Here is a 72,089-nt window from a genome sequence, read left to right as displayed (position 1 = left end):
TCCGTTGTTGTTTATTGATTGTTAAACATGGCTTCATTTGCAAAGGTGGTTGTGTGTGTCCTCATTGCCTTTGTCTGTAATGGTAAGTTTTCCCCTTGTTTCTGTTAGTTGCGTTTTATCTTGAAATTCTGTCTGAAATAGTCACTCGTTTTGTCTTCCTTTGAACAGCATTCTGTTTTACGAAGAGAGATGTGAACTTTAAGGCCTCTGCAGTTGACCGCCAAAGTGATGATGTGGTTGTCACCACAACACCCAATCCCCACAACCAGACCACATCTGCCCATACTGAAGCTGGTGGTGAGGTTTTCTTTTGCGAAATGTATGGGTTCTGTTGAGTCTTGATTGTGTTGGTTAAATGTTGACTCTTGTATGTTTATCCTAAGGTGGTGCAAGTGAAGATGCTGTGGCTACTACCCCAGCACCTAATCCACACAACCAGACAACTTCTGCACAAACTGAAGTTACTGGTAGGGTGTTTCTTAGTTTTTGTGTGGTTTTCTGCAAGTTTGGTGTTTGTATAAAATGTGTAAGTGTGTCCCTTGGCTTCTCTCTGGCCCCCTCACTCATGTGGAATCCCCAAGATGGAGCCAGTGAAGATGCTGAGGACCGCCAAAGTGATGATATGGTTGTCACCACAACACCCAATCCCCACAACCAGACCACATCTGCCCATACTGAAGCTGGTGGTGAGGTTTTCTTTTGCGAAATGTATGGGTTCTGTTGAGTCTTGATTGTGTTGGTTAAATGTTGACTCTTGTATGTTTATCCTAAGGTGGTGCAAGTGAAGATGCTGTGGCTACTACCCCAGCACCTAATCCACACAACCAGACAACTTCTGCACAAACTGAAGTTACTGGTAGGGTGTTTCTTAGTTTTTGTGTGGTTTTCTGCAAGTTTGGTGTTTGTATAAAATGTGTAAGTGTGTCCCTTGGCTTCTCTCTGGCCCCCTCACTCATGTGGAATCCCCAAGATGGAGCCAGTGAAGATGCTGAGGACCGCCAAAGTGATGATGTGGTTGTCACCACAACACCCAATCCCCACAACCAGACCACATCTGCCCCTACTGAAGCTGGTGGTGAGGTTTCCTTTTAACGATATTTATGGGTTCTGTTGAGTCTTGTGTTGGTTAAATGTTCACTTTTGTATGGTTATCCTAAGATGGAGCAAGTGAAGATGCTGTGGCTACCACCCCAACACCAAATCCCCCAACTACATCTGACCACACTGCAGCTACCGGTAAGGACATCAGTGCATGTCTGTTTTGATGGAACACTTTGAATGTTTGCGCCCCCCTTTTGACCGTGTCGCTTTCTATTTGTGTGTAATCGCAAGATGATGCAAGTGAGGGTGCTGTGGCTGCCCAAACTGGAACTACTGGTAAGGGAGTTATGATTATACAAGGAACCACTTGGATGGTTCAAACTGTTTGCTCTTAAAAATGTATTAACAAGGATTCTGATGCAGTGCAAGGGTCTAGGAACTTTGAATGTTGTGGTTTGGCATGGTCACTCGTTAATGTTTAAAAATGCAGCCTGGCAGGTCTCTAACAAATCTATACCTGTAGTCACAAATTATTGTTTGGTTGAAGTTGAACAGCTCTGCCTGGAGCAGTGGCATACCGTAGGATTTCACCCAATAAATGTGCAATTAAAAATGTTTTTGTTTCTTCTCCCTGTAGTATCCCATACGACTGAAGTCTGATTCGACTGCTCCTCTGGACACAATGACCTGAGTCACTGTCTGGACTTTTTGCCTCTACATGTTGACTGCAATAAAGGACAGATTTGTTGTTTTTAATCAAATGTTGTCTTGCCTTTTTCAAATTGAGGCCTTGTCCTGTTTTGGTGGTGGAGATGACTATGAAGCCTCTTTCCTAACGTATTTCCTGTAGTGGTTTTACTATATGCTTCATGCAACAAGGCCTTCAACGACTCTACAAATTGTGTCTGAATTTGTAGAATGGTTGAACTGGTAGTGATGCACTATAATGGTGAACTGCTTGTGGCATTTCAAAAATCTCTACTGTACTGTTTGACATGTACATCTCAAGTGAATTTGCGTGGTAATTGGTAAACCGATGTCCGTCCCTACTAAGGGAGTACTGGCCTTAGTAGGCTAACCCCCTGAAAGGCATTCAAACAATAACAGCCTAGTTGCGGCTGAGGGAACCTTGCCATTGTGTTAACTGGTGTCTCTTGGCAATACAGTTTACAATGTTGTGCTGTGAAAGCTTTTCATGCGTTTCATGGGGTATTTAGTCCCAGAGCAGCAGGGACCAAGTGCATAGCCAGGATGGGTAGTGGGACTCTCTCGTTCACAGGACCATATACAATCAAAATAGAAATATCAAAACTTGTCAATCAATGTAACGGCTATATAAATGACATACAGTGTATGTACTTAACTTTTTAACACAGAGCTGAATATACCATTACTGACTTGTGGTATCCTTTTGTGGAAGCCTACCTTTACTATATCACATAACTAGTTTGCTCTGCATTATATATTAGCAAATCTGCTGTAAGTAAGGACAAATGAAAGACATGAAGTGTAACATATTTAACAAAAAACACCTGCTTTCTTCTCACGTAAGAACAGATCTGGCCCTGATCTAGCATGAAGCCGTCCCAGATATTGTTCCGGTATGGGGCTGCCGCATCAGCACACAGCCATTTAGTGATCTTGTTAGCAATAGATGCTCACATGTGGCGTACCAAACACACAGTACTTCTCTTCATGAACAGTCAAGCTGGCCAAGCCATGTTTGATAGTCTTGGCTCATGAATGGATGGAGGAATGAGTGAATCAATGAATAAATGAATGTACTTATATGAACACACCTTTACACCTAACTAGGTACCTGTTTAGATTACCCAAAAGGGCTTCACATGTGGTAGGGGGACTCATAATGGCGTGGGCTGCCGCCACAGACTCACGACACATTGGCAGTGTGGTGGAGGGATGCCCACAGTGTTAGTGATGATAGGCTTGGAGGCTCACACTACAACCCGCGTCTTCGGGAATGGACCACATGCAAAGAGAAGATGTGATTGAATTTCAATGCAGCACTCAGGCTTCTACCTACCTGGAGTTTAAGTGGCAAGGCCCTCGTAGGATGTACCTTTGAGGAATGGACCTGAGTTAGCCTCGAGTGAGAGTGCTGAAAAACATCACATGAAAGGGCTTTGTCTTCCTTGATCTTTGCCTGTGAAGAAACAGTGGAGAAAACAGTGGGATGGAGAGGAACAGTGTGATGGAGGAGTGAGGAGGGACAGTGTGATGGAGGACAGTGTGATGGAGGGACAGTGTGATGGAGGAGGAACAGTGTGATGGAGGAGGAACAGTGTGATGAGGGGGAACAGTGTGATGGAGGAGGAACAGTGGAACAGTGGGATGGAGGGGAACAGTGTGATGGAGGGGACCAGGAAGATTTGGCTCGTTTGGTCTATATTATATACTACACACACACACACACACACACAGACACACACACACACTCACAAAGGTGGCACAGTCAGTCCTCACAGGCAGGCACAAGGAGCAGCATCCATCTGGTCACTCAGCGAGACATTGAAAACGTACAGCTCACTGGAGCAAGTGACCTGCTGTCCGATTAAGTATCTCTGTCTTTTCCTCTGTGTATGTGTGTTTTGGCGAGTTTTTGTTTAGGCTGTTTCTGTGGTTTCGTTGTGTGTGAATGTTTTTTGTACCTGAAACTGAAAAAAATTCTATTACATGCTGATAGATTTGTGTAAATGACTCTAATGCATCATATGATCAATGTTCCACTAAAGACAATATTCCAGTCCTTCTCGTGCTCATCCACCATGTCTTTTCTCCAAGTTGCCATCTTTCACACACTCATGTTCTCTTTCTAGTCTCTTTTCACACCTTCCCTTGGTCATCCTCTAATCTTTCACCATTTCTCAAAGTGTGTGTGCGTGTGTGTGAAGGACAGTGAGAGAGAAAGAGAGAGATCATGTCTGCTTTTTCCAGCCTTGTAGGGATCTGTTGCTACCTCACCACGCTGTGTCTATGGTATAAGTTACATGCACTTAAAAAATTTTGTTGGATTTTCTTTGTTGTAATGTGGACATCATTGCACATTAATGTGTGAATCAACACAGATTTCTCTTGTAAGCCTTTTAGACACAACTTCAACTAATTTTAATGGAATTGTTCACAGTTAGATGAAAGGTGCCATAGATGTCTTTATTTCAACTACAATACTAGCGTTATGTTATGCAGGATTGATATGCAGGTATATAACCACCATAATCTTACTCAGCAATATTAACAATACATTACTATCACAGAAATTGCATCAAAATCTCACAATGTCATTGCTTTTAGACATTGCGCTGCCTAAATAACTCGGGCAGCTTTCTGAGCGTCACCTGACATGTTCATGGGGGCAACAATTCAGTTATTTTTCAAATCTGAAAATCTGGTCACTGAGTAAATAGTCTCTTTCACAAATGAAATCCGTAACAATGTCAGACTAAAAAGAATCCGTAATCGATAAAGAAATGCCATTCAAATTTAGGAAAGTCACAGCAAAGTTCCGCGTGTCTTCATTCCTACATGAAAAAGCATTTTACGGAATAGTAAAAGCGAACCTCCGCAAGATGAGAGACAGGCAACACATGGCAACACATGCCAGCAAAGATGTTTAGTATAGTGACTAAAATAGACCAATAAATCATGGCATAGTCAGAGTAGGCTTAGTGAATGCTTTTAGCATTAAAGTTCAAATCACAGTCTCTTCGTTTCAGATAACCTACAATAAATAATGACTTATCCAATACACATTTCAGGCAACAACGATAAGAAACCTCTTAAGCGGTCATTTCCGACAGATGCCAAACAGTCTTTCACTGAAAATGAAGCCGAATTGATGGTGATAAACAGCTGCTTTAAAAGATAATAAGCTAAACCATTCCCTCATTAGGCTATGCTTCGCTGTTGAGCAGAGACAACAGGCTGCCTCGCTAAACGACGCACACCTGTAACTCACGTGACCCTGATTATTATTGAAACGAGAACGAGGGCGTCGTGCCTTTATAAGACTACGTTAATGGCGTTAATGTTTCCGTGGAGTTATCCCTTTCAGTTGTTGTTTATTGATTGTTAAACATGGCTTCATTTGCAAAGGTGGTTGTGTGTTTCCTCATTGCTTGTGTCTGTAATTGTAAGTTTTCCCGTCGTTTCTGTTAGTTGCTTTTTATCTTGAAATTCTGTCTGAAATAGTCACTCGTTTTGTCTTCATTTGAACAGCATTCTGTTTTGCGAAGAGAGATGTGAACTTTAAGGCATATGCAGTTGACCGCCAAAGTGATGTGGTTGTCACCACAACACCCAATCCCCACAGCCAGACCACATCTGCCCATACTGAAGCTGGTGGTGAGGTTTTCTTTTGCGAAATGTATGGGTTCTGTTGAGTCTTGATTGTGTTGGTTAAATGTTGACTCTTGTATGTTTATCCTAAGGTGGTGCAAGTGAAGATGCTACCACCCTAGCACCAAATCCCCATAAACAAACTACATCAGGCCACACTGCAGCTACTGGTAAGGACATCAGTGCATGTCTGTTTTGATATAACACTTTGTATGTTTGCGCCCCCCTTTTGACAGTGTCCCCCTCTATTTGTGTGTAATTGCAAGATGATCCCAGTGAAGATGCTTTGGCTACCACCCCAACACCACATCCCCCAACTACATCTGACCACACTGCAGCTACCGGTAAGGACATCAGTGCATGTCTGTTTTGATACAACACTTTGAATGTTTGCGCCCCTACTGACGGTGTCCCCCTCTATTTGTGTGTGATCGCAAGATGATCCAAGTGAAGATGCTGTGGCTACCACCCCAACACCAAATCCCCCAACTACATCTGACCACCCTGCAGCTACCGGTAAGGTCATCAGTGCATGTCTGTTTTGATGGAACACTTTGAATGTTTGCACCCCCTTTTGACAGTGTCCCCCTCTATTTGTGTGTAATCGCAAGATGATCCAAGTGAAGATGCTTTGGCTACCACCCCAACACCACATCCCCCAACTACATCTGACCACACTGCAGCTACCGGTAAGGACATCAGTGCATGTCTGTTTTGATATAACACTTTGAATGTTTGCGCCCCCCTTTTGACAGAGTCCCCCTCTATTTGTGTGTAATCGCAAGATGATCCAAGTGAAGATGCTTTGGCTACCACCCCAACATCACATCCCCCAACTACATCTGACCACACTGCAGCTACCGGTAAGGACATCAGTGCATGTCTGTTTTGATATAACACTTTGAATGTTTGCGCCCCTACTGACGGTGTCCCCCTCTATTTGTGTAATCGCAAGATGATCCAAGTGAAGATGGTTTGGCTACCACCCCAACATCACATCCCCCAACTACATCTGACCACACTGCAGCTACCGGTAAGGACATCAGTGCATGTCTGTTTTGATATAACACTTTGAATGTTCGCGCCCCCCTTTTGACAGTGTTGCTTTCTATTTGTTTGTAATCGCAAGATGATGCAAGTGAGGGTGCTGTGGCTGTCCAAACTGGAACTACTGGTAGTTATGATGAGTTATGATTATACAAGGAACCACTTGGATGGTTCAAACTGTTTGCTCTTAAAAATGTATTAACAAGGAATCTGATGCAGTGCAAGGGTCTAGGAACTTTGAGTGTTGTGGTTTGGCATGGTTACTCGTTAATGTTTAAAAATGCAGCCTGGCACGTCTCTAACAAATCTATACCTGTAGTCACAAATGTTTGTCTGCCTGGAGCAGTGACATACCGTAGGATTTCAGCCAATAAATGTGCAATTAAAAAGGTTTTTGTTTCTTCTCCCTGTAGTATCCCATACGACTGAAGTCTGATTCGACTGCTCCTCTGGTCACAATGACCTGAGTCACTGTCTGGACTTTTTGCCTCTACATGTTGACTGCAATAAAGGACAGATAATTATTATTATTATTATTATTATTATTATTATTATTATTTTTTTTTTTTTTTAAATCAAATGTTGTCTTGCCTTTTTCAAATTGAGGCCTTATCCTGTTTTGGTGGTGGAGATGACTGAAGCCTCTTTCCTAACGTTTTTCCTGTAGTGGTTTTACTATATGCTTCATGCAACAAGGCCTTTAACGACTCTACAATTTAAAAGCATCTAGTTGTGTCTGAATTTGTAAAATGGTTGAACTGGGAATGATGCACTATAATGGTGAACTGCTTGTGGCATTTCAATAATCTCTACTGTTTGACATGTACATCTCAAGTGAATTTGCGTGGTAATTGGTAAACCGATGTCCGTCTCTACTAAGGGAGTACTAGCCTTAGTCTGCTAACCCATAGATATATATAAAGGCTAGATGTCTCGTCCGCGTTGCCAGCCAACGGAGTCGAACGTCCGCACATGGCGGCCATCTTGCCCCAGGCAGCTCGCTCACCCATAACATTGTGTTGGTAGTGGTATGTACTTTTTAAATAACCATAACTTGTTCAATTTTCAACCGATTTTTAAACGGGTTGGTTTGTTATAAACGTCAGAGATGTAGTTATGACACTGCATACTTATGAATTATTATGTTATTTTCTTAAAAATATCCCAAAAGCATCCCGAATTATAACCACGTTAATAACGTTTGTAAGAAACCAAACCATTTGTAAATCCGTTGAAAATTGAGCAAGTTATGGTTATTTAAAAAGTACATACCACTACCAACACACTGGTATGGGTGAGCGAGCTGCCTGGGGCAAGATGGCCGCCATGTGCGGACGTTCGACTCCGTTGGACGAGACATCTAGCCTTTATATATATCTATGGGCTAACCCCCTGAAAGGCATTCAAACACTAACAGCCTAGTTGCGGCTGAGGGAACCTTGCCATTATGTTAACTGGTGTCTCTTGGCAATACAGTTTACAATGTTGTGCTGTGAAAGCTTTTCATGCATTTCACGGGGTCTTAGTTCAAGAGCAGCAGGGACCAAGTGCATATCCAGGATGGGTAGTGGGAATCTCTCGTTCACAGGACCATATACAATCAAAATAGAAATATCAAAACTTGAAGTCTTGTGTTAATGTTTGATACAAACCTATCCAAGTATTTTTTTTTTTGGAGTAATTCTGATTGTTTTACTTCGCATCAATGTAACGGCTATATAAATGTATGTACTTCACTTTTTAACACCGAGCTGAATATACCATTACAGACTTGTGGTATCCGTTTGTGGAAGCCTACCTTTACTATATCACATAACTAGTTTGCTCTGCATTATATTTTAGAAAATCTGCTGTAAGTAAAGAAAAATGCAAGACATGAAGTGTAACCTATTTAACAAAAAACACCTTTCATGTCACTTGAGAGAATTTGTTGGCCATTCGTTTGGTATGAATTGGTGATTATTGTTATTGATATAGTCTACCATTAGCGCCCTCTTGTGTTGAGTGGGCTGTATCACATGACATGGTTTCAGTGGTGCTGCAGGTAACACTGTTTGCTGCATAGCCTAAAAACTAAGTTTAATTTCTCAAAATCAGCTCACCAATAAAAGGGTGGGTTCAAAGTGATCACAACCACTTGTAGATGATGTTAAATGGCTTCACATAGACATTAAACAATTTTGAGAGAAATACTGATACCTAGACATAACATGCTCTCACTTTTAGACATGAGGTTATGTATGAACCAAACTTTCAATAAAAAAGCAATGTAAGAAAATGGACACATTATGAGCTTTCTTTCATCATATATTCTAACTTTTAAATTTCCATCATAAACTATAGAAGGATTAAATTACAGTAAAGCTGGCTATCCATGATTACTGAACTTTTCCCATGGTTACCTCACCACGGCAACATCTTGCTTAGATGACCGTGGACAGTTTGTTGTCTTTCAGATGAGGCGGGAGGGTGCGGGACAGTGAGCAGGGACCGCTTTCCGATCTGAAAGCACCCTAACGGCCCAACTTTGCTGTATCAATGTCGTCAATGTGGTTAATTATACACTTTTCCCACTCACATGGAAAGCTGTTTATTTGTTGCTATTTTTGCCGTATTGGTGTTCTGTGGGAATGGAAGCAATTCGGCCTCTCTCCCTCTGCCTGGTTGGCTGATTCTCTGTGGGCATTAATAAAAGGCTCAGCTTTGCACTTTGAAGCCTCTCCTTTGTCGCTGCCCCCCCCCCCAAGTGTTTAATACTGCCACCGCAAGATGCCTGTTCATTATGAAAAGCTCCTGTGTCGTTTTTCAAACAAATGCAAACCTTTCACTGACTAAGACTCCTTAACCCTTTTTTCAATGCAATGTCATTCTAGATGTACGGGTGGGTATGTGTATTTTGTGTATGTGAGTATGTTTTTTTTGTGCAATTGGGTATGCGCATGTTTTTGTATCTGCTTGTGTGTGTGTCTGTGTGTGCACATGTATACAGGTGTCTGCACACATGTATCTGCATCTGCCTGTTTGTGTATTTGTGTCTGCAGGCGTGTGTGTGAGTGCCAGATCGCATTCACATGCTAATGCTGGTGTTTCTAATTAAAGGCTATTTGGCAGCCAGAGGATCTAGCATGTGGCAGATGGGCTCTGCCTGATCCAGGTATCATGTTCAGGTGACAGGCCTGGTTACCGCTGTGGGCTTGCTGGGCTGACCTGACTTGGCTCTACCCGTTCTGAGACAGGTGCCAAACCACTGGGGGAGAACCTCTCAGAAGTCTTGACCAGGCCTTGCTGTGCTGACTGTTTCTCAGTATTGTGTGTGTGTGTGTGTGTGTGTGTGTGTGTGTGTGTGTGTGTGTGTGTGTGTGTGTGTGTGTGTGTGTGTGTGTGTGTGTGTGTGTGTGTGTGTGTGTGTGTGTGTGTGTGTGTGAGACACTAAGCTGTAGGACCATTGTGGTTGACCATTCTTTCACTTTAGGCACACAAGTGAGCACATGCATTATGCCACAGTACCACAGGAGGAGGCTCATGGATTATGATGTTTGATTGCTGTTCTGTTGATCTGGACTCGTAGGTTAAGGTGTAGAGAGCAGACCTGTCCCATCTCTGTTGGACTTTCTCCAACAGTACCGTTTGGCCTTAGTGGAGTTGAGGTTGTTTTGAGGGACAAAGTGACATGTTTTTGTCCTCTAACATATTTCTGTTTGTTTGGTTTGTGTTTAGGTGGTGAAGTTGTTTGTCTTCTCTTGTCTTGTCTCCCTGGGAAAGCTCTGAGGGGGGTTTGGCACTTGCTTTTGACACATCATGGCAGGGAGGGGGCTGTGAATGAAATAAATGGGGTTTGGCAAGTCCAAAATAAAAGCAGCAACAAGATTTTTTTCTTAAAAGGAAGAGAAAAAAATGACACTAGAAATGGGAAACTAGTGTGTGTCTGTCTGTGTGTGTGTGTGTGTGTGTGTGAGTGTGAGTTACACCCCACAAACACAAAAGTACAGTCTGAAAACTCATTAGCCCCGTATGAAATACTATCTACACTGACGCGCTGACGCTTGAGGTGACTATCTTTGCCCATTACGTGGGAATCTGTTAAACTTCAAGTTCTGCTCATTGTTATGCAAGCTTCCGTGTGACGTCCGGCACGGTCTGAGTTAAATGAATAGTAAGGGTTCTCGGGGACGGTGCTCATTACAACTGCTATTGTGCGATGGCGCCGTCACTTTTGTTGTGATAGATTTACTGTGCGTCAGCCTGCCATTTAATTCTTTTTGACCTACATTTGGATCAACCTCTCGACGAACGTTTTAGCAGTTAGCTGGGAAAAAAACATCATTTATGAGGTTAATATGTCGTACACGAAACATAAAAAAACTCAAAGTAGTCATTTTCCAGACATGACATTTTAGGTTTAACAATATGATTCATCTTCTTCATTATGAATGACACATTATGATAGCATCGGAAAGAAGATATGTTTTTACCACAGTATCATGAAGAAGACTCCACACCTTCAAGCTGTTGAATGATAAGGTGATCAAACGAGTACTCTGTTGTCATAGCACTGAGAGTGCTGGGTGACATTCACATTCACAGTCTTCCACAATAATGAGTTCATCTGATCTGCAAACAAGTACCACACACAGTCAATCAGAACTGGGTTGATTTTATGTAATTTATCTAAAAGAAATATTACGTGAAATATATTATTATGTTTTTTGATTGACCTCTCACTTGAACATGCTTTACTTTATTCTTCACCATTCAGTCTAGCCAAGGCTTAACCAGAAAGGGTAAACACAGTGGTGTTTCTCTCAACAGTGACCATGAGAGTATCACAGTACAGAGTACAGGCAACAGGCACTTGAATTGCTGAACACATTGTATAGACAAGGGGCCTCATTTATAAAACGTACTTACGCACAGATTTGATCATAGAGTGTCTAAGTACAGATTTATAAAAACCGTCTTAGACGTAGAAAAGGACGTATCTCTACGTCTGGTTCTAGTTCGTGTAAGTACATTTCCTTGTGGCAATACTGGAGTACTGCAGGAATTCGGAACTCTCCCAGCGCCGACACGCAGTTTCATCATCGTCACCACCACCGTCACCATTAGGGCTAATGGTGAAAGGCCAAATGAATGTTTTCGCTCAATAAAATCAATTAAACAATTTGAATAATTCATACATGAATGAAATTCACGTCTAATAGGTATTCATTTTAATTCCACACGTGTAAAACATTTCGCTCAATTTATAGCCTATAAAAAGCCTGATAGTGACTTAGTTTTCAGTAGGAGATATGCTATATGACCCCGAAAAGGTTTGCCAGATCATCCTAGCCTGTTGTGTGCTACACAACATCTGTCTAGGCCATGGCATAGAGCTGGGAGAAGACGAAATGCGCATGGACCAAGATGACCACCCTCCCATCCCAGCTGGCTGGAACACGCACATCACTGCGCTGAGAAGATGGGAGCTGATTCACCAACTATACCAACAGTATAACAATAAATGCACACATGTTCACATTTTCTTCAGAATGTTTTATTTAGACACGTTTGTTCAAAGAACCCTCAATAGCGGACAGAGTTCGGCAACAACCTCACTAACAGACTCATTCAAGTCCCTTTGTGAAAGAGAAGAGGAAGCTGGTGACGGCCGACGAGGCCCACATGCTGGTGCAGCAGGTGCTGCTGCCGCAGGTGCGGCCACTGGACCACTGGCCATCTAGAGTCCTGGTGTGCAGTCAGCAACCTAGAGCTTAACGTCAACAAGACAGTGGAGGTGATTGTGGACTTCCGAAAAAAGGTTCCGACACATCTTCCACTTGTCATCAACAACTCATCTGTCACTGTAGTAGAGCATTTCAAGTTCCTAGGCACAACCATCACCAACACACTAAAATGGGACAATAACATCACTCAATTAGTGAAGAAAGGTCAGCAGCGCCTGTTCTTCCTCCGGCAGCTGAGAGGACTACAGGTCAGCCCCCCCATCATGGTGCAGTTTTACAGGGCTATCATTGAGAGTGTGCTTACATCCTCTCACTCGGTCTGGTATGACTCTGCCTCTGCCCGCTCTAAGGCCAGGCTCCAAAGAGTCGTACGGGCAGCAGAGCGCATCATCGGCTGCCCCCTTCCCTCCATCAAGGACCTTCACAGCTCCAGATCCCTCAGGAAAGTAATGAAGATCACGGCAGACCCCTCACATCCTGCTAACAGTCTCTTTAACCGTCTCCCCTCTGGACAGCGATACAGGGCCATCATGACCAAAACATCACGTCACCTCAACAGTTTTTTCCCCCAAGCTATAGCCCTCCTAAATAGCTCTCACACACGAACTTTATCGCACTTTATTTAACTTTATTTAACATTATTATTGTTGCACTACCTCCATTCTTATTTATTATTTTGCTCATACTGTCTGGTACTATCTGTCCTTGTATTGTTGTTCTGTGTTGTCTTGTTGTTCTATTTGTGATACTATAGCCTGCATGGAGAAAACCCCCAAAAATTCCTAGTATCTGTATACATGGCGAAATAAAGTTGAATTGAATTGAATTGAATTGGTGCTTCGGAGACGTGTCTTCTACAATGCCACATACACGTTTTGGCCCGCATCTGCTCTTCCATCAGCAGAACGTCAATTTCAGCCTAACTATAATTCTTCTTTTTACATGTTTCTTTCTTGCTTGCCATTGTCACAGAGTTTGTGCATTGAGGATGCGCTCAGTTTGTGCATTGAGAATATGCTAATTAGATTAAGTAGGGGCGTCTTGAGGGCGGAGATTCAGTTGCGCACCATTCCACGATAATTTGTGATTTATAAACGCAGGAATGGCGTACACGTGTTTTTCTGGGCGTACGTTCGTTTTCTGTGAATAACACTTACGACCATTTCAGAAAACGTCTGAGATCAAATGTAGGATGGTTTCTACGCAACATTTTATAAATGAGGCCCATGGTTACAGAGATATTTCTCAAATGTTGTGGTGCTTTTCAGTAACGTGGCAAGAACGGATCACAAAAGCGAGAGACGTAAAGAATACAATACAATGATTTTGTGATGCCAGTGTTTGAATGAAAAATGGTCCTGACCCTAACTAATCCGTAGAGGAGAGATAAGAGAAGGGAAGAAATAATGTCCTTAGAGAGTAGGACATTCCTGTACAACAACAAATATGGGTCACAGACCCCTAAACACATTTCTAAACATCTCTGATAGGATTATGATTATCAAAGCAACAGAGTGAGACTGAGGAAAAGCCATAGTGTTGGAGACTGGAAAAAAATAAAAACAATGGATGTTGCCGCTTCACACCCTGTGGTCTCCAATAGCTTCTGTTGCTGTGGCAACTAGATTGTTTAACTGATGCCATGAGGCAGGTGAGAGCAAACAGGGGTCTGGGCATAATAGTGGTGAAAACAACACTACAGACCCAACATGGTGGCCCACTCCACCCACTCCCTCACTCAGGGAAATAAAAAGCACATGGACAAACTGAGGACTGAAATATAATATACAAATGTGTTGTGTAATGTGTCAAATACTGTATGTCATCATCATGTTAAAAATGTGCTGCTTTAAAGACTAAAGACTTAAAGACTAAATCAGACACATCCTTTCACTGGCAACAACACGGCACATCAACCCTTGAGCTGTGGCATATTGCATGGGGTCCCTTGTGTACCTGTGCATTAGAATGGCACAATCTCTCCACACAACATAAACGTGCTCACTCTCGCCTTTATGCAAGCAATTACATCCCATCGCGTTCCTTCCTGTCACCCTGAGAAAGCTTATTTATGCTAATGAAGATTGCACCCATCTATTTAAAGGGCTCTGGTGAAATTGCCTGCCATGATGCAATCCAGACAGTGACAGCCAAGACACAGTAAGGAACACGTGACAAAGGAATGAGAGGCTGTGTCATATGTGTGTGTCTGTGTGTGTCTCTCTCTCTCTGTGTGTGTGTGTGTGTGTGTGTGTCTGTGTGTCTCTCTCTCTGTCTCTGTGTGTGTGTGTGTGTGTGTGTGTGTGTGTGTCTGTGTGTCTCTCTCTCTGTGTGTGTCTGTGTGTGTCTCTCTCTCTCTCTGTGTGTGTGTGTGTGTGTGTGTGTGTATGTCTGTGTATGTCTGTGTGTGTGTATGTGTATGTGTATGTGTATGTGTATGTGTGTGTGTGTGTGTGTGTGTGTGTGTGTGTGTGTGTGTGTGTGTGTGTGTGTGTGTGTGTGTGTGGCACACAAACATGAGTGTGTCCAAAGTGGTGCCTTTCGAGGGATGAACACTGAACCTTGAGCATGCAGGAACTAACTACATCAAAGGTGCATAATTGCATTTTTTATTTTCACCAGAGATGGCAAAAGCATGTTGACATCAAAAGCAGCGGCCTGGTCATGGTGTATTTATGATCAGTTAATTATTGAGATGTGCCACATGCATTTCAAAAAGGATGAGGGACAACATTAGCTTGATGTACAACATCTGTGTGTCCCTTTTGAGTTACCGTAGTGATGAAGTGTGTAACTGACAGCTCCATATAATTGGCAAAGAATAAATAAATAATATATTATATATATATATATATGTATATACTGTATATATAAATGTATTTATTTATTGCCAATTATATGGAGCTGTCTGTTACACAGTTCATCTGTTCATCTTATATACAGTATATACAGTATATATATATATATACATTTATATAAGGGTCTAGTGATTTTACATCTCGATTTCTGTTTGTGAACTCCTAGCTTCTGAAAGAACCATGTTCTAGGAGCTGACCTCATTTACATTTTAACGCATAGGTTGTCACAATGGCAAGTTATACTTCAAAGCGTTTACCTATAAACTACCAATACATAAATATGCATACAAAACCAGATCATTCCAGATCATTCCAGAATGCTCCTTCTAAGACTAGGGCTGAGCTGCTGTGTCTCTATAGCGTCTCGCTTGTACAGCTGACGAAGAATTACTTCTGCCTCCTCTTTCCTCTGCATATCTTTGACCAGTGTGTAAAAGCCGCAACAATACCCTCTTTGTGATGTGATGGATTTGACCAGTATATAAAGCAGCACATAGTCTCTTTGTGATGTGGAAGGATTGGGCACATATGGGTCCATGAATAACACAAAGCACATGTTGTGCCAGTGGTTCAGCCTTCACACATCTCAAAAAAAAGAGCAAGGAGGCACAGAAGGGAAGAAAAAAGAGTTATGAAAGATTTAGCCCACAGGTCATCACATCTTTTGAAAAAAACAACTGCTGCAAGAATGTTACAGGATCAAAGCATCCAACTGAAGGATGTAGGTTTACATAGACCCATTTAGGCTTTTATAAGGTGCAGAATAATGTGTGTGTGTGTGAGGGAGAGAGAGAGAGAGAGAGAAATTGTAAAGTAAGAAAATAAATGAAAAAGACAAAGAGGGGTGGGCACCAGGGGAACATGAGCAGTCTGTGTTTCACAGGTGCAGAGCCAGAGTGGGCTCTCTTTTGCTAGCGGTCAATAAGTGTGTGTTTCAGGGCGCTTTTTAAGCCGCCTCCATTCTTGTCCATTCTTAAGTCCTTCAGAAATAAAAATGCCCATATGCTGTTGACCCTCATAGAGGGCCACCCATGTCTCCTCCTAACCAAGACAAGCGACAGCATGAGCCATCGAAGACAGATCATTTTACCAGCAGGTGTCTTGACATTTTCCTTTCATAGACAATGTGCAACATGAATACTGATTAAGGGGCCCTGAATCTGACCTGTTGGCATGTGATTTAAGTGTAACATTCTATGTATCTTTAAATGTGCTTTATAAATAAACTTTACTTACTTACTTAGTTAAAGGGAATTCTTGAATACCTTGAAAATAGTTTAAAGTCATTTAAAGCCAAAAAGGGGGAAAAGTGCACTGGGTAACATGTCTGAATGTAACAGCTGCTTTTCAAAGACAAACTAGATGAAAAAATGGAGTCATAAAAGACCAATTATTTATTTGGTTTAAAGCCTCCCTCGAATAGTTTGCCACACGTCTTCTACCACAGACCTCAGTGAAGGATACGGTGGTCGTCTCGGAGAAACACCAGGAAGGACAGACAGACCACTTTGTGCTCAAGAGGCCTCTGCCTCAGGAAGGATCGCGGCATGCCCACGGGGGTCTGTGGGCGAGTAAAAGGAAAATGGTGTCCTCAGTGGGAACTACTGCAGGGGGATCCGCTGTGTGGCTTTGTGTGCGTGTGTTGGTTGGTTGTCACGACGGAATCCATTTTCATCCCCTTTTCGAGAGAAAAAAAGTGGAAAAAGAAAAGAAGAGGTTAAAAAAACCTGCTCATTCCCCCATTCTCTCATCACAACCCCACAGTCTATGAAGTCCATTCTGATAGATTTTACCTCCAGGGAAGCGATCTGTGATATCATCTGTGATGCCAATTGTTCCACTGGGTTGATCGCATTTAAAGAATCCTTGATCAGCTGGTAGCCTCTGTGGGATGATGTGACCCAACACAAAGGGTGCTGATGAATGCACTGGAGCGATAGATATGACCGCCCAGAACAGATGGAAATAGGATAGCAGGAGAAATATATATATATATTTGAAAAGAGGATAGGAGAGGGGAACAAGCCTTGAATACAGTCATACACATTAATACACACAGAGATATACAAACACCTGCGCATACACACACACACACACGCACACACACATTAACTTGCATACATAGACTCAGACATACAACACACACACACACACACACACACACACACACACACACACACACACACACACACACACACACACAAAGATAAACACGCGCACACGCATGCACACAAGACTACACTCCAAATGGCCATCTTGTTGCTGGGGAAACCAGACTCAAGTAGTCCGCAGCAATGTGTTCTTTAAAAGGCAACATTCATGGACAGACGTAAAAAGAAGACAAAAGACAATGAAGATACGCTCGATATGCATCAGCATAAAACGTCCCTTCACTGAGATCTCTCATATGCCGCCGCTTTCATTAAAGGCTGACAGAGCTGTGTGTATCCAGACCAACCCAGCGTCAGTAAATGAAAACCCTACAGAAGTACTATTTCGAGTTAAATACAATAAGGTTTGCCCTGTTTCTGGTGTCCTTCTTACATTTATATTTGTTCCTTTAGCCAAGGCTTTTTGATAGAGATTCTGTGTATTTCAAGAGTGTGTCCCTGGGTATAAAACCCCTGACCTTGGTGTTCATGTGCTACCAGGTGAGCTGTAGGATTTACTGTATCTCACGCTCTACAGATTTAGTGCTTGAAAGTACCCTTGGTACTGAGGCATGTACGGTACTAGTATAGCTAGTCTTACCAACTAGTACCAACTAGTATACCCAAGTATAGCTTAATAGCTCTTGTGTGCCTGAATGCGCTCTACAAAACACGACCAGCGAGTGGCCTTCAACAAGAGAGACACAGAGAGTATAAGACATGATGATCAAGAGAACATGCAGTGCCGGTCCATGCAGCAGTGGTCCACACAGCATCGGTCCAAGCAGTGGGATGCCAAAGAGGGGATCTGCGTGAGGGCTTCGTGTCTAAAGCTGGGGAGATAGAGTGAGAGGAACAGGGTGATTGGTTGTGTGCTTTCTGTGTCTCTCATGCCACATTTAGTGTGGTGTTGGTTGTTAGTGGTAGGCACAGTTTCTGACTCCATTTTCAGTTTTCAAGATTTCAGAACCATTCATTCATTCATTCATTCAGTCATTAATTTATTCAGTCAGTCATTCATTCATTTATTCATCCATCCATGCATTCATTCATTCATTCATTCATTCATTCATTCATTCATTCGTTTGTTTGTTCTTCTGTTGGTTCATCCCTTTATTCATTTATGTATGTATTTACTTACTGAGGGAAAAATGTTGTATAGTGACAGGTCTGTGCCTATAATTACCTTTTTTCAAGTGCACAGTGTTTGCGCTAGAATAGAGTGGTATAATTTAGAGATAATATTTGAAGTGTTAAAGGAGGGATGTTATCAGTCAACACCATGTACCGCTGCTGTTTGTACACCGCCTCCACAGACCTGAGCAAACCTTTGAACATGGAAGTGCTCATTTCAGATGCCTATCTCCATAAAAGTAAACTCTTAAAGTGAGCTGATTCGCATGCTGTGCAAAAAAAACAACAACTCAGGAGGTCTGGTCCAATATTAAATTACTGAACATAAATCATGAAAGCTGGTTTTAAGTCTCACAGGGTATATATGTGTAAGGGCCGAAAGGCCTATACTAAGATTTATCACTAGGGAATAGTGAAGTAGCCGACTACGCCAGCCCAGAAGGGCAGTTATTAAATATGCATTAAGTTCACACAGGTTCGTTAAAGCTTGTGGCTGGTTAAAACACACACACAATGGTCTAATAAATTGCAATTTAATGTTACAAACAGTAAAAACAGATACAAAAATACCAATAAGGGACAGTGGGCAGTCCACTAGTAGCAACATCAAAGATGTAGCCACTCAATTGCAACCAGGCCGCTCGTGGATTCCGGTGCTCCCTTCACAAAACGCTTTTCCCCTGTGGATAAGTTCCCGTCTGCATTAAGTACTGCGTTCAATCACGTCTGAGGTTCACGGATTGGTGGAGCTAAAACGGAGGGAGAGGACAGCAATCAGTGGACAGCAGACCGAGAGAGAAAGAAAACAAGGCAATGGGGCAGTCCTACTACACGTCACTTCAAACACCTGTGAACTACGGTAACACTACAGCTCATTGGTTACATTTGTACACACAATCACAGCACTCTTATATTATGCCACTACAACTGTTTACATCCACAACACTCGTGATTACTGCACACTCTTAAGTTTACTAAGGCTACCCATTACATATGTATCACAACCATAAAGCTTCACTGAAGTGGATAGTGGTTAAATGATGCGCACAAATTGGAATTCATATTTTGTGTGTCTTAAAACATGTCAAACAGCCCACTTGTCAAAATGTGAATTCAAAGAAAAAATCTGTCAGGCTGTATCCTCGAGCAGTGTGGGTTTAGACCCACCAGGATGAAAACACACCATCACACGCAGAGAGAGTGAGTTATGATTAAAAAACAAAAGACAGTGGTAGCTTATTTGCGTGGACGTCATATCTGAGTCATAGCCAACTTATGTTTTGTGCAAATAGTGCAACTAATTGGTCTGTTGCCAGGTTTTTGAACTAAATAGGGTCTTTGAGAATTGACAAACGAATTTCTCAAATTCATTTTGAGACAATTTAGCTTCAAATGTGATGTAGGACAAATCAGTGCAACGCTGTTTGCCAAACATTGATTAGGATGATGCAAATTACACTAGCAGAGACAAATAAGAGACTGCTCAGTGTCAGTAAAACACATAAATAAATTGTGAAATGAAAATTAATATTGTAAAATTACAATAATATTAAACTTGAGAAAATGTAGTTATTTTGAGAAAAGAAAGATAATTTCTCACTATTTATGTTTGTGTTTGTGTGTATAGCGTCACATTTTCTTGTAGGAAAAATGACTGCTACAAGGACACTGACACACAGCTGTTCACACTGAAGCCTACACGATCTAAAAGCATCTCTGCAAGCTCCACAGTAGGTAGACCTTCATATGCACTGGTCTGGAGCTGTAGGGTCACCACAGCTGGTTAGTGAATATTCAAGTCCCATTTCCCCATTGGTTTAAGCATGGCTTTATAATCACATTTTCCCATTGGTTTAAGCATGGCTTTATAATCACATTTTCCCATTGGTTTAAACATGGCTTGATCCTCCCAGTGTAACAGGAGTGTTTGCTCTCCCTTCTTCTCTGCGTCGTGTTGTGTGATGATGCCACAAATAGCCTGGGAATGAGTTTATTGCTCTCTCTCACAAAAACAAAACGCTGTGCCTGCCAGAGAGAGGGAGGGGTAACACCCCCAGTCTGTCTGCGTGGGAACAGACCCACGCAGCACCCACACCACACCCCCTGCTCCTGATAGAAGCATGGGAAATAAAATAATAAAACGAACAGAAAAGATACAACCCTGGTGAGGAAACATATCATACCCCACTGTTCTGCATCTGACAGCGCTCCTCTCACTAACTCCCAGTGCTTGTGCTGGATTCACCTCCTTGTGTGCTTACGGCTTTCACTTCCAGAAGCCTCGGGTGACTGCTTTGACAATGTCGTCTGCCTCTGTTGCATTTTCAGTTTGTCTCACTGCCAGTTTACCTAGTTTCACCTCCGTGCTTGTCTTACCAACCTGCCTGCCTGCCTGCCCGATTGCCTGCCTGTCTCACCTACCTGCCTGCCTGCCCGCCCGCCCGCCCGCCCACCTACCTGCCTGTCTGCCTCTCTATCTCATCACCATCCCCCTAGGGCACAACTGTATCAGTGCAGACTAAACACATTACTGGGTTGAGGCGGAGGAGTGCCCATATTTATTGCTTTGTCCTGAGACAAAACACCATTGAGCATCGAATCCGTGGCTTGTTACTTACAAATCACGTTTCCTGACCATGACGATACTGGTATTTGTCGCTGGATAATTGTGGATAATCACGGCACAGATAGAGGTAGCTGTCGAGATATTCTAATTAGGAGGAAGATGCACGTGAGAAAACTTCTGGCTCCCATCTGGTCCATATCTGTCACAGATCAGCTGAGCCAGGCCTGTCCAGAGTCAGCTGTTGTCAGGGTTCTGTGGTTCTCATTCTACAGGCTTCCGGAACATTTCATGGCTGCAGATTAAAGGGTATTAGTCACAGTGGCAGCCCGCAGCCACTGAAGCACAGGGAGCCGTGTTCAAGGGGGTTGACGGACAAAATCCTAGCAGCATTAGATGCTACTGTGGGGTGATTTTATAACTAAAAAAGTGGGAAGAGATGGTGAAGTTTAAGTATCTTTAAAGGAGTTACAGTCCCCTTCAGAATTGATAATGATGCTTCCAAAATTCACCCTTCATGAGATGAGCACTGTAAGTGTGATGGGAAATGACTGATCTCCGCCCCCCCCCCCCCCCTCGTCTCCCTCTCTCACTCTGTCCCCCCTCTCTCTCTCTCTCTCTCTCTCTCACACACAGACCCATGCTTCTTCATCCACTGGTAAAGATGATTGTTTTCTGACTTTCACTCTCTCACTCAAAGTGCCTCTTCATCCCTCTTACATCGCTTCGATCTCTCTATCTTTCACAGACACCCCCACATGCATGCGCAACCTTTGATGAGCTTTTGACTGAATCAAAGTCCTGGAACCTTCAGTTTCTGTCAATCCGAGACAGTGGGAGAGGGGTGATACTGGTCATTTCTCTGCTGGATCCTTGTCATTAGAAAAAGCTCCACTTCTTCACCCTGCTGTGAGGAGGATATCACAGCACTTCAAAGTTGGACACATAGAGTGTAAAGACACCGCCACTCTCACACACCTATACACACACACCTACCTGTACACACACACACACACACACACACACATATACACACAAACACACACACCTCCCCGATGTAGAAATGCACACATACACACACACACACACACAACACACACACACACACACACACACACACACACACACACACACACACACACACACGAACATACACACACAGTGTGGCTCAGAATCAATGTGCAGGGTCTAGGGGTTTTGCCCACTGTGTCCCGCATCAAAAAGACACGGTCATGAAAAATAAATGAGATCAGCGGGGATTTTAGCTTCCTGCTCATCCGGTAGTACTTGGAGGGAACATAGACATGAGTCGTCAGAGCGAGGTGTTCAAAGTTCACATGGCGTAGATGATTCCCACTGATTTCAAAGTCCCCTTGAGCTCCTTAGTATGCGGTTTGAGATACACACACTACATACCAACTTCTACTACTTCAACCAGCACATATCACTTTTTGAAGACACACTGAAGACATTAAATGCAACAGCAGCCAATATTGACAGGGCGCACAGGGATTTATAACCTGATGTAAATAATAAACTATATAGCCTTCCACATCACACTTTTTGAAGACTTTTTAGAGACTTCTTAAAATAGATTAAATGCAAAAGCAGCAAATATTGGCGGAGTAAACAGAGACTTTTTCTCTGATGCAATCAAATTGTGAATGAATGATGCATGGCTTGCATGTGAAATTAATCACTCACAGCATATATGAAAGGAGCTGAACAGAAGGAGGTTTTTTTTCATTTCATTTTCATTTCATTTTCATTGTGCATCATAAATATTCTGTCACCACGGAGCTTCACCCTGTAATGAGCTACAATTTATTCACTGAGTACATTTCTTTGGTGGCCTGGGAAGCAAGCTATAGGACGGAAGGGTAGGCACCACATGCTAAACCCAGTCCAGCAGACTTCAGGTACTGTCTGGGTGAGGAGACAGAGGGGTTAAAGACAAAGCAAAAGAGAGAGAGAGAGACAGAGGGGTTAAAAACAAAGCAAAAGAGAGAGAGAGACAGACAGAGGGTTAAAAACAAAGCAAAAGAGAGAGACAGACAGAGGGTTAAAAACAAAGCAAAAGAGAGAGACAGACAGAGGGTTAAAAACAAAGCAAAAGAGAGAGACAGACAGAGGGGTTAAAAACAAAGCAAAAGAGAGAGACAGACAGAGGGGTTAAAGACAAAGCAAAAGAGAGAGAGAGAGAGACAGACAGAGGGGTTAAAGACAAAGCAAAGAGAGAGAGAGAGACAGACAGAGGGGTTAAAAACAAATCAAAAGAGAGAGAGAGACAGACAGAGGGTTAAAGACAAAGCAAAAGAGAGAGAGAGAGACAGACAGAGGGGTTAAAGACAAAGCAAGAGAGAAGAGAGAGAGAGAGACAGACAGAGGGTTAAAGACAAAGCAAAAGAGAGAGAGAGAGACAGACAGAGGGTTAAAAACAAATCAAAAGAGAGAGAGAGAGACAGACAGAGGGGTAAAAACAAATCAAAAGAGAGAGAGAGACAGACAGAGGGTTAAAGACAAAGCAAAAGAGAGAGAGAGAGAGAGAGAGAGAGAGAGAGAGAGAGAGACAGACAGAGGGTTAAAGACAAAGCAAAAGAGAGAGAGAGAGAGAGAGAGAGACAGACAGAGGGGTAAAAACAAATCAAAAGAGAGAGAGAGACAGACAGAGGGTTAAAGACAAAGCAAAAGAGTGATGGGGAGAGGCAGTGTATTCCGCATCCAGAGGAAAAGGAGAGGGAGACAGAGAAGAAGAGGGGAAAGATCAAACCTTCTGGGTGAGGTGCTCTCAGAGGGAGATAGAGAGAGAGGGAGGGAAATACAGACAAAGAGAGTAAGGGAGAGAGAAAGAGAGAGAGAGAGAATGGGAGGAAAGAGAGAGGGAGAGCATTGGTGATGCACTGCATCCCACAGAGTGGGGAGTAATCTATCATTCCTCGGAGGGGGGCAATGCTCAGATGCAGAGTCATCAAAGATCACAATTAATTAAGAAGAGAAAATACTGGCTAAGGCACAGAAGGAGGGAGAGAGAGAGAAAGAGAAGGAGACAGGGAAAGAAAAGGAGAGAGAAAGAGAGAGATAAACCACAATGTTCAATGTATAGTTTGTGTGCCAATATGGCAATGTTGTATTGTATGCAGTCATGCCAATAAATCCATTTGAACTTGAATGTGTGAGAGGGAGACAGAGAGGAAGAGAGAGAGAGAGAGAGAGAGAGAGGAAGAGATAGATAAAGAGAGAGAGATCGAAGGTAACAGAGAGGAAGATAGAGATCTAGAGAACAAGACAGAGAGGAATGAAGGGAGAGAGAGAAGGAGACAGAGAGGAAGAGAGAGAAAGAAAGAGGGAGGAGAGGGTCTTTGAGTGAGAGAGATAAAGTAGGAGAGCTGTATCCATGGGTGGTTGAGCAAAAGTGAGAGAGACGCAGTGCACACCAGCAGTGCTTCTGAGAGAGAAAGAGAGAGAGAGAGAGAGAGAGCAGTAAGTCACACAAATACAGAGAGAGAGAGTGAGAGAGGGTAAAGGAGGGAGAGGGAAACAGAGGGAGAGTGCGCGCAACACAGCAGAGGAGTCCGCGTACAGTGAGGATGGGAGGATCGCAAGGAGAGAAAAGAGAGAGAGAAAACATAGAGGGATGCTATCGCTCCACTCCTCCTCCTCAAACCTTTTCCTTCTCATCACTTCTTTAATATGGCTGGACCTGTCCTTCAGATGTCCATGGCATGAACTACTGACATTACATACGGTAAGGGTCTTTTAAATTCTTTTTTCCATTTTTGCCAGCGTGGCTGTAGTTTTTTTTGCTCCTATCTCAGTCATGTTTGTCATCTTGTCATATTTTCAGTCCGTTAAAAATGACCCGTTCCAAATCATGTTCTAATGACTGAATTTCACTGTACAGTAGCATGACTGATGAAATCATTAAAATTCAATTTTCATTCAGTCAATGGTGTATTCAGTGTGTTGAAAACATGGCTATGTGAAGTTATACATATTAAATCGTTTTTTTAATGTCAAATGATAACAGAAAAGAATGGTTCTTTTTACTTTTTCCGTCGCTCGTGCAACTGCATTGGTGGCTGCCATTCATGTTGTCCCCGGTTGAATGTCAGGCAGGAGACTCTCTAACCAATAACCGCAATGTTATTCCATACCAGCATGAACATATGCTGTTGTGACAGTTAGCATCACACACATGCAAACACACACACACACACACACACACACACACACACATGCACCACAAACACAGGATCAACACCACACTACCAGTGCATAACATTTGCATTATATTTATGTACCCCGAGGATGTCAAGGGCTTTGTACGTTGTGTTTTCCCAGTCCAGGGAATTCTGTGTGATTTATCCCTTCTGTTCATTACTGACAAAACTCCGATTCCACAGTACGCCTCGGCCATGTAAAACATATGAAAACAAACAACCTGTCAAAAACAAAACACCTACAGTCATCGGAGTGTTAACAAAAAAAAAAAACACTCGCCATTGGTGTGGATTTGTGGTGTAGGACCAGAAGGCAAGCACCTGTGCCATCACTTGCATCTGTGGTTTTGCATCCTTCTACTCCTCCACCGTCTTTTCACTGTATTCTCCTCTGTGTCACAGTGCCACATCAGCTAAACAAAAGTCAGTCCCTGGACAGTGTTACGCTATCAGCAAACACCCTGAGCGTGGTGAGGTGTCAAGTGTTGATGGTCAGTGTATCGTAGCCATAAGCTGCACTTCACAATTTGTGATTCGTGAACTCAATCGGTCTTGAGAGCAAAACTTGCGTGACAAGGTGGGAATTATAAACAAACACTCATGGTGAGGTGTCAGCTCTGTGTGAATGATGAACGATAGAGTGTCGCCGTGTGCTACTGCAGGAAAGTCTAACTTGCAGGCGTCGCGATGCTCATTTGACATGCAGACTGTAACTTCTTTACTCAGAGAGATTAAGAAGTCCGCAGTTAGGAGCCAGTTAATTAACTACTAATTCAGAATTAATGAACTAATTAAGGTCTTGATGACAGCACTGTAAGCAGAGAGAGAGAGAGAGAGAGAGAGAGAGAGAGAGAGAGAGAGAGAGAGAGAGGGTGACCACCAGTTGAGGCTACGATGAGATGAGAAGCAGAGATTTCTGACATGACGCACACTGACATGCACTGACATGTTAGGAGCCCAGTGAGAGCCAGTGAATTGTTGCTGGAACTGAATCACATTGAATTGAATTGAAAGGAATTGAATTGGATTGAATTGATCAGTTCAATTTGTGGTGAAGAGTGTCTCAGAGAGACACTCAGGCAACCTCGTCTATTGCGGAGGATTGATGCCTGCAGCAGTTTCACAGATGGGCTGGTGCTTTAATTGTATTTTAATCAGCAGGTGGACCGGCTGGCTTGTTGGAGCTCATGCTTCTGTTGGTTCCCATCTTCTTCTGCTAAGAGTTTATTTTCCTGCAGAGAAAGGCACTGCAATATCATTTTAGGCCAGATAAAGTTAACAAGGGTTAGACAACAACACAGAGGAAGACGTGTTTTTTTTTTTTCAATTCATCAGTTGTTTCATGATTATAAGACTTGCTCATATAATGTGTACATCCTCATAGCTTTTTGATACACGTGTTCTTTTAAACACGTTTCTTATGACTCATTTCACAGATGATACTTATGCAATGCTTCAGTTCTTTGTAATGGAATATGTGCAAGCAAACATGGTCGTGATTCATATCAAGACGTGACTTCATTTGTGATGTCTGTTCATACCGTAGCCCAAGGACTTGTATGCTGATGTCAACACAAATCTATGCTTAAATATGCATAAATGAATCTGCCGTGCACAAACACATCTCTCTCACACACTAATGTAGTAAATGTCTGCTCACACACGTAGTCCCAAATGTGCAATTTTCTGGGTCTACTTCTCTGTCTTTCTCTCTCTCACACACACTCTCTCACAAACACACACACACACACACACACACACACAAAGACACACGCAGACACAAATAAGCAAAGTCCTGCAAGCAAACCCACACAAACAAACACCTTGAGGTATTTCAACCACCATGCGGTCTCCCTCCATAAACCCACTGTGCCAACAGTAGGCAGTGCTGCCAAGCTCTTGGCAACCGCCTCTTGGCCCAACCCTCGCACAGCCCTCGCTGGCCCACGGTATGTGACAGACACCAGAAGATGGAGGTATGACCTCATCAGCCTCAGCCTCTATTCTTCTCAATGGCCACCGTGGAATGCCTAACATTCTTTCAAGGATGCAGTAGAGGGGGAGAGTGTGTGGGTGTGTGTCTGTTTGTGTGTGTGTGTGTGTGTGTGTGTGTGTCTGTGCGTGTCTGTGCGTGTCTGTGTGCGTGTCTGCGTGTGCGTGTGTGTGTGTGTGTGTGTGCGTGTGCGTGCGCGTGCGCGTGTGCGTGTGCGTGTGCGTGTGTGTGTTTGTTTGTTGGTTCTCATTTGTATGGGTTCGAGGTCTTTGCCGTTCTTACTTATTTTCTCCTCACTGGTTTATTTATGTTCTGTTGTCTGTGTGCTCTGGCCCTTTGCATCATTTGAACCCTTTTAAAATGTTTTTAAATCATTTATATATTTTAATTTTGGTATGTCTTTGTTTACAATGACATTTTGTTGTGTTCGTTTGTCAGTTTGTGAAAAATGATATAATTGAAATAATGCTAATGATAATATGGCCTAAACTCCTCTGCCCTGCAGTTTCAACCAACATGAGGCAGGAGTGGCCTTACAACTCATCTATGCAAACATTCCTCATCTCATTTTACCGCAACATTATTACAAGTAACACATTATTACAATGTAGCTCGTTAATTAATACCTCACACTCCTCATAAAAGTTCATGTCAATTCATGTTAATCATACCCAATTATAAGGGTTACAGTTACATATGTACCAATCCAAATACCTCACTAATTAATTACATACCAAAGGAATGGTCGATGTTTGCATTTGATTGACCGTATCCTGCCTCTCTCCCAGTACGTGTGAGATGTCACCCGTGAGCTCCTCCAGATTGAATTGAAATGCCTCTCACAGAGTGGGCAGATTAAGCAGTGTGTAATGATCTTCTGCAGAGGGCAGACGCAAGGGTTGCTGAATGTCTTGTTGCCATCACTCTCTCATGACATGATGGGTAAGGGGGTAATCTGTGAGAGATTTCGGCTGTTTATCTCTCCAAGAGAGAGCGACAACATCTGAAATGGAATTTCACCACATGGTTTTGTGTTTTTTGTGGTTTTTTTCCTTCTTTTGTTGTGGTGGATTCCCATGTGACGTGTTCAGGCAATCAAAGGGCAACAGAGCTTTTTCAAGTACACAGCACCGCATGAAAGAATTGGTGCTGACTTCCTGCCATATCTGTGAGGAGAGAACAAGGACAGAGAGCGTGCTGGCATGAGATTGAGTGAAGACACACACAAAAACTAAAAAATACATGAGAAAGAAGCATTACAGAAGCTTTCAGGTTTTTTCCTGGTATTCCCTCTTAGAGATTCTGAAGAGAACCTGCCCTAAATGTTGACAATTATCGGCAAAAAACATATTCCAACCGTGTCCATACCAAGCATGTCCAGACAGGTCAATGACTCATATTACAACATCAGCTCATGGTCGGCTCAATAAAAAACAATCAATTGACCTTTTCCCAAATGAGATATGGCTCGTCATTCGTGGGCTGATGGAGAGAAAGTACCAAGGAGAAAGCACCAGAGCAGCAAATTCACTTCAGCTTATCCCCTCGAACCAGTCAGAAATGACAGACAGACAGACAGAACTATTAAGACTGATAAAAACATGGCGGTTTCTTTGGCTCTTTTTAAATGTCACAAGACCTTAAGTAATTTCTGACTCTCCACAAAACGGAAAAATATACATCTGTGTCTATGAGAGTGAGTGTGTGTGAGTGAGTGAGTGAGTGAGTGAGTGAGTGAGTGAGTGTCTTAGCCTCCTCAACTCCTCCGCACTGACAGGATTAGGAGGGAAGCCTTTTTGTCTTGATGAATTATTTATTAAATGTCTTTAAGCTTTAAACATAAGTGTCTTGCCTATGGAATGAATGGGGAATGTTAATGAATCCACTACTAAATTCCTGCACACGCACCCCCCCTCTCTCACACCGTCCACCAGGAGCAATCACATTGGTTGGCGGCTGTTAAATCACAGGTACCATCATCGGCATGGAAACGTTGTGCCGGGGTTGGTACAGGTCATTCCCCCCACCCCCGGAGGATGGGTCGGCAGGGAGAAGGAGCCCGAGGGCGCCCACACTTCAGGACGAGTTGGTTCACCTGGATGGTTGTGGACAAGGACGACTGGAGACAGAAGACCACGGGAGGAGCATGTCAATGAGAGAGGAGAAAAAAAAAGAGAGTGGAGTGGAGAGAGGAAAGTGATGGTGAGAGAAAGGGAGAAAAGAGGAAGAGGAAGAACAGAAAAGGGATGGGATGGGAAAGGATAGAGAAGATGGCAAGAAGATAAAGAGGAAATGATGGCCTTCTCTGCACTTGTTATCAAAATATAAAAAAACATATACAGTATATCATAACATACATGAAAAGATATATCTCCAGTGTGACCAGATAACCCTTTGATATTGCTTTCCTTTAAAGAATGATACATGCCATCTACAACTTTCTTGCCTTTATTCCAGGAAGTTTGATCATGGCTTCCGTTTCCTCTGTCCTTAAATTAAATACTGAAGATGAAGATATCACCTTAGATACAGTAGTCATGGTATTTCTGATACCCATAGATGAGAAGGCCGTATAATGCAGCCGCAGAAATAACTTCAGTACAAAGGTTGGCAGAGAGCTGAATAGCAATAGGTGTGGATAAAGAAACACACTTGCATTCACACCTTTGTTGGATGTGCTTGAATGGGCTCTAGACCATAACAAGATATGGATTGGGTGATCTAACCAGAGTCCAATCCCGATATGATTAGCATGTTTTCCATGTGCATTTACATCTTCTATCTGATTGAGATACAACCACAGAAAGAGCATGTTGATATCAGGTGTAAATTAAAGAGGGCTTAGCAGACAACAACAGAAGGAGAGCAGGTGCGGAGACTGACAAGAGACATCAAGACAATGAGCGAGACCAAGAGACAGTACAACAAGAGAATGAGAGAGACCAAGAGACATCAAGAGAATGAGAGAGACAATACTAGAGAATGACATCAAGTTAGACACAGCATGACAGACAAAAAAAAATACCGGTGTCCTTTTGCTCTGCCACAACATGTCTACTCACACAGCGCAAATCTTGAACGTAAAGAATGAGACATTTGTACCACTGCCTAGCCTTTGATCAAACAGAAGGACACTCAGAGTTGCGCTCTTCAAGGTTTCTTTTTCCACTCAGAAAACATGAAAAGGTTCAAGTCACCTTCTCATGTGCTAGGATTTCATAAAGCCTTCCCTTCGACGCCCCCACCCCCACCCCAAACCCCCCTCACCTGCTATACATTCTATATGAAAATTGCAATTGACCCTCTGTGTGCGGTGAATAGTATTATTACAGTGTGATCCCCTCTCTTGTACGTGCACACACTGCTTTAATAATTTATCGAGAGCTGAAACCAGAATGGTTCCGAAGTAATATATCCCGTTATTTTCAAACATGGAACCTGAATCACGTCGGTATGACACAGCCTGGCAAACGTTTACGCGGCTCATTTTTGACTATTATTTTCTTTGTTCAGGAGGCTGTCATTGCCACTCTGTCTGTTGTTTATGAAGGCACATTGATTCGAGAGACAGGCAGTTGCGGGAGAAGGTGGGGTGAATGGCCTCACCGTGATGTGTGTGGCTGGCATGCAGGGATGTGGTCTCTCGTGTCCTGCAGGTTTACATGCCTGATGCGGTGCATGTCTCGGGGCCCCGTGGCGCATCAGTCTGCAGAGTTTTTTTTACGGGGCCACCACTGCTGCTGCTGCTGCTGCTCGCCTTAGTGTGCTGTGAAGCCTGAGTGATTTTCATCCCCCTATAAAGACGCCGCAGTGATTTTAGTACCAAATTACTGTAGCAGAGAGAAAAGAGAGGAGAAGGAAGAAATAGTAAGAGAGGGGGACATGGAGAGAGAGAGAGAGAGAGAGAGAGAGAGAGGGAGATGGGGAAAGAGTAAGAAAGAGAGTTTTACAGAGAGATAGAGAGAAGGGCTAGTTATGGAAAGAGAGACGGAGTGGTAGAGAGAGAGGGAGAGGCAGAAAGAAAATGTGGGCTAATCTCTGACAGTGATGAGGAGAATGATGGGGTGCTAAGAGCGTAATGGGTCCGAATATCACACATGTTCTCTCTCTGTCTCTCCCCCCCCCCCCCCACACACACACACACAGAGACACAAAGACACACACACACACACATACAAATGGCTAACCTCCAACACATAATGCACCTCCTTCTCCAGGTCAGAAACCTACACACACATGCATACACACAGTCCTCTAATTGAAAACCTACGCTCTCTTACACACACACACAAACAAACACTCACAACTCTTGAGTGTCCGTGGCAACTGTCTGAGAGGCAACTGCAGGCAACCGTCATCCTGATAAGAAGCTCCAACCATTAAGGAGTGCAATGGAAAATGCATTGCGCATTTATCCCACCCCATCCCCCACCCCAAAAGAAAAATCACTGATTGAACAGCTTTAGGATGCTCATTACACAAACCTTCAGCCTCATTGAAAGTCTGTCCTGGTCGATTACACTCCATTTCTCTCTCTCTCTCTCTCTCTCTCTCTCTCTCTGTCTCTCTCTCTCTCTCTCTCTCTGACTGTCCCTCTCTCTCTCAGTCTCTCTTGCTCTCCCCTTTTCTCTCTCCCTCTGTTTCTCTACCTATTACTTTCTCATCCCTCTCTTCTTAACCCAAATGCACAATTTGTAAAGATTTGCATACAATGGCACCATGCCATTAAAATTTCCAAATGTTTGAACTCAGGTTTGGTATTTAATTTAAATGACTTCAGAAGCACATGACCACAACAGAAATATATCAACCACTGACTGTGACATTTAATCAGGCTATTAAACAGGCATTATACTGGTCACCTTTGCTGAACAACACAAGCTCCTGAGACAAATCGGGGGGGAGGGGGGGTGGCTGCTGAGTTTCCATAACAGACCACCAGGAGGCTCCCTGCGCTAACACCCCCCCCCAACTCACAAAACCACGGGAGTTAGTCTGGCTCACTGTTATTCATTTAATACATTCTTTGTCATTTCGTAACAAGTTGAGTCAACAAGTTTGCTGTTTTCCCAGTATCATATCCCAGTGTTGTAAAGACTGGCTTTCAAGCCATCGCTCTCTCTCAATTTCACTGAACTGTGAATGGATTTCACAAATAAAAACACAAAATAAAGAAAATATGTTTATTCACAATCTATTCTTATATATATATATATACACAGATATAGTACAATGTAGTCCTATAGATATTCTCTCTTCTGGTCCTCAGAATATCATTTCCACAAAATGAATACGAGACAGCTACCCAGTGAATAAAATGGCAGTCACAGAATCTCAATGTATGAGCTCGACTGTGTTTTCCATTTTGGTTAGACAATCTGATTGTTGGGGGTCAGAATGCTATTAGCATCCATACACCAGCTGGGAGAATGGAGGCCAGCACTTTGCACTGGATCTCTCCCTCTCTCCCTTCCTCTCTCCCTCTCTCTCTCTCCCTCTCTCTCTCTTTTTCTCTCTCTGTTCCCTAGTCTGACGGGCTGCTCAGACGGGCCCTGGCATCACCCACCACCGTAATTCACTTTAGCTTTTATGTGCGAGATTGTGCAGCTGAGACTCGCTTCTACCCTTGCCCGTCTCCGTTCCTCCTCTCTCTCTCTCTCCTCCCTTTCTCTCCATCTCTCTCTCCCTCCAACTTAGTCAACCACTTTGTTTCCATCTGTCTGTCTCTCCATTTTCCATTCCCTGTCTCTCTGGCAACTCTATCTCTCTCTCTCTCTCCTGAAAAATCTCAAGCATGTAGTCGATTCATCTCCCGAGAGTTTTTATTCGTCTTATATTTTTCTCTCACATACACTATATCACTCACATTATGGGCCCTCTCCAGGGATATGCTCTTGTTTGATTTTGAATCTTTCACTTTTCCTCAAGGTATGTATACCTTTGCACATCATATTCCCCTCCTCGCTTCTCCTTCTTGACTGAAGCTTTCTCTTCACATCTTTATCTATACATCACAAGGTGCCATCTAGCTCTCAGTTGCAAGCAAGTATGTTGAACAAAGTTTCCAATTCACTGTACCTGAATCCGTACTTTTTAGCACATGCAAACCTATACAGGCTACATTGTAAAGTATGTCACAGTTTAATGTATTCAAAATATATACATTCATCCATTTACATCACTCTGTCACTCTTTTAAAGTGCAGCTATAAGTCAATCTAAACATGTACTGAGATCTATTGAAATGGCTGACTTGAGTAAAATCTTTCAATATTCACATCCTTATCTGAACATCTCACAGCAGTATAAAGCCTGTGTGTGTGTGTGTGTGTGTGTGTGTGTGTGTATGTGTGTGTGTGTGTGTGTGTGTGTGTGTGTGATGCAGGTAAGAGATCCTGGAGCCTGACTGCACTTGTAGATTGACAAGCATAAAGAGACCTAAAAGACTAAAAGACTTGAGTGTCACATATATATATGAACCTGCGATAGAGGGGGGAATCGTTTTTCAGTTTCTTTGAGAAGAAGCTTTGCGTGGCTGAGATCAATCTGGGGTTTCGTGCTTCTTTTTTCCCTCTAAGTATCCCTTCATGATGGATACATCAGTTAGAGTCTAATGGGTTCATCTCTGCACAGACTGGCTGGCGAGGGTTTGTAAATGGCCACTGATGACTAGACGAGATACATGGGCGAGCTTGACAAAAAGCGGCGGAAGTTTGGATATGAAACTTCATGCGTGGGTTATGCCCTCTCTCGGGTTAGCTTCGCAGTTAAGAAACAATCTGATATGGACACATGTCCTCTCCTCAAAACAGAACCAATAACCTGTGCACAGCAGCGACGATAATAATCAGCAATATGAAAAGCACACAGCGCTCACAGTCCGTCTTATCGGCGGAAAGCGGCGTCTCCACCATCAGATTCACCCCCCTTTTGCCCTTTTATTTTCTCCACTCGTCTTTGACCACAAGGGGGATCCGTAGATGAGGTCCTGCCACAGCTGTCATCGGCATGTTTGTATTTCTGTCTCTCGCAAGTTTGTCTATTTATGCTCCTCTCGGACACGAACCTCAAAAAGAGATAAAAAATCGATTGGCTCCATTGGCTCCATTGGCTCCGCGATTCTTTGTTGTTGCTCATTCCACAGGTCAAGATGTCTGTCCAACATCCTTGGGCCTTGTTTTCTCTCTGAGGTATCAGTTTGAACACTCACTCTGTCTTTCTTTCTCTCTCTCTGTCTCACTGTCAAAATAATCGTTTATGCTTATTGGCGGAATAGCCATATGCAGTATGCCAGCAGTGTGTGCCAGCACAGAAATCAGACATGATTACCCTTCCATCCTTTCGGAGGCGAATCCTTGTCATTGCTAATGGCGTGTTTCGCATGCTAGCCATGGACGCAGTGAGCCCCTGTATGAGCTGACTGGCACCCTGGGTTTTTTTTGGGGGGGGGGGGGGGCAGGTTTGGTGGGAGCACAAATTTAATGATACCGACATTAGCGGGGGGCGGGAGGGAAACAGAGTGTTGCAGGGCAGCATGCAAGAGGGGTAAGCGCTCATTTTCACCCTTTTTTTCATCACGGGTCTGGCTCTGTGAATTTTTTTTTTTTTGGGGGGTTGTTTTTTTTCCCTTTTCCTTTCCTTTGCGGTGGTTTAAAAGGTGCCACTCTGCATTCCAAACCTTGACTAATTGGATGGTGAGAAACAAGACGAGATGGAGATGGAGATGGAGAGGGGAGATGGGGTGGGGAATGAGTGGGGAGGGCACGGAAATCATGGCTGGAAATGATGTCTGTGTGACAGACTGGCATGCCCCTAATTGCTTCAGTATGTTTGTGTGTGTGTGTGCGTGTGTGTGTGTGTGTGTGTGGTGTGTGTGTGTGTGTGTGTGTGTGTGTGTGTGTGTGTGTGTGTGTGTGTGTGTGGTTGTGAGAAGGCCCTTGCGCTATTCGTCATTTAGACACGTCATCGAAGACGTGGCTGTCTGACCTCTTGACCCTGTGCTCTCTGAGTCATAAGAGGAACGAGACCAACGCTTCAGAAGAAATGACTGCCTTAGTTCTGCGGATTTAACTCAGGGCATCACAATACGTCATCTCTTCCATTTACAACTGGTTTCAGAGCTCATGACTCTGAACTCCATATCTTAATTTAAATCTTAAATCTATCACAGGGTTTCATTTCATTATTTTATTTCCAATTCATCCCATCTTTGCCACATGACAGGAGGGAATGGGCATTTAATCATGCAAATTATTATGTAAATGACACCTTTTCACAGAAAAACTCAATCTGGGGTATGTTTTCCCGAAAGCGTTGTTGAACAACTACCATACTTAAATCATTCCGTACACTCTCTCTTCACGGTTACCATGGTCGCTGCTCACCAATGCTTTTGTTAAACACAGTCCAGAGCTCTGTGCTAATTATCTGAGTCATGCAGATGCACATCTCTCATTTCTAATTCCTGTGCATGGCTTTTCTCTTCTTTTTTTCTCATCTCCACAGGTCTCGCACATGTGAAAACTGGGGCGCAGCACTGAAAACCCACAACCTGAACCAACGTGAAGTCTCTCACGGAGCACATTTTACCACCGCATCCAAACAGCGAGTACTGCGTCCATCATCTTTTTCCACTGCGGAGCCATTACGGGGGGGAAATTACGAGGTTAGAGCGCAGACGAGGCTAACATAAAGCCTTAATTCCTGCAGACATAGAACAAATCCCTTTGTTGGAGGGTGAAAGGAATCCTTTTTAGCCGCCAAGAACGTGTATTCTCCTGACCCCTTTTGAAAGCCAAGCCCTTTTTTCAAAACACAAAGACTTTGGAGACACACCTGCAGTTCGAAAAAATCTCAAGGTTATTATTGCATGGAAATGGAGTACCGCAAGGACTATTCAACAGATGATCCTGGTTTAGAGCCGGCCGTCTGTCGTTGATTACCCGCTGAGGAGTCAATGAGACTCTGCACTGATCTGAGAAACGAAGAATCCCAAGGACTCCTGTTAATACAGTTGCATAGCCCTCTCTGTGACCCATCTGGGGCTCGTAGAGGAGGGAGAAAATAAACTCTTTCAGTGAATTTCAACCCTTCCTAGGAGTCTCTGTTTTGAAAGCAAAAGGGCTGACATGGACCCTCTGAGCCATACAGCTCTCAATTTCCCCGCAGTAAATAAAGACGCCTATGAGATTGATTACTCCATTTATGGTTCGGGTCAAGTGAATACATATTTTTGTTTGCATTTATCCCGTTAAAGACCAACCCACAGAAGCGATGGACGTTCTGGGGTTTAACAACAGCAGGTACGACGCCTATCCAACGGGCCTCCCGTTCAACGCCACTGGCGACTACGAGGACTACGAGCCGGAGCCCGACGCCAGCAAGATCATCATCCCGTCCATCTATGCGCTGGTGTGCTGCGTGGGCGTGACGGGCAACGGCATGGTGATCTACGTGATCCTCAAGTACGCCAAGATGAAGACGGCGACCAACATCTACATCCTGAACCTGGCCATCGCCGACGAGCTCTTCATGCTCAGTGTGCCCTTCCTGGCCACGTCGGCCGCCGTGCACCACTGGCCGTTCGGCTCACTCATGTGCCGCCTGGTGCTCAGCGTGGACGGCATCAACATGTTCACCAGCGTCTTCTGCCTGACGGTGCTGAGCGTGGACCGCTACATCGCCGTAGTGCACCCCATCAAGGCGGCGCGCTACCGCCGGCCCACCGTGGCCAAAGTGGTGAACGTGTGCGTGTGGGGGCTGTCGCTGCTCGTCATCATGCCCATCATAGTCTTCGCCGACACCGTGCCGGCGGAGGACGGCGGCGTGGACTGCAACTTCCTGTGGCCCGAAGCGTCATGGTCGGAGGTGTTTGTCGTCTACACCTTCCTGCTGGGCTTCCTGCTGCCCGTGGCCGCCATCTGCATGTGCTACTGCCTGATCGTGGTGCGGATGCGCGCCGTCGGCCTGAAGGCAGGCTGGCTGCAGCGCCGCCGCTCGGAGAAGAAGATCACGTGCATGGTGCTGCTAGTGGTGGCCGTGTTCGTCATCTGCTGGCTGCCCTTCTACATCGTGCAGCTGGTCAGCGTCTTCAGCCGGCCGCCCGACCCCATTGTCACGCAGCTCTTCGTCATCCTCAGCTACGCCAACAGCGGCGCCAACCCCATCCTCTACAGCTTGGTGTCCGACAACTTCCGCCGCTCCTTCCAGCGCATCGTCTGCTTCCGCTGGCTGGAGAACGGGCTGGACGCCGAGCAGGTGGACTACTGCGCTGTGGCCCTCAAGCGCCAGGCCACACTGGGGCCCCGGGACTTCCCCAAAGAGTGCCTGGCTTCAGAGATGGTGTTTCGCAATGGGACCTGCACGTCACGCACCACCACTCTGTGACTGGAGCAGACCTGCAGTACCAGCCAGGTTTCCAGACAAGGACATCAGGACAGTGGCTCAACATTACAGTGAATGCTGCCTCCTGCATTATCTAGCAAAGTAAAAAAAACGAATTAATTGAATTGAACTGAGTAATGTATGATAATGTAGAACAACCGTAACCTTAACCTCTACACTGTAAATTTGACTGTAAGTACAGGATGTTCTACAGTCACTGATTTAAACCTTAAGTGTGATAATTGTCATGATAATGATAATGATTATTGTAAAAACAAAGGCTGCTAGAACACAGAAATATGACAAGAGAAAAATGTCATCACACATATTGCTTTTCGACCAACAGGGAACTAGTTCTTGAACCAGTTCCGTTCTGGATTATTTGGCCCTTAGTGCTATCTAGCGAACCAGCTTGCGTTTCCACCTGTTTTGAAGGGAACCATTGTAATCAAGGATGTGTCATCAACAGAGAGTGTTGCAGAATGGACAACGGAATCAAATAGTACTAGCAAGATGGCGAATGGCATTGATTACCTGAAAGCTTTTGTTGCGTTCTGCTTCTTCCCCAAACTGTACAATGACACATCCATTAATGTCATCATGGTTTGCACTGGAAAAAAACAGCTATCTTTTGCTTCAAGCTGGGAACAAAGTTCTGAACTGATTTAGTTTTGGTCAAAATAAAGCCAAACTTTGGTGCGCGAACCAGAATGGAACCATTCCCTGTTGGTGTAAAAGGGGAGTCCGTGATGTAGATTAAATTGGCAGTGGTGTTCACCTACTTCCTATTCTGAACGTTGTCTTTGGATCACCATATAAAAAGTTTCAACAGACAGAGAGGGAAATGATAGGCAAGCAGAAGGGCAGAGTCACGTTGTAAAACTGGACCACTAATCCCTACAAAGACTAGGTTTAAAGTCTCCCCTTCACAGTCACTTGGGGAATTGTCTGAGATTTTGACTGAAAAAATGTGCTGGAAACATCCTGGCAGGAGAAAAATGAAAGAGAGAGAGAAAGAGAGGGAGAGAGAGAGAGACAGAGAGAGAGAGAGAGAGACAGAGAGAGAGCGAGCTTTTAAGGAAGCAGCAGTGAAGAGATGCGAAGTCATAAAAAGCACAAAGGCTCAGTGTATCTGTCAGTGGAGCTCAACTCAAGACCAGCATGGGCACAGGCCGTGCATCATACGTGATCTTCTCATCGGAGGTGGTCCAGCGATGTATGGTCTGTAGCTTTGACGTCGCACAGTCACACTGGTTTTTAGATGGGTTTGTTGTCTGCGTGTCACTATTTTAAATGCTGTTTTTTTTTTTTTTTTTGTAGATCATGATCCTGCAGTGCAATGTGTTGCATTTAGGACCGTTTCGTGTCTCTGTGTTTGTAGCTTTATGCATTTGTTCTCTCTGTGAATCTGTTTTGTTTTCATGCCAGGGTGAGACAAAATTGCATTGGTCTACTGTGTTGCTTATGTTTGCACAATGACTCTCAATGATTGTCAGCCAAAGAAGTGTGTGTGCTCAGGCATAAGCTCATCCAAACACACACACACACACATGCACGGACACACAGACAAACACACACACACACACACATACACACACATCACACACACACACACACACACACACACACAAAGCTTATTTAGAATGTAAGCCGTCTTGCTTTTGGTTGCTTTCGTTCAGAGATTACGCCTAAAAAAAAATTAAAAAAAATGATTTTCCACATGGCCGTGGTAAATATAGTCAGAAAATATGTTTCTTGTGTTCATGTAAAGTGAAATGTAATGTGCAGTGAAACTGTTTGCAGTGTACCATGTCTGTGTGTGTGTGTGTGTGTGTGTGTGTTCACTTTTAAGTCATCACTTGTGCAAACCAACTTATTATTAAACAATTTAGCTAATTTGGAAAAGATTTTTCCACACTCAGAAGATCATTTTGTTTTTCTGCTGATGGATGTTTAATTGAATGTGATTTATGCTAATTACTACCACAAACACTCTTTAGGGTGTGGGTGATTCTAAAAATGTATTTGAAGTAAAATAACAATAGGTAAATATGGACGTTACTTACGTCCAGACTCTAATCCTATCTGTAGACTTATTTGTATTCTCCATTGGTAACAAATAGTTTGTGTTTCATACCATAATTGTATAATTATGGGCAATAATGTGTGGAGTATATTATTACGTTCTGTGGAAAATTGCTCGCGGCCTGTGAAGATCATTGGAGAAATGACAGAATGGATTTTGAAATTATGTGTGCTGTGTACTGAAAGGGGGGCCGGTTAAGAAGTATAAAAGCTTTCGATATTTCAAGGTGGTCTTGCTTTGTGATCAAAGTCAGTAACTGTCCATCAGTGTATACAAATCATCTGGCATCCTGATGTATCCTTCAGGTTGTGTATTTTGGAAAATATGTCTTTGAACATAGGTCAAGTACAGAGTAACTGAACATTCTGATTTCCACGCTCTGTAGGTGTGACTTGTCAACTATGGAATGTAGCTAACAGAACATTGACCTCACCTTGAGGTAAGCTTGAAGGAGAACATTCTATTACCACTTCCCAGATCCCTTCCTGGGGTATACCTTGGTCTTGAGGTATTTTCCTTTGATGGATGAGGATCTGACTTAACACTGACTGTCTCATTTGTGATTTCAGCTTCACAGGACAAAACCCACATGAAAAACCTCCCCTCTTCTGACCACAACACCCCAACTGAAATTCATTTTCAGCAAACAATTTACACTCTCAGTCATTCTCAAGTGTATGTCATATCCTCTCTACATCCATCTAATCAATCCTTCTCCTCTTCCACATCCCCTTAGCAGTGGAAAGCAGTCAAAGTGACAGACACAGACTTCAAACAGGAAGCCAGTGAGGCCAAAATGCACCAAAAGGGGTCAGCTGTTTCCATTTAGCGCAGTGATTAGCTTAGCTGCTGATTGAATGAAACCGTCTTTATTTTGAGACACTCTGAAAATAAATAGCGTGCGCTTCCCCCCGAGAAGAGATGCACAGGCGAGTTTATGTGGGCGAGTGGATTGTGTTAATGTAAGCCGTAATGAAATGTATATTTCACTGAGAAACTCGAAGGTTTTCCTCCGCAGCTCTTAGAGGTGACTGGAGTACTTTGAGTTTTATGGGGTCTTGCCATGTGTTTGGCAGGACGTGGTAAATTCAGCAGAACAACACAACAGTTAGTCTACAAATTGCTTCTCGCTAGTGAATTATAATCAGGTACATGTGCCAAACCCCGCCACAAAACTGTTTGCACGTTCTACACGAAATAGCCAGAGACGTGACGGGAGGCCGCTCTCCATGAGAAAATGTTTTGATTCCGAGGTGAAGAATTAACACTTCCCACAGTTGGCTCCCAGTCAGTTCTGGGCTCCCCAAAAAAGAATAAATAATAAATGTGTCAAGTTTCTCTCATATGCTGAGGACTTCAGCACACATCACATACGGCTCACAAACACCGGCGAGTGATCCGTCTTCATTTGGCAGCAAAGGCAGAACGTGCTGGGAATGCCCAGAAACAGATCCTCGGTATGAATCATGCGTTTCACACACACAACAGTCACGCTCGGTGCGTTCAATCAACAGAGCAAACATTCCCATCACTGATACACAGGAATTGGTCAATCTGTTTGGAGTGCAGTAACCATAATTTACATGGAAGGATACATCACAGGTTTTTTTTCTATCCAAAGAATACTCAAACACTGATGTGCAAAGAATACTGAAAACAACTGATGCAACTGCATTGACGTTGCAGTTTGTTCAAAAATAGATGTGCACTACAAATTTCCTCCCACCATGTTTGAGAACCCAACTGCTCTCTTAAGCTGGGAGAACAACGTTAGTTGTTACTGAAATTACAACACAAATTTGTATTACTTTAGTCTAACTCAGTCAATCAAGCTTGAATAATCAGTGTCAACCAAAAATATTACCAGCAAGTATTAACATTAACACAAGACTTTGCCAAAGACCATATTCAGACTCATATGTATGCACACCCGCTGCCCAAGGCAAAATCGTTGAATAATTGCTCATTAAGTTCACTAAATTATGAATCTGGTAGCAGTGATTAAACCAAGGCTCTGTTCTCCTTGGAGGAAGCTTTGCAGCTAGGCATTGGTAAGTCATTTCACAAGTAATGTCTGAATTTGCCTGCTTAAGGCTTTTCTTTAGTGTGGTTCATAACAGTAGTATATTACGGTGTCGGACAAGGGCACACGTGCTACGAATTAAGAAAACACATGCAAATAGACAAAACACAAGCTGATTAAGAAAACACATGCAAATAGACAAAACACAAGCTAATTAAGAAAACATCTACATCATTTTGAAAACACATGTGGGCCTTGAGACAATTGTATTGTTATGGCGCTATATAAATAAAATTGAATTGAATTGAATTGAATTGAATTGAATGTGCAGTATTTAGGAAATGTGCTGCAAATAATCACACCACCACCAAATACACATACGCGCTGCAAATACCCACAACCCAACTAAATTGGGCAAACGTGCTACAACAGCCCAAAACAAATACATTAACAACAAAACACACTAGAAATACAGAAACGATGGAAAGTAAAAACACACAAACCCCAAAAACAAATGCAACAGCAAAACGCTGCACATCCAGTGCACACACAACATTTGTGGGTTAACTAGTCCTTTAACTCTGATATTATTACCAACTGTTGTAACCCCAGGGTTCTCACAGTGTCTTCCCTATAACCTGTGAAGAATTTCTGTCCGTTTTTGTCAGCAAAGTTCTGGGCAGCGTTTCCCAAAGTCTTCTTAACAATACGTCATTCATAAGTTATACCTAAAGCTTTACCTTGAGGTGTTCCCCAAAATGTCCTTAGCTAAGTATACCTTCTGTAAGAAACACTTTCATAAGGTTGGTCTGGACCACTCTTAGCTGTACCTCAACACAGTTTTCAAATAAAACAAATGTAAACATTTTGTGTTTAGTGTTCTGGACTTGCGAACACAAATCTATGAGTAGGCATCGAGCCAGCCATCTTTATTTGGGCTTTGTATTTTGACCTGGGTTAGTATTTCGTCTGGATGTTCTTTCTAATAATGATCACCTACACTCCCCGCTTGCTGAAACCTACATAAATGATAAAAATCGATGAAAGAAATATGGATTCATCCTCTTAAGGTAGGCCTATACCGAGGAACGTTTCTCTAAGGGGAAGAAAAAGAAAAGTAAAAAAGTAAACAACTTCAGTAAGACCTTTCAGGTTTTCGTAAAACATTGAGAGACACCGTTATCGGGAGAGGCAGCCCTGACTATTTGTTCACTCATCTCACCCTGCCTGCACTAGACATCTCTTTCACACCGGTTTACTCTGTGCTAAATAACATCAAACCCACTTCTCTCTCTGACTTAATTGGCTCTGTCTCTCATATGAAAACAAGACTACAACCTGCTCACTAAATACCCTCTCAGCTCCTTTGTAGTTTCCTGTTGATTCCCCTTATATTAAAAATAATCTCCTCAGGTACTGTTCCATCCCTTCTCAAACATGCAGTTGGTATTCCTCTCCGATAGAATCCCAAATATGACCCAACATTTCCAAACTATTTTAAACCTATTTCTATACTCCCATGTCCTTGAAAAAAGTTGACGTTTCTCAGCTGCTCTCCCACTTGCTTTCCCCTGTCTTGACCTCTCTTCAGTGGCACAACAGCAGATTGAGTTTAAGGTCGTACAGTTTGTTGTCAGGGCCTTAAAGGGTTAGTCCCCTCTCTCTCGTGTTGAAAATCAACTTCTGGAGAACTTCACTCGTGTGGACTGGATGTGCAGAGTTTTTCTGTTACATTTGTTTTCGGCATTTGTGTGTTTTTGACTTTGCATCCTTTCTTTAGGTGCAGTGTTAATGTATTTGTTTTGGGCCGTTGTAGCATGTTTGCCATATTTGGTTGTTTCCTAAATACCACGCATGTGTTTTTGCATGAATTTAGATGTTGTCTTAATTAGCTTGTGTTTTGTCTATTTGCATGTTTTTTTTATTCATACAGGCTAAAAACCTAAGCTGGGTATCCATCCAATCGATTCGCATATGTTAAGTGCATTTCTGAAAATTCAGCTAAAAGAAATTAAAGTCTATGCACATTTCCATCCACTGTGTCATGCGACTTAAAAATGGATAACACCACTAATCAAGGGAAGAGTTGTGCACAGCTGTGGGCAACTTTAACAGAAACACATAATAAAACGTCAACAAATGCAATCTGATGCGAATAAACCTTTCGTCAACGTCAACGCAACATCAACGCCAGTTGCATTATACCCTGTGCAAACTGGAAGTTAATCCATCCCCCTCTAGCGAATTTGTTGTTGTATTCGACTTTAAAGATTTAATGCGAATTTCAAGCGATTCTAGTCAGTATTTCCAATTCGATTGGTCAAAATTACATTAAACTGTAGGATAGAAACCCATCCCTAGTGACTCAGAAAGCCCTTTCCATGGGTAGAATTTCAAATGCAACTTTGTACTTTGCAACTTCCACAGTGCAGTTATATTATCCTGTAGGAAGTAAGCCCTACATCATAGAAGATAGTAGGCCAATTCAGATATAGGCCAGGTCTTGCCGAAAGAGAAGCTTAAGGGTTTAAAATAACGATGACTACATCTACATATCATTTTGATGCAATATAACCGCTTATTTTCTGACTCACTGTGTATTCTGCCAACTCACTGAAGCGTCACTCAAAGACTTTGCACATCGCAGCTGAAACTCTGGACCTGGAGCTCTGGCTTATTGAGTTAGAGGAGATGTGGACCGAAGGCCCAGTCTCAACCAGCTGTTCCAAATCAGCGCACATTAACAGAGAGCGGACTCTGCAAAACAGTCACATTAGGGGCATCTGCAGGCTTATGCTAATTAGCCTCAGTCATCTGAAACAACAGAGAGAGAAAGAGAGCGAGTAATGAACTGCGTTAAATATATACTGCATCAAAATTAAATATAAGAGGAACCTTAAGTCAAATTATGGTGCGTGAACATAAATACCCCGATTGAGGAGGCTTTAGCTTTAGTGCGGCGTTGGCATTCTGGCGGAAATGGTGAACCGTAAAAAATGAAGAAGCCCCATAAACTTCTGTTAAAGAAAGTATTAGTATATTTTATCATGAATGTTTTAGCTAAAAGGCTTGTTCAAATGTTGTGTGTAGGTTGATTTTGGAAAAACACTGAGTGAGCAAAGAATGTCGAACCAGATGCCTCACGTGATGTTTTTCTGGCAGAAGGAGAGAGCGGGTTGTAAAATGACTCGTTGCTAAGCAGAAGTAGAATTCAGCTTAAATGCAGAAACCCTAAGTGCATCCCAGAATCCTGTCTGCCATCCTGTGTAAACATTGGATTTTCAATAAAGAGACTTGTTTCCGCATAGCACGTCAGAGAGAACCTGGTCAAGGTGTCTGCTCTCCGCCGGACGCGGCGTAAACAAGTCCAGTTCACTTCCATGCTGGGTGGTGTCTTTAATCTGCTAACTAACTGTTTAGGGTAATTTCCCTGACAACTTCACACTAGGATGCAGGGGATTTTGGTGTGGAGTCGACACAAGTTTTGGCATTTAGAGTTGGCTCATTTTCACACATGAACACGTTGTTGCTAACCTTGTTGTGTTGCGCTGGATGCGCTGGGGTTTAAGGTTAAATAGAATAGGTTAAATAGGTTTAAGGTTAAACAGAAGTCTTCCAACCATTTTTGTGGGAAAAATGTATATTCATCTCACCTGATTGTCAAAAGGTTTGCTCAGGCCTAAAGTCAATACTGTCAGAACAATGGAATTTGACTCGTTATTTATTTAATACAAAGGTTTCACTAGAAGAGGTTGCGAGTGAACCTTACATACAGCACTACACTGAGCAAACATGTCTCTCAATTATGGGCACAATTTCATATGTATGTAATCATATTAACATCTGTAGTACTTCTGTCATGCAGTATCCATAGTATGCTGCAATGCATTGACTGATTTCCTATATGGACTGGGCTCAGTAGAGCCTTTGAGATTGTTCCATGTTGTTTTTATATTTGTTCAGTAGAAATACACAGATGCATTAACATGCACTCACACACAAACACCCACATAGACATATCCACACACGTTTTTGTGTGTGTATGTGTGTGTGTGTGTGTGTGCGCGCGCACGTGCACATTCACACTAAATTGAGCACTCAGTCATGGTGAACGTAATGTAACTAGAGATCTGTCTAAATTAAAATGAAATAGCCTTCTCTGCTATTTCCTATTTTCAGCGCTTCATACTTGCTAAAGTAATGAAAGGCCTTGGGGGGAAAAAAAACACACACACACACACACACAATCACACACACACAAACATTTCTCCATCCCCTTCATTTTAAAATCCATTAGCCATTAATAGACATTAAGGCAGAATACAAAATCAGCTTTGAGAGTTTCAAAGGAAAATGCACACTGCAACATTACATTAGACTACAACCTAAATTCAGGCCTGAGGTGTGTCTCGCTCAGGCCTGCGGTGTGTCAGGACTGAGGACAGGATGGTCTCCAAAGACCTGTCTTTGTGCTCCCACACAAAAGAGACGCTGTCACACAGACAGGCTGGGAACAGAAAATTACTATATTCAGTGCTCCTTCAAAGCTGCAGACATTTACGCCTACTTTTGCTGCTCTTTGCAGATCACAGAGTCATTAGAGGGGGTATGAATTGCAGACTTCAGTGCCGCTGGATGTCTGAATATATCTGCCATCCTCAGCTCTTCCTCTTTGTCATTTAAATCAACGTTCTAAATGAGGGAGCTTGCCGAGCTGAGAGTGGACGGTAGGCTTTTGTGCCTGTATGTGTGTGTGTGTGTGTGTGTGTGTTTGTGTGTGTGTGTGTGTGTGTGTGTGTGTGTTTTGATCACGTCTGGAACATTTTGCTCTTTTATTCTGTGGCTCACACGCTCCTATTATTTATTGTAAACTAATAATTTACCTCCATCATTCATGACACTCAATCTCTGTGTTTATCCCTAACTAAAAATAAATAGCCAGAAGCTCAAAGTGCACAGCAATCAGCAGGCAGGGGGATCTGAGGGGACAGACTGCATTCAATTGGGACATTTTTTAGCTCTAAGCGGAATGTCACCAAAGGTCCTATCCTCAGTTATATACAGTATATACCTACGTCATGAGTGCTTCACAAAAACAAAAAAAACATCAGCAAAAAAAACAACAAAACAAGCCATCCGTACATCACACAATCACAGCCTTATGATAACAGCTCAGAAATATGTGAGCAAGCCAGCTGCACTGTCCAGTTTACAAAGCCATGGAGCACCCTTAAAGCACTGTCCTTATGAAGAAAGACCACTAGTTAGGAGTTACACTGAAGCTGCCTGGTGCAGACAGACAGGCAGACTTAGTGTCAGCGGTGGGATTAAAGCTTTGGTGGGGTGGGCATAAGAATGACATAATAATAATAATTAAGACCTTTGTCAGGTTTTTAATGGCACACACGACACACTGGAACACACACGTGCATATATGGAGGCGACACAGGACACACACACACACACGCAGGTAGGCCTGAGGTCGCGGTGAATTTATTTTCTGCTTTTTCCCATCCTGGACCGTCCTTCCTCAAGGACCCCCCAGGAGCAGTGGGCAGCTTTGCAGCACCCGGGGACCAAGTGAAGTGAACTGTCCATCTTTGGTCAGGGATGGACATGAGTTCTGTTATTTTGCATGTTTTTACTGTTGGGGTTCTTAGTGGAGGAAACCCCTTGTGAACACGGGGAGAACATGCAAACTCCACACAGAAAGGCCCGGGAGATAGCCCACCTGAGCACTGTGCACTCTGGGGAGGACCTGCCCCCCAGAGCCAACAGCGCCCCATGTGGGAATCAAACCCATGACCTTCTTGCTGTGAGGCAGCAGTGCAAGCAGTGCAAGCAACTGAGCCACCGTGCCACAATTATTGATGTCGTCATAACTATGACAAGACACCTGTCATGATCACTAAAGGAGTCTTTATGAATGTTTTTGACTGTTCAATGAAATGTATTCTTTTAAGAATCATTGAGCATCACATTTTAATGTTTAACATAATGTAATGCACAAGCCAGACATACTGTACATGTACCACACATGATACAAATAAAACACCCCTCAACAGAAAAGGCAGAGAGTTAGTGCATGTAAGTGTGTGTGTGTGTGTGTGTGTGTGTGTGTGTGTGTGTGTGTGTGTGTGTGTGTGTGTGTGTCCACTTCCATTAACCTTCAGGTCTGTAAACAACCAATCAGACACACAGCTGACCAATGACAGGCTTTTTCTGGAAGGAGCCAAGCATCATACCAATCGAGCACGGCTATAAAATGAAGGTTGGAAATGATTATTATTAGAACGCAGGTCAAGTAGGCGTTTCGCGGGGATTTTCCCATCGCGCTGTGAGGTTATGTGGGTCAAAACACATCATTAACACCCCTTGACACTAGACCAGAGGGGAAACATGCTATCATTAGAGCTATGCCTGATTTGCAACCCACTTGAAAAGGCAGCTTTTGTGGGCCAAACAAGCCTGCAGGTCAGGGACTGTCGCCGAGCTTTTATTGCGGGAACTGATGGCAAAACAAACCGCAAAATTCCAGGCCAGGCAACTCTCTCTCTATCTAGATCTCCCAAAGCCCCCACAGTCCGAAACCCCAGTCCCAGCTTGGAGTCCATGTGCACCGTCGGCTGGCCGTGTCAGTGCCTGAGGAGAAAAAGGCAGTTTGGAGGAATGCTGTTTCAAGTCTTACTTTTTTCTTGCGCGCCCACATCTGGTTCCACCTACAGCTTTAATAATGAGCCCTTGTGTTTTCGGCTGATGTTTTCCAGGGAGTAATTTAGCGGGAATTAGCAACACAAACCGTGGACCCCTGCCTCACAGGCTTAAGCAGAGAACTGCCCGTAGTGAAAGCACACGGGGGGGAGAGACCGTCCAAGCCCCATAAAGGCCTGACCTGACTCATTCCTTTCGCTTTTCAGTTTCAATACCGCAAATCCAGCCAGGACCATGGCCTTGAAAGGCAGGAACATGACTGAGAGACCCGGAGAGATGACAAGAGGTTATACTCACTGTCTTCTTTTGATTACAATTTTTTTTTGAGTTTTATGACTGGAGGAGCATTCGCTCTGCCAAAAAAGCGTAGAAAACATTCCGCTAACTAAATCCAAATGGCGTAGAGTACTTCCCCCATTGTTGTGTGTATATTACAGTGCATTAGCAATAAATCCGCTGATTACAATGCCAACAAATGGAGACCCAAACAGAACAGCGACTTTCTAAGTAACGCCTTGGCTCGAGCGCGACCCGCTCCAGAGGCGCTTGTTTAGTCTAATATCCTGCCTGTTGCAGAGAAGCGAAAGATGAAGAGAATAAAAGGGTTTTTTAGTTTTTCTTTGTTTTTAAATCCACTGCATACCCACTGGCCCACACTTGACATGTTCCAATAAATACACACCCACTGAAAGGTCACAAGCCAAAGCCATGGGTAGTAGCATGAACAGGCTCTCTATTGATCACAGGGTTGACAAGCAGACAAGCAGTGCCGAGCGCAGACCTCGTCCTGCATGTTCAGTCAGCATCAATAATTAAAAATGAACCTGCCGCGCACATGAATGCTGTTGGTTGATGAAAGCAGCAGGCAACGTGTATTGACAAAGCACCATGACGTGCCACTGGGCCAACCCTGTGTGTGTGTGTGTGTGTGTGTGTAAAGGCAATTCTGGATCTTATTCACACATTTTCGGATGTCTGTAACACAATGTAATTGCTTTGTTCTCTATCAGCGGATATTAGTTGTTCATATGTCATATTTCCTATGGCTTTTCTCTCAAAGATCGGTAATCGGAAGATTGGAAGAGTTTCTCATAATCCTACAAATGACTGAAAACCCTTGGAGTGGCACATAACTAGTATTATATTAACATCATTTTATGGTGTGCTTCTGCCACAAAACTACTGTCATATTAGAGAATACCAACACAATCCTACCCCAGATGTTTGAGCAGGGGTTGAGAGTCTAATCAGTGAACACTCAACTAAATAAGTGAGTACATGAAAACAGTTACCATTGAACTGGAAAATCACCAAAATCACCAAAATAACCAGCTCCCCTCCAAACCTCTCCTGATTCTCCTAAATGACACAATGAGGGATTGTGAAAGTAGCACCATCTTCCCCTTAACTTTGCCAGGGTTGATAGATGGAGGGGGCCCTCACTGATAACAACCATACCCCCTACACACACCCGTATACACATGTGTACACACACACCCACACATACACACACCCGCACGCACACACACACACACGCGCACGCACACGCACACGCACACAGGCACTCCTGCCCCATACCACCACCTCTGTGGCCCCTGTAAGGAATGTATGCTCATTTGGCAAGAGTGATGTGTTGAGTGTAACAGGCATGACTTTCTAAGGGGGCTGAATTGAGATAAATGACTCGTGACCTATGCTGTGATAAAGTCCATCACCCCCCTACACACACACACACACACACACACACGCACACACGCACACACACACACTACACATGTGTAACATCTTTAGAAATGAGTATACTTTGACAGTAATGGCAAAGGACCAAAGGACCATGGCAGGGCTCCTATGGAAAAAAGAAGCAACAAAGCATGAATTACAACTCCTTAGCAGTCACTGCAAAAAGGATAATCACATGTGTCAAGGTCAGCACATGTACTGTTGACTTTTAGTGTTTTACTGCTGATTTAATTTGCTTTGAGAAGCCAGGGAAATTTCCCCTTTGCAGACTGTATAATTTTATGTCCGCTGTCTTGTTGTGGGTGGAAATGTTTTTCATGTTGAGAGCCTGACTGTCCAAGTGAAAGGATCAGGAGGTTGAACGGAAAGCACACATGTTTATCCGATTCCCCCTGAAATCAAAACTGCTGGAGCTGGATAAGATGCTCTTGAAGACGGCACAAAATACAACTACTGTAGTGAGAATGTCTAGACAGGAAAGAGGTGGAACGAGAAGACAAAAAAAAAAAAAAACAGAACACATAGTCTCCTTTTCACTGTCTTTCTCAATATCACTTAATTTCTTCCAGCAAGTAATTAAGGCTCAGTGGCACGTGAGTGTGATCGTTTATGTGTTATCAGGGACGGCTCGTGCATGGGTGCACACACAGGCACAGCACATTGTGACATTTGTTCTTTGGCAAAGCGCAGGGCTGTTCAGAAAGGACATCGACCATATGAGAAGACAAAGGCTCTGTAATGGAATTCATTGCACTCTTTTGGCTTGCGGGCAGAGGTTAAGGAGGAGGCACCGATCACGGCCCGCTTTGTGACAACCAACTTAACAATAACACAAATGTTAAATATGCATCACGGAGCAGCACGCATTGATTTTCTTTTCTTCTTCTTTAATGTGGGGACGAGAAGAGCAACAGTGTAGGAGAAGAAAGGAGAAAAAAACAAAAGAAAGAAAGGAGGACGAACAGACAAGCTGGCTCCTGTCGTCTGTGCTCCGGCTGCACCCCAAGAGGGGTTAATCTGCCTCCTCCTCCTCCTCAATCTCCTCCTCCACCATCTCTTCCTCCTCCACCTCCACCTCCTCCTCCCAGCCCGGGGAGCCAAAACAGTAGATGGATGGCCGAAGAGCGGAGCCTCCTGGTCAGTGCTGCGCACTGCGGACATCTGGTTCTAATATCTCTTTGCCCACCCCCCAACTTCCCCCCCCCCCCCCCCGCCTCCCTTTGTGCCTTCACTACCTCCCCCCCGACCCACCCCCAGGCTTCGGCCGGCACTCTCCCACCCTATCGTCAGTGATCCGAGACCGGCTATTTGGCCGGGGCCTCGGGCCAGAAGTGGCTGGAGACGTGCCTTCTCTCATCTCCGCCGCCTTGCCAGGGCAGGGATCGGCCGAGTCATCCTGTGTTTACTCGATCCCAGAGCCAGGGGAGACGTGCGCCGCATGTCAACCACTCGCAGACGTGGGAGAGAGAGGGAGAGGGAGAGGGAGAGGGAGAGGGAGAGGAAGATGAGTTTGTTCCACTGTGTTGAAGAATCCATAAGTAGTGCTTTAATAAATGAACAGCAGTTCCTCCAGAAAACCTTAAGCCGCGTTTATTGTAAATCTACATGCCTATGGCTGCGCAGTATTACTTTTTCTTTAAACTTCAATGACATTTAATCCAGTTCAGCATATGCGGATGGTGTTTAACAGAGTTCTATGCACATGACATTTAAAGGCATGGTGTTTTTATTACAACTGAGAATGGCGCAAGAGTTATTACTGACGTGTTATTGCAGAATGTGTGTTTAAGAACACTGGGTTTCTCATTACAGGTCTACTGCATAGACACACGTATCTTGAATTATTGATGCGGCGTCTGGTCTATGTCTTATTCAACAGTGTTATTTCTGAATGTGATATAAAGACAGGGCTTTTTCACATGGAGATGGGTGAGTCATGGAGGACCAGAGACACGGTCCAGAAAAACAACTGAGTTTCCAACTGGGGCAAACTCCCCCAGCTCACTTTGCTGACTTTTAACCAAGTGTGAGCTGACATTCAACTCGATAGTGAGGTCTGTGTGAGAAACTCAGAGATATGTTCACAGAAACACACCAGTATACATGCACACACACACACACACACACACGTATGCACACATAAAGAGAGAAAAATGCTTCCACACACACAAACAATTCCGTGCCAAAAAAACACTGAGGTGCTGAGGCCAAATGGGCCTTGGCGTTTCAGACAGTCAATGTCTTGCTTTTGTTCCATCATGCATAGAGTCCAGCTGATCTTCTGTCTTACTTGAAACTACGGACTGAGCCAACTGTGAAATGCAGATGGAGATGTCAAATACTTCAGGAGAATATCGAGTCTAGACTCCCCATTCTCTGCATTGGCCGGTCCTCAAGATCATGCCCTATATACTCCCACTAAACCACAGTCTTAAGAGTTGAGGATCGATGGACAGACACATCAGCTTGTGAAGAAACTTCAGTTCAAAGGTTAAGTCAGTGTGTCTCCACAGGCTTTACATGTTATGTGTTGCTACTCTTCGCTGCCTCCACCAATCCCTATCTTGTGTTGCTACTCTTCGCTGCCTCCACCAATCCCTACTCTTCGCTGCCTCCACCAATCCCTACTCTTCGCTGCCTCCACCAATCCCTATCTTGTGTTGCTACTCTTCGCTGCCTCCACCAATCCCTATCTTGTGTTGCTACTCTTCGCTGCCTCCACCAATCCCTACTCTTCGCTGCCTCCACCAATCCCTACTGTTCGCTGCCCCACCAATCCCTGCTCTTCGCTGCCTCCACCAATCCCTACTCTTTGCTGCCTCCACCAATCCCTGCTCTTCGCTGCTTCCACCAATCCCTACTCTTCGCTACCTCCACCAATCCCTATCTTGTGTTGCTACTCTTCGCTGCCTCCACCAATCCCTATCTTGTGTTGCTACTCTTCGCTGCCTCCACCAATCCCTACTCTTCGCTGCCTCCACCAATCCCTGCTCTTCGCTGCCTCCACCAATCCCTACTCTTCGCTGCCTCCACCAATCCCTATCCTGTGGAGGGAAATCAAAGCAAGCAGCTACGATATCTCAAATCGTAATTTTTGTTTTAAAAGAAAAAGCTATTACTAAACTGACATTACAGAGACACATAATTACTCAAACCTTAAAAAAAAAAAAAAAAAACACTGACAAAAAGAAATGGGAAATCATTCAGGGCCTTTGAGAAGATGAAGGCACATTGAGGAGAGACAGAGAGAGAGCAAGATAGAAGGAGAGAAAAAAAGAGAGAGAGAAAGCAGAGGGAGAGAAAGAGAAGCACACATATTTCCATTTTCACCCCTCTGTGTTTGGCTCTTTCATTATTTCATCTCTTCAAACCTTCATTCATCATCTCTGTGTCAGCTGTGGTTCCCAGGACATGAAAGTGCATTTTCATCACAGACACAGGCTATAGGCGGGGGAGACCTCGCCAGGAGACAGGGCTTACCACTTCTATTCCAGGTGGACCGCGCTTGGCTTGGCTAGCGGACTTCCACAGACAGACGGAGGGCGGTTGTGTGTGTGTGTGTGTGTGTGTGTGTGTCTGTGTCTGGGTCTAGGCGGATCAAAGCCTGGGAGTCCAGCATGGGAAAAACCACTGTGCCGGCACATCTGCCGTGGAAGGTTGTGCAAACAGATGAGCTCGACATCATACATGATGTCTTAGACACGGACCATTGACGTGTCGGGGTGAAAATTGCTATCATCTCGCTGTCTATCTACAAACACCGGGTATTACTTCCAAGATGAGGAAGGAGATGTAGTTAAATGGCAGTCCTCCAACCTCAAAGGGTTTGTGTGTGTGTGTGTGTGTGTGTGTGTGTGTGTGTGCGTGTGTGCGTGCGTGCGTGCGTGCGTGCGTGCGTGCGTGTGTGTGTGTGTGAGCATATGTCTGTTTATAGGAGGAAAGTCACTACATCAGTTCGAAAATGAAATACAGACCTTTCTATGATACAGCAAGACCCATGCCCCCCATACTGTGTATGTAAGTGGTAGGTGTGTATGTGTGTGTGTGTGTGTGTGTGTGTGTGTGTGTGTGTGTGTGTGTGTGTTCGTGCGAGCATAAGGATGTTTGAAGGAGGTGTAGCTACACCAATGATGAGATAAAACAGCACACCCCATTTCCATCCATTAAAAGCAGACACACACAAGAGCTGACGCAAGATCAAAGTCAACTTCAACACAAATCAACTCCGGGATTCCAGGAGGCTCACAGAGAGCAGGGGGAAAAAAAACATGACAAGACTACATGCATTTGCCTTTGCAGGGCGACAACTCTGGAGGACGCTTGAGGATGTCTCTGAGGTATGCATGGCGTGTCTGGCATACATTAGAGCCTTACAGTGCTTTTGTTGTCCTATACGCGGCTGGATCACATTGCTTGCATTATGCGCCGGAATTTGCACATATAGCATTACGCCGAGGCCGTGCGGCAGCTGGGTGGCGGGGCCGAGCTCCAGCATCTCACAGCGTCTCGCGGAGCGTCTCACTGAGCGTCTCGCTTTTCTAGGAGAGAGAGAGAGAGAGAGAGAGAGAAAGAGATGATGGATGGCACAAGCAAACATTCACAATGTGTCAGTCAGAGTGCGGAGAGTCCTGGTGGAGTGTGTGTGTGTGTGTGTGTGTGTGTGTGTGTGTGTGTGTGCGTGTGTAGGTGTGTGTGTGTGTGTGACATATGATGACACATGAAGCCTGAATTGACTGACAGTCACGGGGCAGCGCTAAGAAAAACAAGTGGTCCTCACATCAGTTCTCACTCACATGGTAATGTATGGGAATGGATCTGTCTCTCTTTCCCTCTCCTAGAAACAAACACATACCGCATACTTTCTCTCTCTCTCTCTCCATCCCTCTCTGCCTGTCTCTTTCTATCTTTCCCTCTCTCTCTCTCTGTCTCTCTCTCTCTCTCTCTCTCTCACACACACACACAGAGAAAATTACTTCCCAAAGGAAGGTACATTTTCATACCACAGTCCACCCAGTACATTATACAGAATTAAACACATATGCACTTAAATGTATAGGAATGGTTTGACACGTAGCCCACACTGAAGAAGAAAATGCATTGAGTGCAGGGAGAGTGATTTCTCTATGTGTGTGCGTGTGTGTGTGTGTGTGAGTGATTTCTCTATGGCCGAGCAGACTCCTCCACCCATGCGGTTCTAATTAAGCTGACAGGAAAAAGTGAATGTAGGAAGTCTAGCCTCCCCTAGACCTCCACTCCACTCCGCTCCGCTCCTCATCCCCACCCCGTAATCAGACCCCTTGCTCTCCCACACTGTCGTGTACTTACCCAGCTGGTCGGCATTGACACTGTTCCCAAACCCCGCACATGGCCACTCACCTCACAGGGACCACGCCGCGGCCCTGAAGCGTTCCGATGTTCCGCTGTTCCCAGAAAGGATGATGACAGCGGGGACCGAGTCATGGGCCAGGTGGTCACACCCTCTTCCTCCTCCTCCTCCTCCTCCTCCTCCTCCTCCTCCTCTACCTCCACCTCTCCCCTCAGGCCATAGTTGTGACACCAGTGGATTCACAGAGTCCAGGTGTAATGGCCAAATACTCTGACAGGGCTGATAACTCTGACAGGGAAACGTTGATATAATGTCTATCTAACTGAATAAGAAACATTTGTATTTTACCTTCCGGCTTGTAAACACCAACACTTTGTCCTCTAGTCGATACCACAGCACACCGTTTAGGCCATGAAATATATAGGCTATTGCTATATGGAAGATATGAGCACAGTGCTGTTTGTCATCCCAAAGGCAGACTCATTTTGAAACCTAACATGTCTTTATTGATAGACATCCAACATGCCTTGGCCATTACAGGCCCATCAAAGGTGACTGTCCTTATTCAAATCATGTGGCGATGATGTCGCCTGGTAGCTTTTACCTTAAGTGCAAAGTTTGTGCAAGTTTGGTCTTTGTGACGTAGCAGAGGGGTTCACCGGCCCCACGTCTGCACAGTTTGATTGACAGCCTCTTGACGAGCGCCTTCACTGCCCTCTTCTCAGTGCTAGTAAATAGAGTAGGAACTACGCCGCCATGGCCTCAGCATCTCGTGTGCTGGGCAGGTAAAACAACACATCCATGTGCTGGGCAGGTAAAACAACACATCCATGTGCTGGGCAGGTAAAACAACACATCCATGTGCTGGGCAGGTAAAACAACACATCCATGTGCTGGGCAGGTAAAACAACACATCCATGTGCTGGGCAGGTAAAACAACACATCCATGTGCTGGGCAGGTAAAACAACACATCCATGTGCTGGGCAGGTAAAACAACACATCCATGTGCTCTGATTTCTGAGAATTAAAAACCAAAATGACCAATGAAAATGCGGGACATTCTCTCAGGATGCGGGATGCGGGACAAAGGGTGAAAATGCTGTGCAGTACAACGCAAAGCGGGACACCTGACCACCCCTAGCGATGGGGGTGTGTGTGTGTGGGGGGGGGGCAGTGACTCAGACGGCAAAAACACAACACAGAGCCAACACTGATGAAAAGGTTTGATTCCCTCAGCTGTCCGTCTCAGGGTTGTTGTGTGTACATGGAGCCCTGAGTGATATGTAAATAAACAAACAAACGTTTGCATCCAAAGCTTGACAAAGAAGAGGCACATAGTCAAATTTGTGCATCTCTGTTGCGTAACTAACTCCATCACATTTAATTAAACGTGTTTCATTTATTTGTACTGTAGTAATGCACAGCATGAAGGGTATGCATCATTCAGGATTAAAATTGAATATGATTTTCTTAAACAGATATAAAATTGAATATGATTTTCTTAAACAGATATAAAAATGGATGAATACACTGCAATTTGCAGATAATTTTTGTGTCTTGGTTTATTAGAGATGATTTGGAAAGTGAAAATCATTTTGCATTGCATTATACATAAATAAATGTTTGCTTCCAAAGCTTGGAAAAGAATAGGCACAGAATAAATGACATGCACCAGAGTTGCATAATAACTAGATTCACATTAAAATCCTGGCTCTGTAAATGGGAAACAAAAAAAGTGGCTCGGACTGAGCCATACACTATTCCAGCCTATGTTATTTTATTGGCCGTTGAGCTCAAATATCATCAACCTTTCACCAGAATTGCGTCCTTTATCTTTAACTAGTGGTGTTAACTTTATTTATACTCAACAATGTAAAGTATGAAGGCTGTGCACCACTCATAATATAAAATGAATATGATTTTCCCAAACACACACACACAAAAGAGGGTGTTTACACTGTAATTTTCATCAATGGCTAAAAAATCCAGTCTATTTCAGATGGTTTGGAAATCTAGCTTGCACTTGATCGCCTGCGTATGTAATTATTGGAAGCCGACAGCAGAAGGTACAGCAGAGATGGTACTTCAGATGAGGAGAATGTCGAGCGGGATACATTCAGAGAGAGGTGGGAGTGTTTAAAAGAAGGAAAAAATAAACCATCTACGTGAGACTGAGGAAGCCCACTCCAGCACGCAGGAAGGCTCATCCTGGCCTAAACCCTGCTTCAGGACACAGGAAATGGAGAAGCAGGGTAAAGTCAAGAGCCCCCGCCACCCCCACCCCCACCCTGTAATCTAATGACCTCCTATCAGATGCCACTCCTGGGGAGGAGAGACGAGAGGAGCAGGGGACTAACCAGACGGCCATCTCTCGCTCTCTCTCTCGCTCTCTCTGGGGGTTGAAGTTTGTTTAAATCTCCAGGGTCAGGCCTGGCATCCTGATAAGTGTTTTCCAGTGCTCTTTAAAGGGCTGGAGTCGGAGTCGGAGTCGGAGTCGGCCTCAGATGCTCTTGAGACAGATGGCCGAGTTGGATCTGGAGGTGGAAGATGTTGTAATGGGTAATGGTGGTGTGGACGTGTATCTTTGCGCAGAGGTAGAGGTGTATGCAAACTGTGTGTCTTTGTGTGTGTGTGTGTGTGTGTGTGTGGGTGTGTGGGTGTGGGTGTGTGTGTGTGTCTGCGCACTCCACTCCACAGAGTTCTCTCAGACATAAATGAGTATACGCATGCACACACACACAAACACAGACACATACTCACACAGACAGTTATGAGTACAATCACTCACACACAGATACAAACACAATCACATCCACAAACATACTTAGATACTCACACACTCATATACACACACAAACACACACACTAATTGTTGGCAAAATGACTCATTAGGTTCTGGTCAATGCATTTCGGATCTTAAATTTGAGACGGCGGAATTTCTAATGAGGAAAACTTCTGTTCTCGTTCCGCCCTCTCTTTCTCTCTCTCACTCTCTCTCTCTCTCTGTCTCTCTCTCTCTCTCTCTCTCTCTCTCTCTCTCTCTCTCTCGAGCTGTGACCTATTATTCAAAAGAGAGGAACATTCTGACAAGCCATGCAGCTGCTTAGAGAAGGCAATAAATACAAAAACAAAGCATCCAAGAAGGGTAGACATTGTGTGTGCAGCCACACAAAGGTGGAAAGAGGACAGTACCAATTCTTCCACACAAATTTCAAAACCTGAATGGGCTTACCCTAGCAAATCGATTTCAAGAATGCGTACTATGAAATAAACATCAGCCTCACAAAGTGGTCAAATGTTTGTTTTTTTATCCTGTCGTATCTTTATACTATCAACATATCACCCGTCATTCCTTTCAATAATTGTTTTAAACCCCAAAATGTTTCTCAAAAAGAGTACTTCAATCCCTCTGTATTTTTTTCCTGTGGTATCGGCTTTCAAGTTGACGTGTCATTCTGCAGTCTTCAAATTGCCGAGTGAGAAATAACAAGGTCCAAGTGCACTTTTGAGAAAAACACGATTGAAAACCCACAGTCAAAAAACCACCATTATATGAAACTTATTTTCATATTTCTTTATTTTATATTATCTTTATAAATAATGTAATTTTTTTGCACCAAATCATATTATTTGGTGTTATTTGGTAAAAAAAAACCTTCAAATTTGTGGACATGTCAGATAGACCAAAATGTAGCACGAGATAAAAAAGTAAATAGATTTTAGAAGTTTTGAAGGAGGGGAAAGAGGAATGAAGTAAAGCTTGCTAAAAAAAGTCCAGCACTGATATAAAACGTCTCATTTCCGAGTATGTACGGTGCCGACCTCAGATGGCTTAGGATGGTGCCGACCTCAGAATGGCTTTTCTTATTCAGCATTTGATTTTTAAAGTTGCTGCTTTGAAAGGCAGCGCTTTGAAGAGTGAATTATTTTATCCGTGAGGTTAAAGTTTGCATAAGGGCATTATACCATCTTTTTCAATTATTCCGTTTAACCTAAATGAAAACCTGCCTCATTTTGAGAATGTACTAACAACCATTACTGTGAGGCACATAGTTTGGTGAGAGAAATGTTTACATTGTCAACTCTGACCAATCATCACACGGCCATTACCATAAATACCTTGCTAAATGGCATGCTTCTGGCTGCCAGTTAAACTGCCAACTTGTGACAAGCCATTTCCCATCAGCTAATATTCAAGATGGCTGAGGTATGTGGTCATATATTTTAACACAAAGGTGTCTTAGAAATGACATTGTTATCAAATTCCATGAGAGAATGATGTCTGAGTTTGTTATACATTTCCTGAATGTGCTACTGACAGCATTGGACAGAAAAAAACAACAATTTCTTGTAGGACTGGATGACAAGGAGTATTTTTTCAGTGGATGGACAACCAGACAGGGGTCTTCTCGTCACTTTAATGCACAATTCAACAGTCCCACATAGACCCCAGGCATGGAGGACCACTTTAAATGGCGATAGCTGTTTTTTCTCCTGCTTCTCCTCTTAGGTGTGACTGACCCTGCAGAGAGAGAAGTAAAATCTTCTCCTCGCCTTGTGTCTTGCAGAAAATGTAGATGTACAAATGTAGACATACAAACACATAAGGCTCTGTTTGATTCTATTATATCTATTCCATGTTCTATTCCATGTTTTATTCTATGTTCTATTCTATGTTCTGTTCCACCCAGTTCTAATTCCCCTGCTGATAAAGAACTTACCACAGATCTCAAAACAGAAAGAGAGAAAGAGAGAGAGAGAGAAAGAGAAATAATCACCCATAGCATAAAGACATGAGGACAAGTTCGCATCAGTCATCTTGAACACCTTGCCTGCAGTCTCCAGCAATCTCCCTGCCCACCGTGCTACTGCTGCCCTGCCTTAGTGTCCCATCCGCTCTCATGTGACTCTCAGAAACCTGCACGGCCATCACGTCACTGAGAGTCTCGGGATGTGTCTCTCTGCATTGTCTATTCCTGTGTGAGAGTTCATATGTAGGTCATTCGGATCTTATTATCTGATAACAATCTTCAATAAAGGCTGTGTTGTTAAGGGACATTTGTATTCAAATGAGTAGATTGATATCAACGCATCACATTCAGCAACTGCAGTCAGGTGTGTCTTTTAAGCCTCACCAAGCTATAGCATGTTGTTGCAAAGTTGCCAAAAATAACTGCCAATCAAACTGACTGTAATTGCAAACCCAAATCAATAGACTTTAATCCCCTAAATACTTTAATTAACTATAAAAGGTAGTCATGTTTAAATTAAATCAAGGTTAATTATTCTTCCTCCAGGTAAAAGTGTATTGGAATTAGCAAGTTGAAAAACCTCCTTTAGCATCGGCCTTCAAAACCTGAATAGCAATGATACGGCATTTGCAAATACGCCAAAAGCGTTTCTCTTTTTTTTTGGCGGGGGGGGGGGGGGGGTGGCTGACGCGACCCCTGAGGAGGGTCTGCCAGCGATGAGCTCACTCAGCAGGAGCAGAAGTCCTGGGAACATAAGAAGGATGGAAGAAGAAGAAAAAGAGAAAGGAACAGAGGAAGGAGAACAATGTGACCTAAGAACTGTTTATTGGTGAGGTCATGACCACAGTAATGCGATTGGTCCACTGGCTCTTGTGTGTCTCTGTTTATTCGCCCTGAACTACAGGAGCACACCTGACCCTTTACTGTCAGCAGAGGAAAATACCAGACCATGACAACAAAAGATGTTTGATATGCTACAACCAAGCATCAATCTTATGACAAAATGTACAAAAAAAAGAGTTTATTCTGAGAAACACTGTAGTTTTTTGTTTTGTTCTGTTGTGTCTTGAAGGTAAAAGAAAAGTCACCATGGACATAAAAGTACTTGAGGAGTCAAAACAACACGCATGACTGCCGGTCTAGTCCAATGGATCACTCGGCCTCGGCTGGGTCAGTCGTCAGTGCCGGCTGAGTGATAGGTCCCACTGGTGGCCATCTTTCACTCGTCACACTCAGCGCTTGTCAAAGCACGGCTGCTCGTGAAGACGCCTGTCCTTCAAAAGTCTAGTCCCAAGCCAGACACTCTCCTACAGTTTCACAGCGATTAGGTAAAACGGCAATTTGTCTGGTTCACTCTCCACAAGCAGACAAGTACTTAGGGGGGAAAAACAAAACAAAACTTTCTTTGGTCTTTGGTCTGTGAAGAATTATGTTTTAGAGTGACATTTCCCTTAAGATTCTACCAAAGACTGTTGAATGTTACTTGCATACAAAAACATGACCTACACCAACAATAAATATGACCTTATGCTCTCAAACCAGGGTAATTCGTTCAATTTTGCCAAGCACGCTAGGTTTGACTTATGGTGCAATCTTGCAGTAATCACATTCTCTCTCTCTCTCTCTCTCTCTCTCTCTCTCTCTCTCTCTCTCTCTCTCTCTCTCTCTCTCTGTCAGTGTGTATCAGGAGAACAGTGACTATCGTTTTTTCACAGCACCATAGAGAAGAACAGCTTTAGTCCCATTCAGGTTCTCCCCTGGGCTCCTTCTCCTTCCAATAGATATTCCTAATAAATATCCTGATACAAGAAAGAAAAAAGAAACATTGCCTCACAAAACAGAAGAAGAATAGACATCACGTTCAAAGCTCAGTCTCTCGCTCCACTTTGACCGTGTTGCCTTCCCCTGTCCTCTTCACACGACATGTCATATGCATCTTTTTTGTGTGTGTCCTTCCTCTGTAACTGCAGCCTACTGTTTTACACATGGGACTTGGTGGCGCTTCCGGAATGTTCTGCTCCGGCTTTGTCTGCGGCGCCTGAGATCCAGTGGTAGCAGTCCGACGTGTTCTTGTTCTGTGGTTTTGCGGAGGCGCTGCGATTGCAGTAGATGGCGCCCAGGACCACCATGATGAGCAGGAAGATGCAGAGGGGAACCAGGAGCCCCACCAACAGCCAGCTGCCCCCCTCCTCCTCTTCCTCCTCCTCCTCCTTCTCCTGCACTCCCTCTCCCACCGTCTTCTCCCCCTCGTAGTCTCCGTCCATTTCCTCCCCGTAGACGCCGACTGTTTCTGGGGTCCGAGAGGAGGAGTAGGACTCGGAGGAGAAGACCTCTGGACTGTTCGTGGTCGTGCTTGAAATCACACAGTTGTCTGTTCCTAATTCAACCCCCCCTGCTTGGAGAGGCACGTCGGTTGAGGTGAGCCAGAGCCAGTTCCATGCACCCTCGATGAAAGTTGTCGTGGGAACGGCAGTGGTTGCCGTGGGGTCGTCCTCGTCCTCGTCATCGTAATAGTCCGGTGTAGTGGACTCGTGGGTGGCGGGGGAGGGGGTTGGGGTTGTCATGTCTGGGGTGGGGGTGGGGTCCAACTGAGGATCGTAGCTGGATTGTTCCGGGCTCGGCGACGGCACCAACGGTTCCTGATAGGTCCATTGGTCACTCTTCTCCTCTGCATCTGGGCGATCGGTCATCCAGTTGGTGTTCCCCCCGTAGTCCGTCGGGTCTGGGTTGTAATCCACGCTTGGAGGAGGCCCCCAGGGGAGGTTCCACATGGAGTCAGGCAGCATGGTAGCCCAGGGGTAAGCCGGGGTGGCGGTGGGGTCCCCGTGGCTCTGGGTGATCAGACTACAGGAGTAGTGGTCGGCCTGCAGCTCGTAGCCCTCTTGGCAGTAGCACTCAAAGCCGCCCTCATAGTTGATGCACATGTGATCGCAGGTGTCCTCGATCTGGCACTCGTCTATGTCCTGGCAGCGGCTGGAGTCCTCAGGTGTTGGCCCGAAGCCCAGGTGGCAGTGGCACACGTGCGAGCCGGGCGTGTTCTCGCAGGCGTGCTCGCACGGGTCCCCGGTGCACTCGTCCACGTCCTCGCACTCGCCGCCCTCCAGCCGGTAGCCGTCCAGGCAGCTGCACTCGTAGGAGCCGGGCGAGTTGATGCACTGGTGCTCGCAGGGCATCTGCTGGCATTCGTCTAAGTCGCGGCAGCTGTGCTCGTCCGGCTCCAGCACGTAGCCCTCGGGGCAGTCGCAGCGGAAGCCGTCGGTCACCGGCACGCACTCGGACTCGCACGGCGAGTTGAGGCACGGGTCGTCCGGCAGGCAGCTCATGCCGTCCTCTGCCAGCACGTAGCCGTCGATGCACATGCACACGTGGGTGTCATCTTTGTCGATGCACAGCTGGTGACACCCACCGTTGTCCTGATCGCACCAAGTCTGTTTAACTGAGCAGTACGGAGCCTCCCGAGACCAGTTCACAGTCCCATCGCCCATGTCTGTGCACAGCACTGTCTGATCCCCAACTGTATCTGCCGGACACGGCACGGTAGCCATGGACCCATACGGCAGGTGGCTCAGCTCTGTGGTCAACAGGTCAAAAGGAGTGCTGTAAAAGGTGTTCCCCCCACCTTCTCCCGGTATGCTCGGACACATGCCCTTGTAGTTGTACTTGCACAGGTATGCGTCCACGGTGATCGAGCATGGGCCGTCCGTCCACTTGAGGTTGTCGCCATGACCCAGGTTCGGGGGTTCAGTGTAGCCCACGACGACGCAGCGCGGTGCGGTGCAGGCACTGGCCGAATCCTCGCCCAGCCAGTCGGTGAAGCGCGTGTCCTGGTCGCCGGTGACCCAGCTGAAGCCGCGGAGGGGGCGGGTAGACGAGCACTGGCGCGGCTGCCTCTGGAGCCCGATCCACGTCCGCACCTTGCCCTGCTTGCCACGCAGGTCCACGCCCGCGAAGAGGCGCTCGACAGCAACGGCGTCCCGGGGGTCCTTCAGTGTGGCCAGGTCACCCCCACGCTCCTTGCAGCTGCGCCAAGCGTACAGGAAGGTCTTGCGCTCGAAGTAGAGCACGAAACAGCCGTCGTTCTCCGTGCAAACCGCGTCCCCCTCCCGCACGTCCTGGCTCCGCACGGCGCACTGCGGAAGCAGCCCCAGCAGGCAGAGCAGAGCGGCTCCGCAGCAGTGGAGCCACACAGCAGTCCAGCCCATCCTATCTTCCTCTTACTCTCACTCACTTACACTCTCTCGCTCTCACTGTCCCGCTTGTCTTTTTATTCCTTTTTTTCTTTAAATCTGTCTTTGTTCCTCTTAAAAAAAGAAAAAAAGAACTTTTTTCTCTTGTCCTACTTACTTTGCCACTTACTTCTGTTGAGTTTCTGCGCTGAAGAATGGAGTTTTAACCTTTTCCATTAAGTTTTCTTCATCTGAACAACTTTATTTCCCAAGCTTTGACTGAAAGTTTGTCTGCCTACATTTCTTTTCTTTCTTTTAATCTATCTGTAATTCTTTCTTTCTTTCTCTGAGAGGGTCCTTCTCTCTATCCTGTCTAATAGAGGTCTGGTCCGGCTCCCAGCGCCTGCAGCTTGTCCCCTGCTTCGGAGAGAGAGAATGGGAGTGTGAGGCAGGGAGGGAGGGAGGGAGAGAGAGAGAGAGAGAGAGAGATAGAGAGAGAGAAGGCGAAAGAGGATGGGAGGGCAAAGAGGAGGGAACAAGAGGGGAAAAAAGATTGTATGTTTTTGAAAGGGGGGGGGGCATGCATATGTTCGTATGGGAAAGGGAGAGAGAAAAAAAAGGAATAGAAAGAGAGAGAGAGAGAGAGAGAGAGAGAGAGAGAGAGAGAGAATCTTGGGGGTTGGGAGAGGTTTCTTTGCTTCTTTCTCAGGAGTAGGCCGTATGGTTTTCATAAGGGCCCGTTTATGGGAAGCTTTTGGGAGCTTGCCATTAACCCCCCCACACACACACTTCTCCCCTTCTCAGCCATCAACCCCCACCATGCTCTGAAGGCAAATCCAGTTATGACACTTTTGAAATTGTTTTGTTTTCCCCGTGTTATTCGTACACGCAGGGAGTGAGAGGCTTCAGACAAAGACCAGAGTGTGTGCCAAGAACCCATCAGCTCTCTCTCAAAGCTTGAGTCGCTTTCTCAAAGCTTTCAAGTCCTCTGGTGATTTCTCTTTTTTTCTCTCATTTAGTTTTCATACATCTCTCTTTCTCTCTCTTTCTCTGTCTCTTTGCCTTTTGCATCACACACATCCCATGTGCTTTGTTTTCATAAGCGGATTGCTCATTTTGTTTTGTCCTCTCGCATCTAACTCTAAATAGTCCATCTTGATTATTTTGTCAGTATCGAAAATAAGCGAAGGAAAAAAACACATATCCAGTTGTCAAAGATGGGATTGCAAAAAGGATTTCTCTGAATCCTTCAAGGTCAATATCGGTCACGAGTGACTGCACGCAGGCAATGGAATCTCTCCAAGAGCTCTCTCTATTCTCTCGTCGAAGTTCATTATTTCACCATACTTCTGCTTGCACTCAAGAGTTTGCACTGCAATAACTCTCTGGGTTCATAAATGCATAGAACCTCCCCCCCCTCCTCACCCTCCCAAATGTATATACATAAGGGTTCCTTTAATAATGGGGACACTTCAAATAATCATCATTCATATAATTACAGTATTAGCTTGCAGAATATGTCTTTTCAAATGTCTTGCGTCATCATGACGCAGTAGAGCTGATGAAGATTGCTCCGGCTATAGCAACATGTAACTAGAATGTTCAGTAGTTTCTGTTCTTCTGTTGGGGGGGGCCTATTTTTTTTTTGGTTTGGGTGCAAATATGTACAATTCTCATAGAAACCCATGTGGGCGTCTGCTGTGTGTAACTGTGTATGCTCTCCACTCCATCCAGCGGTTGGTCAGCTCTACTGGGGGTGGGGGTCCAGTCCCAGCCAAGGGGAGCAAAAAGTAACTGAGTCTCAAACAGGAAGAGCAAGCGGCGCTCTTGCTATGAAAACAAAGCCAGGCGGGCGAAATGGGGTCTCTGTTTCCCAAATGAGAGGGGTCTGGGGATGTGGGAGTGTACAGGGGGTAGTGCACCAGCGGTCTGGAAAGGAAATGGCCAAAAGCCCAGTGAAGAAACACACACACACACGCACACGCACACGCACACAGACACACACACACACACACACACACACACACACACACACACACACACACACAAACTGCACAGGCACATGATTAAAACTTAACGACAACTCAAAACATTGATGATGTAACAGTCTCATTAAAAAACGTAACGTGTGACCAACGCAGGTAGCGATGTGTGGGTGGGTGTGAATGGGCGGAGTGGTACTGGGAGTCCCCCCTCCATCTCTCTCGTAAGCGCTATCCCCATCCACAGAAAGAACACGAAGGCCGTAACATACCCACACACACACACACACACACACACACACACACACACACACCACACACACACACACACGTGTGCCCTGAGTGATCTGGGCGGCTGCCTCCCCTGCGGGCGACGGCTGTAAAAGGAGGTTAATCTGGCTAACCGCTGTTTTATGGGGGAGGAGGTGTTTAGAGTTTAAATGGCTTTCAAACAAATTTCTTTCTCCGAGGGTAACAAAAAAGTGCCCACCCAACCATTTCAGTCCAACTTGCGCCTTCTTTTTCTCTCTCTCTCTCTTTCTCTCTCTCTCTCTCTCTCTCACAAACACACACACGCCCACACACATACAAAGACATCCACATGCGTGCACACATACACACACACACATACACAACAAGAATCAAGTAAACCGCAAGAGAAAAAGCGATTCTATATCTTCCACAGATGGCACTTGGGTGTGTGTGTGTCTGAGTGTCTGAGTGTGTGTGTGTGTGTGTGTGTGTGTGTGTGTGTGTGTGTGTGTGTGTGTGTGTGTGTGTGTGTGTGTGTGTGTGTGTGTGTGTGTGTGTGTGTGTGTGTGTGTGTGTGTGTGATCTTCCCCTGGGTCTAAACACACAGGCTCATAGAAACACACACACACGCAGGCATGTATCACAAGATCGGCTAATTACACCCCCAAGCCCCCCGTGCCACCGATGAGATGATGCGAGGCAAGACTGGAGCAGCACGGCCTCTTTACAATCTAATTAAGTCATTAGGCTAATAAGCCCGCCTTTGACGCTGGTGGCAGCTCTCTCCCCTGTGAGCTCTGTGAAACAGCTAAAGAAAGAGGGGTGGGGATGAGAGCACAAGGGGCGAGAGGGAGAGAGAGAGAGAGAGAGAGAGAGAGAGAGAGAGAGCTAAAGAAAGAGGGGTGGGGATGAGAGCACGAGGGGCGAGAGGGAGCGATAACGTACATCTGTCAGAGAGGGGGGGGGGGAGAAGGAGGGGGAGAAAGTGACACTAAGGGCCGTGAGAGTGAGAGACAGATAGGGTGTGTGTGTGAGAGAAAGAGTGTAAGACTAAATGAAAAGAATAAAGAAAAGAAAAAAATAAGGTGACGGGACCAGAGAGAGTGATTGAGAAAATGTGTAAGAGAGACACAGTGAATACCAGAGAGAGAGAGAGAGAGAGAGAGAGAGAGAGAGAGAGAGAGAGAGAAAGAAAGAGACAGAGATAGGGAGGGAAGGGGGGAGAGGAGAATGCAAGAATGCCTGCCAGAGGACAATGTGGAGCAGCACCTCTGGCTGTCGACAGTGTGTGTGTGTGTGTGTGTCTGTGTGTGTGCGCGCGCATCAGTGGAACGTGCTGGGGACACTATTCCAGCATTTCTGAAGAGAAAAAGTGTGTGAATGTGTGCTTATTTGTGTGTGTGTGTGTGTGTGAGTGTGTGTGTGTGTGTGTGTGATGGTCTTTGACCTCCACCAGTGAATAATGCAGTGCAGTGCAGTGCAGTGCAGTGCAGTGCATGGGTGTGTGTGTGTTGGTGTTTGACCTCTTCCAGTAAATGATGTATGAGTGTGTGTATTTGTGTGGGTGTCGTTATCTGGGTGTCGATTATCTCAAACCAGACACAAAGAGTTTGTGACTAATCTTACCCTCCACCTCCACTGCAACTTTAACTTTAAAGGTGGAGTATGACATTTTGGTGACACTTTATTTGAAGGGTAGTCATAGACTCAAGGGGCAGTGCATTTCAGTCAACTATTTCAAACGAAATGCTCATAATATATTTATAAATCCTTCACTGCCCGAGTGCCCGTACAGTAAAGTGACATGCTAAGCAGCATTCATAAATTATTCACAAAGGTTGGACCACACCATATAGTAGAGTGACTTTAGACTCCACAGTGAGTGTCCCTGTAGGATAATGGAAGGTAGAAGACGTTTCTCAGTGAACACCACCAGCTTTAAATGGCTTTAATAGGCACACTAAGTACATAAGGTACAATAACACATGAACATCTTCTTGAACACAACATTTCAAAGTAAGATAAGCCAAAACATTGGTTTTAAAAAATAATGTTCAAAAGGCATTTTCACTCACGATTAAGCTGTGCCATCATTTGACAGAGAAAACGATTAACTGATACAAAAATCAATTTATTGTCAATTCACTGCAAAGGTCATTTTCTTAACATAAGCAGTGCCACCACTTTACACAGCAGCTGACCAAAAATGTATATCTTTTTCTCTTATGTTTGACCTTCTGTTCTCTTTCAAAAGCCTGTCTGAGGCTTAGTTTTTTTTTTTACTTCTGGCTTTTGTCTTCAGGATGAGACGTCTCACTTTAGGTAATTGAAATCAGGGAGGAAACGAGCAGAATTAATGTTGGTTTGGCTTGTGTTTATTGTTCACACAAGTTGTGCTGTGTCGTAGCTGCTACAGAAGAAGAGGAGCCCAGTGTTGGATGCCCCCTTCAGTGGGGGAAATGGGACGTGTCGGTATAGAAACAGCTGATTACACGGATAATAAAGTTTGCATTACAGAGAAAGTGCCAGGCTGAGTAATTTTGACGGAGCCAATATTTGTAGTTGACTTTAAAACATTGAAAAGGGGACTTTAATTAAAAGAAATAACCCAACAGTATTCAACAGTAATGTAACAAATTACATGAATGTTGATTCATGCATTCCTGGATGTATTATGAAGCATTTATGTAAGGCTTTATGAATGTGCTATTCATTCACCCTTCAAATAAAGTGTTGCCAAAAATAACAGCTCCACTGACCCTAAAATAATACTGCAAATATATGGGGACGAGATGTTCGTATCTCTAATGTTAAAACTCAACAATACCAGCTGTTGTTGTTGTTTACTGTAAAATATTAATAAGCAAATTAATAAACAAGTGAATAATTACTAAACTTCTGAAAAGTTTCCTTTTTTTTACCAAAAAATGACCATGCTGCACCTTTAAAAGTGTGGTCTTTTATTATAATCTATTACACTTTTCGCATCAAATTCGGTGAAATTCTCCTCAAGTTCCTCTAGCTATCCAATCCCGTGTGTGTGCTCAAAAACACCTCAGGTGTTCGTACACACTCCCGGTCCTGTAAATGGGAAAGGGTGGCTCAGGATGGCTCCAGCCATGTTGATTGACTGGAATAGTTTATGGCTCAGCCCGAGACACTTTGTTTGTTTCCTATTCACAGAGCCAGGACTGTGTAACAAAAAGTGTATTGGATCTTAATCACGGACTGCACCTTTAAGCCGACCTTAGTGACACGGCTGAGGCCTGTGGTTTGGAGAGCAGAGCTCCAGGGCGCCTCTTCGACTCAGGTGAACCCGAGTGAGGAGCTCTGCGCCCTGGACGTGAGCCCCGCGCTGTCGGCCTGCTGGCCCTTGCCTCACCTTCCCCTGGAGGGAACGCCTGCTGATGTGTGTTTTTCCTGGACGCCATCCGGCGACTTGCTGCCTGTAAATCACATATCCTCCACTCCTCTGCTTCTCTCCTCTCATCCTGTCATCCCCTCCTCCTGGAGTCTTGCTACACAGGATGCAGCCTGCTCCTCATCAACTCCTTGTCTCCATGGATACAGATTTATGTCCAAGGAAAAAAAAAAAAAATTCATCCCCCTACACACACACATACACACTCACACTCACACGCACACGCACACGCACACGCACATAATCCACCCAAAGCTCAAGAATGCACGTGTAAACACCCAGACGCATAAAGGTATAAATATGTCCATACAATACAAAGGATACACAATACAGAAAATAACAGAAACCACAGAAAAAGAAAAAGCACCTGACATGAAGCCATCCCTCATCAAACCCAGGAGTGAGTCATATATCACTACTGAAATGATGGAAATGCTCTTGCTAAATACACCAACCCATTGTATGACTGTAATAATTACAATTGTATTAAAACTAATACTAATGTGTTAAAACAAATGCACCACCTGTTGTGCATGAAAGGGTTAGACTTCTCATGGTGTAACAAACTGTAATTAATCCCTAAATGGTAAATAACAACAAACACCTCACATCTGGTGGTATGGGTAAAAAGCTGTGTGTGTATGGTCTACTCATGCACACACACACATGCACACACACACATGCACACACACGGACACACACACACACACACACACACACACACACACACACACACACACACACACACACACACAACACAGCAAGCACACATGCACACCTATCAACAGTGGTACACAAAACCAAATTGCACACAAATTAAGACACTTGGACCCCAAAAAATGGGCTGCCTGAATCCCCCATTGTGCGCTGTCGATAAAACTGTGAATTTTACAGCCCTGTGCCAGTGGTGGCCGAGAGAGCGCCAAGCAGCCAATACCATGGAGAGGCAAATTGCTCAATCACCGCTCCACCAATAAATAAATAAAGAAATGGGGGGTGACAAAAATGGGAATATGCACATCTAGTAAGCGTTCGCCCGTGACAACTTGGGGAACAAGTGCATCCAGAGGATTTGCAGATGCATTGTGTGGGTAAGTGTCTCTCTCTCTTGCTTGTCTTCTGAATAGTTCAAGCGGTTGATTACTGGAGATAGCGCCGCACAGCTGCCCACGTGTCCCAGCCAGAGGACCGAGCGCTAACCTCAAGGCTCAACATTACACATCTCTCGCACATGAAGAATTGAACATTGCCTACTAATCAGTCGTGGGATCACTTTGACCTTCGTTAAACTTTATTTGCTGTGGCTCTTCGTGTACTTGTTTTTTAAATAATGCATGGCTGTGTGTACATCGGCAGCACTGAAATCTGTGATGTCCTGCTGACATATAATATATATGACAGGATGGCATATATTCAAAGCTCAAGAGCTGTGTTAACATGTGTAGTGAAGAAGATTGGTGGTTTTCATATATCATCCTGTAACCAAATGGTCTAGTGACAAAACCACCTCAACCCCCCCCCCCCACACACACACACACACACACACACACACACACACACACCCCGTCCACAAACATACACACACACACATACACTCAAGAATGTGACACATTTACATTAACTGCACTAGCGCCAAAAGCCTCTGCATATTACAGGTACCACATTTCTTCCCCTCCGATACAATTTACATTAAATTAACTGGCACCAGCAGGCTCTGAAGATGAATTAAGGCACTGCCAGGTGCTATGTTTGTTCTTCCTGCCAAAAGCTCCGGAGGTTCAGCTAATTGTTTTCAGCTAACACCTTGCGTCCTCCATGCTGACCCTCCGGACGGACACCTGTGGATCATCTTTAATCTCATTGTGTTTATCCTGCAGCCCTATAACTGGTTACAGTGTTCTGTTCGTTAGTGCTGTGTGCTCCATGAGCATTGTGTTGCTGAGACATGGCTGTATGCTAAGTTAGGCTAAACAAAGTGTGTGAGCGAGAGAGAGAGAGAGAGAAAGAGAGGAAGATTGTGTGCATGCGTGTGTGTGAAAGAGAGACTGACACTTTATCTGAACGCAAAAGAGCAGGGGCACAGCTCCCAGGTGAAAACAACACCGGGCTGAGAAGAAATGTTTACACCGTGTCTGACAGCAACGGCTTCGACAGCTTCTC

The 72,089-nt window shown here is 44.4% G+C and overlaps 2 protein-coding genes across 2 annotated transcripts; one reads left to right on the top strand and one right to left on the bottom strand.

Annotated features, from left to right (window-relative positions):
* Window positions 1-24,196: 24,196 nt before the first annotated feature.
* LOC116224701 (somatostatin receptor type 1-like) lies at window positions 24,197-39,015 on the top strand. The gene is made up of 2 exons (XM_031585305.2): window positions 24,197-24,620; window positions 35,593-39,015. The coding sequence occupies exon 2, from the start codon at window positions 36,361-36,363 to the stop codon at window positions 37,471-37,473; it is 1,113 nt and encodes a 370-aa protein (XP_031441165.1). The 5' UTR covers window positions 24,197-24,620; window positions 35,593-36,360; the 3' UTR covers window positions 37,474-39,015.
* A 21,901-nt stretch (window positions 39,016-60,916) lies between these two features.
* cd248a (CD248 molecule, endosialin a) lies at window positions 60,917-64,797 on the bottom strand. Its single transcript, XM_031585238.2, has one exon. It carries the CDS (start codon window positions 64,308-64,310, stop codon window positions 62,088-62,090), a length of 2,223 nt encoding a protein of 740 aa, XP_031441098.1. The 5' UTR covers window positions 64,311-64,797; the 3' UTR covers window positions 60,917-62,087.
* Window positions 64,798-72,089: the final 7,292 nt, after the last annotated feature.

This window comes from Clupea harengus, chromosome 18 (genome assembly GCF_900700415.2).
Source record: "Clupea harengus chromosome 18, Ch_v2.0.2, whole genome shotgun sequence".
Taxonomy (NCBI): Eukaryota; Metazoa; Chordata; class Actinopteri; order Clupeiformes; family Clupeidae; genus Clupea; species Clupea harengus.
The sequence above is the reverse complement of the archived record's forward strand: the minus strand, read 5'-3'. Positions and strand labels throughout refer to the sequence as shown.

What these genes read in the sequence shown, in the direction of transcription:
- LOC116224701 (XM_031585305.2), top strand. Translation starts at nt 36,361, where the DNA reads ATGGACGTTCTGGGGTTTAACAACAGCAGGTACGACGCCTATCCAACG.
- cd248a (XM_031585238.2), bottom strand. Translation starts at nt 64,310, where the DNA reads ATGGGCTGGACTGCTGTGTGGCTCCACTGCTGCGGAGCCGCTCTGCTC.